The following is a 72,089-nucleotide window of genomic DNA, read 5'->3' as shown; positions in this document are numbered from 1 at the left end:
TTATATCTTCCTCCTTTTTATTGAAACTCTCAAGTTTTCAACCACCTAGTATTTAGGTTATTCTTTTAAGGTGAAGAATTTGCTTACCATTTTTAATGAAAATAAAAGGATATAAAAATAAAGGGGTGTAAAAAATGTTAATGAAAAAAAGGATACCTACAATATCTAATGAAGGTAGGGTCTTTTTAAATTGAGAAGGTGCATTGGGTTCATATTGTTAAGGGGTTAAATAAAGCTATTTTTAGAGGTATTTTCCAATCTGTAGTCAAATTAAGGGTATTTTTTAGTATGCCACAAACACACATGCTATGTTAGAGGTTCATTGAGTGAAGCCCCCCTATTTTTTTACTTCCTATGAATTTTCAACTTTACATGACTCTTCATATTGCATACATGTCCTTTTGACTTCCACTTTACATTAAATTTTTTAAACATAATTTACATCATTGACCACAATTGTGTGGCATGTGAAAACTCATGACATGACATGACACTGCTGACATAGAATACTTGATGATGTGGAAATGTCAAGCCATTGCTGCTATTGTGGGATGCAGGTCTACTTGAGAATACTTTTCTTTTCACCTCAGCATGGCTTGTTGATAAGGGATCTTCAATGATCTCAAATCTTGAGTGGTGATCACAAAATGGTGTCCCTTTTTTTTCTTTGGATTGATAAGCTTGCATACTCAGCTACAAGAATACCTTTCAGCATGTTGTTCTCCTTCATCTCCTTCTTCATCATCTCACCATGGAATGATATGGTACTTGTTTCTACAATTCACGCATGATGATACAACATCAGTCCGGAACACCCTAGTCTAAGATTATGCATATTGATCCATTGATTGAGCCAGAACCGGATGGAAAACTGGGAAAGAGACTCAGTGACTACATAGTTCAGGAAGTCAAGGGGAGCCTTGAGCCTTGAGATTTCATAGTGTGTAGTTCAGGCTAGGCTTAGGGAGAAAACTATGCAATTCAGGAGTTCGGTGTGACAGGTTGAGGGGATGAGCATTGGCAGAGAAAATTACTCAGTTCCTGGAGACAAGGGAGGTTGGACCATTGCATAGTTGCACAGTTCAGGAGCTCAAGGATGCACTTGAGGCTAGAAATTGTGCAATGCACAGTTAGGTCCAAGTTGGGAGAAGGAATTGCACAATTCATGGAGTCAAGGTTAGGGTTTGAGCAATGAAACTGTGATAGTGTAGCAGACCTCGGAGGCAGGAACTATGCATTGTGTAGTGCTAAGAGGCAAGGTCATAGCTAGAGGACTGAGACTCCACAATGCATTGCTCAAGTAGGCTACGTGATGGTAGGTTGCTTGGTCGGGAAGCTTTTTAGAAAATGACTAAGTGTGGGATCGATGAGACTGATGTGAACAATGATAAGACTTCGACTGTGATGACACACTTAGACTACTTGACAACACAACAACATACACCATCTAGGACACATGGCAATTCATTTCCCTCTATGTCCCAATTTTACAACAACCACGACAAGTATGACACTTAAGATACTCTTTGTGATGACACTTGTGCAGCGTTGCTTAAAATTTTGGAAATGAGTGCAGAAGATGTTTACAAGATTATAACAACTTATTTACAAAAAGGTGACCTCTTGAAACCACCAGAATAGGCTTATATACATGATGTGACAACTAACATGTGAAAAGACAACACAAAGGGACAAAAAACCCTTAAGAAAACACATGGAATAAGTTTCAATGTTTGCGACAACAATGTACAAGACCAAGGAAGGCTCTGAAATTGAGTGTAGGCTAAAATTTTGGAGAGTCTTGTAGCAACGACAACACTTGACAACACAATGGTAGAATTCCAGCTTCTCTACCTTGGTTAACTCTTCTGTGTAGGGCCTTGGTTATTTAGGGAGTATTGATTCATTATGTAGACTACTTTAGTATCCCTACTTACCCTGTGAATAAACATGGTCCCCTCTTTACCTCTTTGTAACAACCCTAGTTAGAAATCCATGTAAAAATATATAGGACCATGGTCATAGGACATGTATTCCAAGCTGAATGGTGGTAAAAACATTCCAGTGGGTGTTCATTCAGTTTATTATGGCTAAAGGAAATTAGAAAAAGAAATGGAAAAGGATTTGGAAAGGAAAAATGGAATTTTTGACACATTATTTATGAAAATAATGGAAATTAAGAGAAAAGGAAGGTGAAAAGTTACAAGTTTCATGTGACGAGGAAATTGAAGGAAAATAATGGAAAATGAAGAAAATAAAGGCCTCATTGATAAAAAGGCTTATGGGGATCAACTGACAAGCTTTTGACAAGTTTTGGTGGAGCTCTATTCTATTCTCTCTCTCTCTCTCATACTTTTGGACACTTAGAGTTGTCTTGGATCACTCTTGGAGGAGTGTGGCATACTTGGAATTTGGAGCAAGAAGGAAAAGGAAAAGTAGGAAAGTGCAAGAGGACATTAGGATCAACAGCTACAATGATTTTTTCTTGCAATTACTCAGTTGCATGTATGATTTCCTTACTAGTTTTATCATGCATGTGGTTTCCTAGTTTTGATATGTCATTGGAATAGAGGATTGCCTGGATTGACAGTGGTTTTTCCTAGCCTTTCCATTTCTTGGATAGTCATGGTGTTGTGGGTTTTACTTTTTTTTTCTCGTTGGTTTTCATATTCCTTTGGTTGTGGGTTGAGTTATTAGTTCCTAGAGCCTTGGTTGGAAAAACACTCTTGAAGACTTGTAACGACTTAGGTTGGGTTATTAGTCCTAGAGCCTTGTTTGGAAAAATGATCTGGAAACCTTGTAATAGCTTGGGTTAAGTTATTAGTCTTGGAGCCTTGGTTGGACAAAAGCTCTGGAGCCCTCATTGGGTTGAGTTACTAGTTCTCGAGCCTTGGTTGGAAAATTCTTTGGAGCTTGACAACATCTATGGGTTGAGTTACTAGTCATGGAGCCTTGCTTGGACAAATTCTCTAGAGCTCGACAATAGTTGTGGGTTGAGTTACTAGTCCGGGAATCTAGGTTGGAACAAACACTTTGGATCCCTAGACAGCTTGGGTAGAGACCAATATGGTGATGGTTAGTGATGTCCGACCGTGAGGTGGAATCACTAGTTGAGGGTGGAGGTGGTTTCACCTCTGGAAGCCATGGATGGTTTTGATTGATTTGTTTTATGAGATCCCACATTCATGCTTGTAATAGTGCATGGGGGTGACTGGCTAAAGAGATATTTGGCTCAGCCATGTATATGGTTAGGTGGTATGTGGAAGTCCCAGACTTGGTTGAATTTTGCATATGTTAATAAGAGCTCTTTTCCTCTTGTAATTGATGGGTAAGTGTAGTTGTTATTATGTGATCTTCATGATTTTTTTTTATCATTGTTATGTTGCTAGTTATATGTTGGTTATGAGCATGTTTTATGACAGTGATGATGTATGTCTCTCATCATGTTTTGATTTGTAAATGAATGAACAATGTATCTATGGCCTAATAGATAAAATTGCAGCTAATATGTTGAGGCATCAATGCTTCTTAGCAATTCTCAGATAAGTATGAGACCCCTATACTCAGTTCTATTGTTAAGACCTGTAGATTGCATCCTTATGAAATGTTTGACAAAATGTTGGTCATGACTAGTTGGGGTCCCGTCAAGTCCTTGTTCAAGCAATTACATTTGTATCATTTGTTAACGGGGAAAGTTTCTATTTAGAACTGCTCTATCCCACTAAGGTGTGACAGCTACCTTAGAAACAAACAGAGAAAACTACTTTTGTATTCTTCTTTACGAACTATAAACAAAGAGGAATAGGATGAACCAACTTGTGTCTTGCGCTAGTCCTTTGATCCAATCTCTCTCTTCTTTGACAGCTTCCAGCTACCTGCTCCCTTACTTGCCCAGCTTCACCAAGTACCTGTAAGATCACAGAAGAAGGAAACTATACAAAGACATGGGTTTATACTCATAAATAACTTAGGATCAGATTTAAGTTAACCATACAAATGTAACAAGCATCAATGATACAAAAGCATGGAGAAGAAACTCAAATGGTTTTTATTGATATACAAGAAGATCCAGGAGGAGTTACAACTGATGATTCCTAACCCAGCATCAACCTCCCAGCAAAGAAGTCCCTTCTTCACCCCCAACAAAGCATAGATCACCCAATTCTCTGATATGTATCTCAAAACCAACAGCAATTCCTTACAATGTGCAAAATTCCAGCCTATGGATCTCTGGGATGAGGGATCCATATATAGATGTATGCAAGGAGAATGAGTCAGCTCATGATTTGATTAGTGGCTTCTCTCTGTCAGTTCTTGCTTCCACTTGGAGACTGAAAGCCTCTTACTCATCCTTGGTCGAATTCAGTGAGGCAAGTGTCATTGGAGAAGATTCTGGAAGCTTCCATTGTCTCTCCACCTCGCGGAATGACACTGCCATTTGTCATTTCCCGCTCAACGCACCCTGGTAGTGCATTTAGGTGCGTTGCAACGCACCTAGCTAGTGGACTTAGGTGCTATGCAACGCACTTGGCTAGTGGAGCAGCTGAAATGATCCTGATTTGACTTATTCTAAGCAGTTTTTGGTGGAGAACTTCTGGGAGACGCTGCAATTTTTTGACCTTGTTCCTTTAGGAGTTAGAACAACACTTTTAGGGACTTAGGAGCCCTTGGTTTATGGAAATTTCATGCTTAGAGCTATAAGGCAAAAAAATGTCTATAACAGTTGCCCCCTAAAGTATGAGGCCGTTTATCGGGTGAAATGCTTTATTAGGAGGATCCGAAGTTCTTTCAATGCTGGGAGGAGACCTGTAATAAGATATAATACAATACATTATCTTCATACTATTTTCATGATCTAGCTGAGGCGGGCATTCCCATGCTCAGCTTTATAAATTCATTTTCATGTACATAGGACAGACAATCGTCTGATGGTAGACTGATGATTCTGATAGAGTCATCATCCTTTTGGTAGCATGATTATCTGTGCTGCAATGCTGTACATTTCAATGTCTTTATTTTCTTGAATATATATCGCAGCCCGGATGGATGAAACTAGATCCAGGGTCTTCAATCTCATCCGATCTTCACTCGAAGTACAAGTCGATCCATGTGAGAAATGTTTTGAAGTTGAACATGGAAAGACATCGCTTGATTACCAGTCAATGATGTAAACTGTTAACAAGCGCTAGAGGAATCACCGATAATGATAATGATCCTCAAGGTACTGCAGTACAATTCACGTGGTGTGAATAAAGGACTTGGCGTCGAACACCACGCAAAATCTTTCGGTCGAAGGTCATTGATGTAAACCTGTCACCGGAAGTGAGAAACTTGCCATTGAGGCATGCAAGCTTCAAAGTACTGAATGGGGTGTTCCTAGACCAACTTCTTGGATAATGAGCTGATGTCGACAAGAAGTGATCTGTCATAGGAGGGCCTTAATGAATCCCACATCAATGACACGGAACAGAGCAAATGATTTTGATGGAGGTGAAAACGATCTGATGATATATGGTTCAGGGTGGCGGTCATGAAAGAATGGAGTATAATGTATGGTAGTGGGCGGGACACAGGTGGCCTTTCTGGATGACTTCTCTTGAACATGTCGGCGACACTTATGTGATGGATTAGTAGCATTAACCCCAAATGTGGATGGTATGGCAAGACCATGGCAATGTGACCGGTGAATGAAACAACCCAACCCGACTTGGGCACGGAGTGGAAGTGTCATGTTCGAGAGCGACTTGCTACCAATAAAGATTCTTTGAGTTTTCTTCCCAATTTTTTCTCCAGTCATTGCTGACCAGTACCTCTTTATTTTTGTCAAGCTTGAGGAGGATAACATATGCTTGTTCTATAATTTTCCCTTCGGGCAAACCCATCGCTATGTTTTAACGAGCCTAGCGATAGTGAAACTCGTTCTCGTCTAAAGACAAGTTTGTCGCTATTAATCTTTTTAACGATTCTAACGACAAAGATAACTCGGTCCTTTTCATTTTTAGAGAGTCTGAAAAGGTACGTAAAGGTAACTCCAAAATTCCTTTTTCGTCATCTAATCCCTTAAGTCCGAAAAAGTATAAAACAATACAGAAGGGATGAATTTTCGATAGCTTTAACGAGCCGAACAAAACAAGCACTCGATCTTTTTGTGCAATAATCCCTCAGGTCCAAAAAGATTAAAATCTAGAGGAGGGATAGCACTTCCTGTCCCTTTAACGAGCTGGAAGGCCAAGGACTCGGTAATCTTTTCATATTTTACGAGTCAGTTGAAAAGAGCTTAAAGAACACTCGTCTTTTGAGGAACGAGTGATAAAATGGGTAGCCGCTGATTCCAGGTAAGGTTTGGAATTTTCCAATCACGGCAGTGTCACAAGGATGGCTAGTGAAATCACTCTTCGCAGTTGTTCCTCAAAATGGGTAAACAATCAAATTGAGGTGAATGATCGGCCAATGGAAAAGTGGAGGTGACGGTGCAAACACGACCAAGGCTTTAATGGCTGAAGTACTACACTCACGGTGGTTATTTACTAGGGAATAGTTCATTTTTTAACGAGCTTAAACGCGGGTGGAAACATTTGCTCGGTGCGGGTTTATTTTTTAACAAGCTTGAACCTTCGGTAACACTGCTCGATGCGGGTTTATTTTTTAACGAGCTTGAACCCTGCAGTAACACTGCTCGTGGCGGGTTTATTTTTTAACGAGCTTGAACCCTGCAGTAACACTGCTTGTGATAAGTTTGCATGCCCCCAGCATAATAACGCAAATCGAGGTGCATGCCCCCCAAGCTTCATTGCATTCAACTCGGTGGTTGGAATGAAGGTTTGCCTTCGAGATCTTCAAAAGACTCAACTTTGATTTTACGAGATCGTAATCAAAGACTCGATTTGGAAAGGGAGTCGTTTCATTTTTTAATGAGGTTGACACAGTAAAAGAACTATCCTCATGACTCCTTGTTTCATTTTTTAACGAGGTCGACACGAGATAAGAACCGTCCTCGGAATCCAAATCCATTAGACATAGAAGATTTCATATTCCACTGTGGCCACTTCCGCCAGATTACTCGGAGGCGGTAGGGAAAAAGTACCCATTAAGGTAGGGTCTTTTAAGAGACCTACTCCGATATTTTGGAGCAAATGATTGCTTCCATGGATCATTGGAATGCTTCCCGTAACTTGTGAACTGTTGGGGAGAAATGTTTGTTGGTCGACAATTGTAATTCCTCCTTGGAAGGGAAATGCAATCTTCCTGAAGTAGGTCGACACAACTGTGGCCATGGCATATATCCAGGGCCTTCCCAGTAGGATGTTGTGATCAAGGTTTCCGTCGATTACTTCAACATCAATTTCTATTGTTTTCCCTCCTAGTTCAACTTTCAAGTTACTTAGGATACCATATGGGGTATATGTCCTTCCGTCGAATGCTTTTAATGTCGTCGAAGATCGCGACAAGGTTGGAGATCCTAAATTTTTCCAGCAACTCATCAACATAATGCATGTGGATGCCCCCTCATCAATAATTGTTCGATGAACAGTTTTGTTGAGGGCTTTCACTTGAATAAGGAAAGCTAGTTGAGCTGGTAGCTGAGGGTCATATCCTTTATGATCAAAGGCCACAAGATTGGAATCCATTGGGTCAATCCCACCTATTGCTGATAATAAAGCTTGCTTTTGGGAGGGGCAATTTTGTGGTACCTCAAGTGTTGACATAGCGGACGACGATTGAGCCAGGTCCTCTATTATATTATAATTTTGTGCTACTTTTGCACATGGATTAGATGTCGATTTGTGTACTACTCCCTTTGGTGACTTTATCATTGGCTCAGGAATGATGGGTGGCACAACTTCGGTCAAAGTTGTTGTCGAACTACTAGGTTGTTCATTAGCCTTGTTATTCGACAGCTGTGGATTCCCGTAATCTTTATTCCTTGTCAAAGCATCATTTTGCTGCTTTGAGATAGACAACATAAGCACTTGGGATCGGGAAGCATTTTGATTAGCAACCAGTTTGGTTCCCGGGTTTGGAAACGGATCAGTCAATACTGCTAAGGTTTTTGAACTCTTAAAGAGTTTCTTAACTTCAGCTTTATGTGGACAATCTCTCGTCCAATGATCCTCATCGCATATGTGACACCCTGTAGGGGGTTTCCTTTGCCCAGAAGGGTTTGTAGAAGGTTTTTCAGGAGATGACTCATCCTGCTTCTTTTTTCTCCCTTTCTTTCTCTTCTTGCCCCCTGGTTGTTTCAGTTGTTTGCCCTTGTCGGTCGACACGACATTTACTTCCAAGGCAAGAAGTTCATCTTTTGCATTTTGACCTGAAATCTTACGAGCCTTCTTGGATGTGGCCTTTGTCGATTTCGTGTCTGTTGTGTCGATCACGCCATCACCGGCATGAGAGTCATTGTTTGATTTAGGAGGAGGAGGAACTGAGAATTCCGGTCTAGGGGCGTCAGGTATTTTGTCGTAGAGCGTGCCGGACTGAGTGTAAATCAAGTCTGAATATTGTGCACGAGCAATAACTTGCTCTTCTGTTACGACTCCCCCCTTTGCCACATCTTCCATGATGGAAGGTAGTAATGACTTGATAAACCATTCAGCTAAGAGCTGATCGGGAACGTACGTTTTTACCATCCTACGACGACGTCGCCACTCATGTATATGATCAGATATGTGAGTGGCCGTCGTCTGTTTGAAGTTGGTAAGAAGTTCTGTTCCCGTTTTGTACCTTATCGGTAATTGAAAATGGGTTAAAAAGGTTGTGGCTAAGGTACTAAAGTTGTCGAACGAAGCTCTAGGCAATTCAATGTACCATTTTGCCGCTGGACCCGTTAACGTCCTCTGAAAGAGGCAAAGTCTTATCGAATCATCATTTAGGGTGTTTGATGAACACCATAGATGAAAGGTCATCACGTGATTCGATGGATCTTCACCCGGATTTCCATTAAATTTAGGAATATCTGATGGAAGTTTATGCGGAATCGCTGGCCACCAAGGGGCATAAGAAATTGGATCGTTTGTTAACCGGTTTAAATCAGGTAACTCTAAAGTTGGCACGAATGGTAACTGTTGATTCAGGTTAGGTGAAGCATACCCAGGATACGATGGAATTTCCTGAGCAGTTGGTCTTTGCATACCGGCATAATGCATTTGATGCTGGTATGTTTGGTAAGGTTGGTGGACTTGACCATTATAAAATGGTTGATTTTGACCGTTTTGAATGTACGGCTGTCCATTGTTCGCAAAGATCTGCTGCTCAGCACCTTGGTATACTTGTTGGAATTGCGGTTGTTGGTATTGCACCAGCCATGGTTGTGAAGCCATGTGCTGTTGCCCGATACTAACCATTTGACCAAGGTGAGGGGTAATTGTACCCGTCTGAACCTGTGTCGCCCAACTAGTCGGTGATTGTGGTTGAGTCGCAAGGTCAAGGGGTTGTTGCATTACAACCTGGGAAACCTGAGGTTGGCATACAACAGGCAGCGCTTGAAATTGCGACACCGTCACAATAGCTGGCGTAGTCAGGATGTTCGACATAGGTACGCACTGTTGCATCGAATACACAACTCTTGGTTGTTGAGGTAGTATAGGTACCCAACCACTTGAGGTAATTCTAGTATAACCTGAATATTGTTGTGAACTCCCGTATTCATATCCTCCTGGGGGAGATAATGAAAGGGCATACTGCCCCCCATATGGTGGTAATCCAGAACTCAAGGGAATTGTTTTCCCTTGGGGACCGGATTGCCCAAATTGACTTCCAAATGGATCAATTTGTTGAGACTCAACATAAGAGTTTCCGGATATTATCCCGGATGAACAAACAGGAACGGACCAGACTGTCGAAATAGCCCCTAAGTGGGCTCCTTCTAGCGGTTGAGAGCTAGTCGGGACAGATGGTATGCCGACGAACATTGTCGGAGTGATAGCAGGGAGTTCTGCCGTCGCTGTGTCAGAAGACACAGTCCTAGATGTTGATGGTTGTTCAGACATTTGTAGTCTATCCAAAAGATTACCTAGCGATTCTACAGGAACTTCTGCTGGTGGTAGACTAACTTCTGATGTCGAAGGATATAGAGTGATCCTGACTCCAAAGTGCGTTGGAGTACTTGTTTGAGGATCTTCTATAATTTCTTCTATCACAATCAGACCAGGTGGAAGGGGAAGACCGTCAGGTCCGTAAAATATTTCTGGTGCCGTAGAAGCAACGACAGATGTTTGAAGAGTAAGACTCTCTGAACCGGTTGTAGATGGAACTGGTTCGGTAACACAAGTGTTTATTCTCAAACTAGGATCAGTACCACTGTCTTTCTGTGGCTGTTGAACTTCTTCTGTAGAGGCAGGGATTCCAGAAATGTTTGGAGTAACCGGAGTCTCTGATGTCGTTGGAACACTTGTTCTAACTTTGATAGGAGATTTGGAACCGGTTAAATGAGTTTGCTTTGTCCGTACTGGTTTCGATTCCGGAGACAAAGACGGTTGACTCGTAAGCCTCTGCGAACGACGGGGTTTCAATTGACTTTCTTCCACGATTGCGGATTACTCGATCAACTAAAATAAAGGGAAGGTATGTTTCCAAATTAAATGAATTTTAGACGCTTTTGACACAACTTGTTTTTTCAGTTTTTAAGAGTCGAGAAAAAACAAAAGATGACTCTAGTCTCCTTCGATTTTTAATGAGCCTGAAGTGACAAGTGCTCAGATGGACCTTTTCTGTTAAAGAGTCTGAAAAGGAATGAAAGGGACTGCTCTGGAGGTCTAGGTAGAGGGATTACCAAACCAATCGCAAAACTGCAAAATACTTTTTACGGTACAGCAGTCAATCTTCCCGAATGCTGTGTTCGGTGCATTGCGATTAGTAGGGCAGTCGACATGGCTTCCTATGGATAAAGGATTTAAGCCTATAGGGGTCTCCCAATATATACTCGATGGTACATGGGAGCACAAGTCCGCACTGGCACTTATCATCTCAAAGTGGAGGAATCACCCAACCATCAGTGAGGACAACAGTTACTAGGCTTTACGACGCTAGAATACGTCTTTAGCCTAGACCTCTAAATGTTGTGCATTAAGTTCCAAAGCGTTGTTAGGTTCATTGAATTTATTTTAAGTTGATCTTTCTTATGAAGTTTTCCTTTTGGGTTCACCACGAGATGTAGATGTAATTCCTAAAATGCAATCTAAAGATGATAAACAAACTTTTATCTCTTTTCAGCAATGAAAATCCTAGCTACTAGGGGAAAAGAAAGACACAATCTTTTCGCAAAGAGCAAAGAGCACACTGTAAATGCACTTTCCTAAATCAAGCCAAATAGACTGTCAATATGCAAATGCACATGCATGTATTTTTTTTCACTTTCTTAATATTGATGCCTAAAAAGAAAGTTGATGTACAAATCTAAATTTGCTTTCAAGTGACAAACACAAACAAGCTTCTTTTCGAAATCAAAAGGTACAGATGATTATGACACTTTATGATTTTGAAATAAATACTCGTTTCGACACTAGAAAGTCACAAATTCAAACCAAAGGCAAAAGTAAAAGCATAATCGACTATCAACAGCAAATAAACTTTCTCCTATGATCAAAATCGACACTTGCGACAGATCTAAATCAAAGGACGACAGTACGACTATTATACTTTTGCAATGGAAAACTGTAAACGACTCAACAAACACATAAAAACATCTACAGTTATTTTGTACAAATGAGGCGGAATATCAGTAAGGAAAAGGGGTTTGAAACAGTCAAATACTGATCACAGGCTGCAAAAATCAGAGACAAAACTGGAAAGAATGAAGCAAAGAACCTCAGCTGCACAAGGCTAGGCTGATCAGCGCACCTGTTACACAGAGAAACTGCATTGCAGCACAGGTAGCCCTCTCGGGAGGTGCGTTGAAATGCAGAACCTCTTCACAGTGCTTGCGCTGGGGCAGAAATGAGAATTCTATCCGGGTTCTGGGTCACGGTTTGCAGTTTTAATCTTTGGTTTTTGGTCGAGTAAAAGCAATCAGTAATGCAGAATCAGAGGTAGATCTAAAGGGGGTCTAAGAGCTATCACAAGGGCAATCAGCTAGTCTATGAATCAGCTGTTCAAATCATAAACAGATCCAGTGAATGGACTAAAGTAGCAAATGTCTACTTTGCATTTGTTAATGGCAAATGCAGTTCGATTGCTACTTATAAGTTTATGAAATAAACAACTAGAGAAACACAAACAAACTAATTAGACATGATCCCCAGCAGTGTCGCCATTTTGTTAACGGGAAAAGTGTCTATTTAGAACTGCTCTATCCCACTAAGGTGTGACAGCTACCTTAGAAACAAACAGAGAAAACTACTTTTGTATTCTTATTTACGAACTATAAACAAAGAGGAATAGGATGAACCAACCTGTGTCTTGCGCTAGTCCTTTGATCCAATCTCTCTCCTCTTTGATAGCTTCCAGCTACCTGCTCCCTTACTTGCCCAGCTTCACCAAGTACCTGTAAGATCACAAAAGAAGGAAACTATACAAAGACATGGGTTTATACTCATAAATAACTTAGGATCAGATTTAAGTTAACCATACAAATGTAACAAGCATCAATGATACAAAAGCATGGAGAAGAAACTCAAATGGTTTTTATTGATATACAAGAAGATCCAGGAGGAGTTACAACCGATGATTCCTAACCCAGCATCAACCTCCTAGCAAAGAAGTCCCTTCTTCACCCCCAACAAAGCATAGATCACCCAATTCTCTAATATGTATCTCAAAACCAACAGCAATTCCTTACAATGTGCAAAATTCCAGCCTCTGGATCTCTGGGATGAGGGATCCATATATAGATGTATGCAAGGAGGATGAGTCAGCTCATGATTTGATTAGTGGCTTCTCTCTGTCAGTTCTTGCTTCCACTTGGATACTAAAAGCCTCTTACTCATCCTTGGTCGAATTCAGTGAGGCAAGTGTCACTGGAGAAGATTCTGGAAGCTTCCATTGTCTCTCCACCTCACGGAATGACACTGCCATTTGTCATTTCCTGCTCAACGCACCCTGGTAGTGCATTTAGGTGCATTGCAACGCACCTAGCTAGTGGACTTAGGTGCTATGCAACGCACTTGGCTAGTGGAGCAGCTGAAATGATCCTGATTTGACTTATTCTGAGCAGTTTTTGGTGGAGAACTTCTGGGAGAAGCTGCAATTTGTTGACCTTGTTCCTTTAGGAGTTAGAACAACACTTTTAGGGACTTAGGAGCCCTTGGTTTATGGACATTTCATGCTTAGAGCTGTAAGGCACAAAAATGTCTATAACATCATTACTCTATTTTTATATTTCATTTATGAAGGTTTCATTGAGTTATGGGCAGTGATCTGGGCTCTGGGCCTAAAAAAGTGGCACAAATATTGGAGTCACAGGCACAACACTAGGGGAAAAAGTCCTTAGATGCTCGTTTTCCCTTGTGTCCAAAGCCTCCCAGACGCACCCTTGTCCATATCAAGGGAGCACCTAGGGGTTTGATGTACTAAAACATCAATTAGTCTCAGGGGTTGGTTACCTAAGTGGTTGGGATGGCTCCTGGGAGTTCTGTTGCTAATGTGGAAGGTCTGTGTCATGTGTTCCACCGATTCCACTTCCTTAACCGACACATAGGGAGTAAAATCATTCAATAGTAACTTCTCATCAAATGTTTACCCATATTATATGGTTACTTGGGTAGACGTGGGTAGAGGGTGTTACAGAGTGGTATCAGAGCATGGCTCAACCCTCTAACTAAATGGGTGTTGTGTTGGGTCATGCATTCATGTCGGTTGCATATGTGTTCCTTATCCTTGTATTCCATGTGCTTGTTTCATTTGCATCGTGTTGATCATGGTTGTAGTGATGTCACCATGTAGAGGTTGATGATATTGTTGTGGGATGTGTCGTCATGAGTGTATGGTTGTATATGAATTTTTTATGCATGTCAGTGTCTATATGTTGTTATGCGTGCATTTTCATGGTGAAGGTTGTGCATAAGGTCATTGTATGAAATTAGGTCATCATGATGATATTGGTACGTTATGATGCTAATGTATTGGTTGAGATAGAGTAGGAGATGCAAATCATCAAAGTGAAGTTGCGGAATTGGAGCTCGAGGCAAGAGCATGTCATCATATAGGTTTGTATGTTAGGCATGCAGGTATGTAGGTTAAGTATTGTTATATGAATTATGGTTATGTGTATTCCTTTCATTCTATTGATGTTATGGTTGCATATATGATAGATTCTAGTTGATTAGTGTAGTCATATGCAAATGTGTCAAATAGTCATGAATGATAGTAACATGTGGTTGTATGCATTTCTATTGTTGTTTTAGGTTAGATAGCTTGATTATTATGTTATATGTTGTTGATGAGTATGTTATAGGTTAACTTCTTGTTGTTATATGATAGTTAGCTTGATGATTATAGTTATATGTTATTGATGAGAATAATATATAACTTGGTGTTGTTATATGCTAGTAACTTGATGATTAGAGTTATTACATTAAGATCTTGATGTTATATGCATCATACTAAGTTGGATTGGTCTATGCAAATGGTTAGGGTTATGATTGTTGGGTCTCCAAACTTTCATCCACTTTCACCTACATTTCCATCATTTTACCCTCATTTGGTAACTCTATAGCCCCATAACCCTACATTAAGTAACCATTTTCATGATTGTATGTATTTGTCATTATTATTTTCCAAGTCATTGACTTTAAGTATTATAAGTGAATTTATGATTAAATATTAGGAAATTAACATGTTTTCATATATATATAAAAGTGTTTTTAGTTTTGTGATATTGTAGGCCTACTTGGAGATTCTAGAAGGGTCCTATTTGGCCACCCAACCACAAATTCGAATTTCAAATTCCAAATCATGAAGATTTTTGGAATAATTGTAGAAGATGTGGATCATTAACTAAGCACATTCAAAGGAAAAGAATCATGGATGAGAATTTTGAGAGGATTTGTATCTTATATTTTTAGGTGATTGGTTGTAACCACAAGAGATAAATGTGGATTTAGGAGAGATCTAAGGATCTATATTTATTGAATAGTTATATTCAATTTTTGTATAAATAGGAGTGCACCCTTCATACAAAGGATTGTTAATGTTAGTTTTTAGGTGTTAGTGGTGGTTGCCAAGTTAGTAGCTAGTTTCTAGTTGTTAGTTGGAGGTTCCAAGTTCCATCCAATATGTGGTTTCTAAAGTGAGGATAGAGAATTATTGTAATATCTTGTAACTAATTTTATGAAATACATACTACTACTTTCATCTCCAAGATGTGATAGTTGTTTAGTGTGCTTGCCAAGGAATGGAAGGCCCACATCAACCATAGTTTCCACACCTTTGTGCATATTGGTAACATAGTATAGTTATGTTATTTCATTTATTTTCAGGAAGTGTGTTTACATTTTATACAAGAGTCTTTTTCCTTTCAGCAAGTGTGATTTTATTTCAACAGGTGTGAGTGTGATTTCAATTATGCAAGTGTGGTGTGATTTTCATTTATGTAAGTGTGGTGTGATTTCATTTATGCAAGTGTGATTTCATTTTCAAGAAAGTGTCATTTCCTTTATGCAAGTATGATTTCAATTTCTTTATGTTTAGTTTGGTTTGGATTAGATTGATTTAATTTGTTTTTTAATTAGTTTTAGTTGCATTAGATTAATCTATTCTGATAAATAATCACCTAGTACATATAGTACATGTATACCCCGTCAGTTCACAAACTCTGGGTTGACAATTAATAACGGGGATTTAACTCAAAATTAAAACACCCAACATTTTGGCATCATTTCCAAGGAGGTTTACATATGTTTTTATTTTGAGAATTTACATTCATTTTTAAATGCATGGTTAAAATCATATTAAAATCATTTTACATGTTTAATTTTAAAAAAATAATTGCACTAATCTGTGTGCACGACAGGAATTATCAACCAGTTAGAGTAATTCACAAACAATTAAGAGTTTGAAGAATGTCCTTCCAAGAAATTTCTCGAATCCTAGCAACAGCTGGGATATATGCTTCTCAGGATGAGTATATTTTAACTGCATTCAGAAACTTGTCTATCTCTCCACCTCTACAAGAAGATCTTCAACTCTCTTTTTATTCCTCTTGTGGATCTTTTGAAGAGATTAAAGAATCATGGAATAATTCTGATGGGGAGAAACCACTAGAATATAAGATTGAGGAATGCATAATAAAGGATGATATTCAATGTGATCTAAACTAAGAAATGAATCAGGAATGTCATAGCCTTATTGAACGATGGTTCCAATCAAGGATCAAGCCACATCACTCTTCCATTCTTCCTTACTTCTTGATTGTATTATCAAAACAACTAGCATTTCATGCTTTATTTTGTTTTAATGTAAATTTTTCAAAGCTAAGCATGAATATCTTTTTACTCCTGTTATGCACATGGTTACACTGGAAATATGCATACACTTGAAATAAATTTTCTATTTCCAGTAGAGTAGAGTAGGATAGAATCAATAAATAAAACCAAGTTTGGTGATTTTTTAATTTTTTTTTTTAGTTAGATTTCATTTTATTTGAAATTTTATTTTTTTGGTGGTGAAGTAAGAGCCACCCAACTCACTAATCATTTGCGGGAAGATGTAGAAAGAGAAGGAATATTTGAGAATAAGGATAACAAATAGAGTTTTGAGAGCCACAAATTGAAGTTAGAGATCAAATCCTTTCACTTTTTCTTTTTAATTCCAGGTTCCAAATGAATACATGATTTCAATATTGCTAAGTGTGATCTCTTCTTGCGCTCTCTACGACTTGGAAGATCATAAAAGAAAATCAAACAAAGTTAGTTTTAAAATTTTGCAATAAATTTTGGATAAGAGATCTAAATTCATACTCAAAAGTATAATTACACGATTTTACAAAGCTCAAACTGAAAGAGTGATGTCTGCAATGGATCCATCACTGTCACAAACCCCTGTTTTGACTCCTTTTGCACCTCATTTGGCCAAAAAATTAGTAAAATATCATTGTTTCAAGTTTTTTCCCAATTTTGTTGCTAATAATCCTACAATTCAACCTAAACCTGGCCTGTGTACCCCGAAAGCAGAAACAACACATAAACTTGGCCTATATTCTTGATCCACTATCAAATTTTTAGGATGTTCAAAATCCTAATTTAGCCCCTAGTTATGAATATCACAGTCACATGGTGCAATAGGACCACATTAGGTGTCAAAGATCCTTCCTCGAGGGCTAATGGATTTCCATGCCCTTTCCTCTACCAGTGTGGTCATCTGGAGGGCCATACAATCTGAGTCTACCCCCAATTCCTATGCCACGCTCCTTTATCCTTTTGCGTTGGTTACATGGAAGATTGCATAGGACTGTGGTCACGGGCTGGGCTAAGGCCTAGCCCTTGGCCCCCACCTGTGACTCTATTACACTGGAGTGGTGAGGGGCTAAGCCTTAGCCCAACCCCTCCCCCAAATGGTGCACCCATCAAACTTAAATAAGCATTCAGAACTTTGGTTAATAAGAAACAACAAATATGTGGATTGGTGAAGAGTATTGTTGCTACAAATGAGGTCTCAAGTTTGATTCCTGTGGAGGTTGTTTGGCCTCACACAAATTTTGTCCCCCACGAGGAGGCCACATGGCAACCATTGGTTGGACCACATGGCACTCCCTCGTTGCGCCACCATAGCAAACCGTAACCAATGAAAAATATCCACGTGCCAACCAATCAAATAGTACCAAGTGTCAACCATCCATTGGCCAATGAAGGTCTAGTCAAATTTGCCAAGTCATGACCTAGTCAGCATACGAACTGCTAGATGGGCATTCTTGCAAAATCAAAATTCATTTTTTTACCTATTTCTCAGAATGAACAGAACGCGATTCTTGGAGCATCTGAAGTCGGATTTTAGTGAAACGAATTGCGTTGGATTCAAGGAAACGATATATATGCTTTTTTGTTGGTTTCAAGCTGATCCAAGAATTTTGAATTTTGAGCATTTTCTTGATCCACAAGATCATGGATAAGGGTGGAGCGCTAGAGAAAAAGGAAAAATGCAGTTACAAGCTTCAGCTTTCATAAAAACCTGCAAATATTAAAAAAACCCAACTATGATAATTGACAAACCACCATCCGAGTCTAATTGCAGGATGTAAAGCGGTAAGGCAGTGAAACAATCCGAGTTTTTGGTAGTTGCAGAATTGAGACAATTCAATAGCTTATGCAAATTTGGTTTATGGTCTATTGATGAAGAATTAAGTGTATGGAGAAGAGGTCTCAAGCTCAAAATTGGAAGTCACCAACAAAACAATAACAGGTGATCCATGATACTGCTTTCCAATCAGGTAAAAGTGCATTTATTTTTTCGTCCATGAATTTATTTTATTAGTACTATTTCTGAGTTTTTTGTGTATATATCAAATGAAGAGATACTAATATTCTCTCTCTTGATAGCATTACATTTTATTGCAGAAAATTGCGATTTTGCAGGTTCCAGGATGATGAAAGAAGACACTATATGCACGAGTACCTTTTTAAAGACCAAGTTTCATTCAGAACAACATAATCATTCCATGTCAAATTGGATCCACTACACCATTGCTACTAAACAGATACCAATTTTACCATTTCTACACATTTTGAGCCTACAGTCGAACCATAAATTTCCATCTCCCTACTACCAAAAAATCATTTCCCTTTACAATCTTCATATTTTCCTGCCACATTTTCACTCACCCTTAACCCAAACATAAAGTCATTCAGCTCCCTTACAAAGCTGAGACACCCCATTTTATTTTTCCTTTCTATCAAATAAACCTTGCTTCAATGCAAATCTTTCATCTATGGTCCTTCAAATTATTATTTCATACTCGCGTTAGATGATGGAGAATTCATTAAGGCCTCACTTCTAACAAGTATTGACCCACCGACTCTGACACATCATTTGGGATCAAGACTAGAGATCTTTCAGGTACCTTGAGGCTTGCATGCCTTAATGGCAGCCTCTCTCACCAATAAACAATGGGAATACATCAATGTCCCCTGTTTTTCAGATCTTCTAGGTGACTCAACTACGACACATCTATTTGTACCTTGTAAGATGTACTTGGGCATATTGACTCTCCTTGACATCAATGGTGAGTAGTCCCATGTTGGTTAATGGAATTCATTAATGACCAGTAATCCAAAAATTTATTTTTTATGTTCGACATCGACACATCTATTCACATAGATAAGAATTATTCCACTGAGTGGGAACAAATGAATACTATATGATTTCAGCAGGACTTAATTCAGAATTCAGCAGCCATAGCAATAAAGATTCCAATCTCATCCTCTATTCATACAACCAAGAGAAAGAAAAAGCAGATCAGATTCTTTTACTTCACATTCCATGATCGAGTAGCAACAGCCAAATTCTTCTATATACATAACTTGTCTATTTTTCAGGTAGGTGAATTTATGTTGTTTTCTAATCTTTAATCATGTTATTCCCTAAATTCTAAAATTGTGATTTTGGAAAATCCCTAACCTCATTTATATTCCCTTTCTCATTTTACAAAACTAAAATACCTTTAGTTGGGGGGGAAGGGATATTTACATTTCATGTTACATGTCACATTTCATTTCATCCTAACCAACATATTTTTCCCAATCAACTATTATTGCATTTTAATTCCAAAAGTTTATACGTTTTTCAATGATCCATTAATGAGAACATTAAATGGCTGACAGTCACTATGGGAGTTAAAAAGGAATTCTCAATGTTTTCAAGTTTTTGATGCAACAAAAATAACAAAAATTTTGTTACACAATAACCAATACTCATAAAATTTTGGTTGTCACATAAGAACCAACCGTAAAAAATATATGTTGCAATCAAATGTATTTCAAAGTACACTTTGCAAAAAAATAAAATTGTCAAATGATATGATTATGAAAAGTTAAAAGAGAATCAATACAAAGCCAAAGCTCATGAATAAGAAAAACATTTCAATAAGATAAACTATTATTAAGGGAATCAATGCAATGGTTACATGAGGATGTGCAACTTCTTCAATTGGGGGGTATGTTGGGTCTCCAAAATGTCATCCACTTTTACCTACATTTCCATCATTTTACCCTCATTTTGTAACTATATAGCCCCATAACCCTACATTAAGTAACCATTTTCATGATTGTATGGATTTATCATTATTATTTTCCAAGTCATTGATTTTAAGTATTATAAGTGAATTTATGATTAAATATTAGGAAATTAACATGTTTTCATATATATCTAAAAGTGCTTTGAGTTTTGTGATATTGTAGGTCTGCTTGGAGATTATAGAAGGGTCCTATTTGGCCACCCAACCACAAATTCGAATTTCAAATTCCAACTTATGAAGATTTGTGGAATAATTGTAGAAGATGTGGATCATTAACTAGTCACATTCAAAGGAGAAGAATCATGGATGAGAATTTTGAGAGGATTTGTATCTTACATTTTTAGGTGATTGGTTGTAACCACAAGAGATAAATATGGATCTAGGAGAGATCTAAGGATCAATAATCATTGAATAGTTATCCTCATTCTTTGTATAAATAGGAGTGCACCCTTCATACGAAGGGTCGTTAGGTGTTAGTGTTGGTTGCAAAGTTAGTAGTTAGAGTCTAGTTGTTAGTTGGAGGTTCCAGTTCCATCCAAGATGTGATTTGTAAAGTGAGGATAGAGAATTCTTGTAATATATTGTAACTCATTTTATGAAATACATATTGCTACTTTTATCTCTAAGATGTGATAGTTTTTCAATGTGCTTGCGGAGGAATGGAGGGCCCCCATCAACCACAATTTCCACACCTTTGTACATATTGGTAACATAGTATAGTTATGTTATTTCATTTATTTTCAAGAAGTTTGTTTTCAAATTATGAAAGAGTGCTTTTCCTTTCAGAAAGTGTGATTTCATTTCAGCAGGTGTGAGTGTGGTTTCAATTCAACAAGTGTGATTTCAATTATTCAAGCATGGTGTGATTTTCATTTAGAAAAGTGTGGTGTGATTTTCATTTATGCAAGTGTGGTGTGATTTCAATTATGCAAGTGTGGTGTGATTTTCATTTATTTAAGTGTGGTGTGATTTCAATTATGCAAGTGTGATTTCATTTATGAAAGTGTGGTGTGATTTCATTTTCAAGCAAGTGTGATTTACTTTATGCAAGTGTGATTTCAATTTCTTTATGTTTGGTTTGGTTTGGAATAGATTGATTTAATTTGTTTTTTACTTTTTTTTAATTGCATTAGATTTATCTATTTTGATCAATAATCACCTAGAACATATAGTACACGTATACCTTGTCAGTTCGCAAGCCCCGGGTTGACAATTAATGACAGGGATTTAACTCACAATTAAATCACCAACAATGAAATTCATGTATGAGTTAATACGTTTGATATTATGTCATACTAATCTAGACTGGTCATGCAGATGTGTTTATTATGTATGAATGATAATTGTTTATGAGTTTATGATGTGAACAAGTGAGCTAGTGACTATTATGGATATCATGACCTTATTTATGTTTGAATTGATATGTTGTGAAGTTATATCATGTTAATATAGCTTGATTGTGTAGACAAGATAACCTCGCCTGAGATATATTAAGGTATGAGTTTACTTATGCCATCTACTTGGTGCTTGAATGTTTGATTATGTCGTCTATTTGGTGTTTCAATGTTTATTGTCTATTATATCATCTACCTATTGTTTGAATGTTTGATTAATTGCATGATATGAGTATGTATCTATAAGATTGCATGAAGAAATGATCTTTTTTAAGATGGTTGTACTAATACATATGTGTTGAGACAACTGATATGTACTTGAGTGTAAGTAGGTGATAGTTGTAACATTATGTATTATAAATAATGATTGTGAGTTGATTCTTGATTATGACATGATTGTTAGACTTGGTAAAGGTTGATTTTAGATTAATAGATATTTTGTCTTGATCTTTGGAACATGTGATCAGCGTCTATGAACAATTGTAGGGAAATGTGTTTGGTATTAGCATGACACGGTAATAGTTGAATTTTTTATATAACTAACAGTTGGGTGATGTGACAATACATAGTAAGACTTGATTGCAATAAGGTAAAAGGTAAAATAAATGAATTGGGTGAGATTTCCTTTAGCTATGTTTGGAAACCGCAATTCCAAATGAATGAGTGCTTTGCATATAGGAAGTCTTCTTAACCTTGATTTTGTCTGACATTATGTGGATATGTGTTATATTCATGGACATGCATTTGACAGGTGTAACAATTGACTTCCAATTCAGTCGGATTCATCAAGGATTTGGAGTTCCTTGAGAAGTTCACGTGTTCAGTTATAGGGCAGTGTGCTTGGCACAACAAGGTAAGGTAACCGGTATATTATATATTTATTTATGCACTGACAGTTATGTGTGTATGGAAGTATGATGCAAGAAATTGCATGGAAAAAGAGACTGCCATGAAATCTTGGAGAAGGCTTAGGTTGAGATTTCCTTTGGAAGCACTAGGAACCATGGGGATTGAGTCATGGTATTTGCTGCAAGTCTTGTGCATTTGGTCTTTTGTGATTTGTTTGAGCTTGAATTATGGGTTTTGATTGTGTCTGGTGCAAGGCCTTGCCACTTTTCTTTTGATGTCGCATTGTTATTGGTTTTCATGGTTTTCTCTTGTTTGATTATTGTTCATGCCTTTTATGTTTTGATTCTTAGGAATTGGTTGGGAAAACAAGAAAGTTAATGGAGCTCAATAAGAGCTAAATGAAACCAAACATGTAATGAAGCTTTTTGCACGTATAAGGGAAACTGGAGGCAAGAGTATGACAGTCAATTGGAGTGGTTCGGTCCATTGGGGTAAATGGACAATGGTAGGATAGTCATGATAAAGTTAAGAGGAAAGGTGAAGTAAATGGATCTGAAGCGTCAAATGCCTTGGCTATGTTGGGAATGATTATTCTCAATGTTGTGCATGGTGTGCACAGATAAAGGGAGTTCTCTTAATATTGACCTTATGGTATCTGGTAATTATGTTGTGATCATGATTATGTTGATGCTTATATATGTATACATGTATGTATGTCATGTCTAACAGGTTCATCATGGATCATGATTTTTTTTATGCTAATGTTTTTATATATATGTGTGTGTGTGTGTGTGTGACATGATCATGATTGTTTAATGCTAATATTGATATGTATATATATGTATGTATGTATGTTGTTGTCTAAAAGGGTCGTTAGGAATCATTCTTGTGGAGGAATGATTGCTCATGCAGGTGAATGGCATAAAGAGGTTCCTAGTTTATTAGGAATCGAGTAAGAAGAATAGTCATGGCAAATATATGAGGTCAGTATCATGTGGATATGAATTGATGTTGTATTCTTGTATTATGCCTGTCTTTATGTTATGACTAGTAATTCTAAAGGATACGTCAACAAAACAAAAACAATGTGCTTTGCGTCGTGCTAGAAAAAGCATGGATAAGACACTCGAAGAAAGGTTGCTTGGTAGAGACAATGTAGTTTTTGATGTGTGCTACCACTTTTGTGAATATGTTGTATATGTTGAACATGTTGCATCTGTGATGTTGTGTGCATGTGGTGTTGTGTATATATAGTGTGTGTACATGGTTTTTATGCAATGTTATGTACATGATGGTACACATAGTGTTGTCTAAATATTTCATATGTAGTGCTAGGTATAGATGGTGTTATGTAAATGTTGGATATGTGGTGTTGCGTGCATATTATATTGTGTACATGATGGATATGCGATGTTGTGGATATATGGTGTTGTGTGCATGTTGGATATGTGGTGTTGTGTACATATGACACTATGTACATGTTGTATATGCAATGCTATGTACATATGGTTTTGTGTGCATGTTGTACATATGTTACTATGTACATATGGTTTTGAGTGTATGATTGTACACGTGATGTTGTGTGCACACATTGTTGTGTACATGTTGTACATGTGGTGTTGTGTGCATGTCATGCATGTGTCTTTGTATACAGGTGGTGTCGTGTACATGTCATGCATGTGGTGTTGTGTACATGTGGTATTGTGTACACATTGTACATGTGGTACGGTGTACATATGGTGTTGCGTACATGTTGTTTAGGTGGTGTTGTGTACATGTGATGTTGTGCACACGTCGTGTGGTTGGTGTTGTGCACAGGTGGTACTATGTACATGTTGTACGTATGGTACTGGTGTACATGTGGTATTGTGTGCATGTCATACATGTTTTGTTATGGGCATGTGGTGCTATGTATGTTCATTGTGTAGTCGTGGTATCATTACATGTGTATTTGTTTTGTTGTACTCTGTGTACGTATATGTATTGTGTTGTACATCGCTTGTAGGTGTATGTATTTTTTTGCGGTGTACATTGAATGTAGGAGTATGTATTGTATTTTGTTGTAATTGGGTGTAGGTGTATGTGTGGTATGTCAGGTGTACATGCATTTATTGCATGGTGTTGTATGTTGTGTGTGGTTGTATGCATGGGATGCACACTATGTGTATGTGCACATGGTTGAGGAGAAGACACTAGGTGTTTTTTTGGGTATGGAAACTGAAACAGAGTGCATACAGAATAAGGATAATGATAGAATCTGAGGATTGATTAAAGGATAATTATCACTATTTTATTTCAGTTTTATTATGCATGTGATTTATGATTTTGGTCTATGATGATTACATGCGATCTATGATTCTGTTTTATGATGGTTACATGTGATTTATGATTTTGAGATATGATGGTTGTGTTTTGAGCTAACCTGATGTATTATGTTTATACATAATGATTTGGTCAAAGATGCTAGTTTGACTTGTTGTGACAGGAAGTGAATAGAATTACAAGTGTACCTTATTGGCAGACCACCAATGAGGTATCATTTGAGGTTATTTCAATTTATTTTAAATCTAATGGAAATTATGTGCTTGATATAGGAAAGCATGAAATGCCTGGTTGGGTGGTCGAAACTGACGATAAGCATTAACAACAACAGTAAAAGGAATTGGAACATGCAGTAGTATGCTGGTAAAACATTTAGGAGCAAGGCCATTGAGGGACATTGGTACCCAATAGTGTCCATTGATTTCCATGAGCACGTTATGACTGGTATGATGGTTTTAAGGTAGGGATATGCAGTTTTGGACCTTCTGATGCGAAGAAACCTTGTTGATGGATGGACTTCCCGGGATGGGGGTGCCAACAGAACTTAGAAGGTGTGTGACTGCATGGAAGGGGTGACCAAATAGCCTGAGGGATTATGTAGTAGAGAAGGGAAGGTCGGGGATATATTTGTTTTGGTAATTAGAATCTCCGAATGGAATCAAATGCACATTGGGAGTGTGCCCTGAAACAATGGGTTGGTAATTATTCACTAAGAGGACAAGTGGCGCAAGATTATAACATTGGACGTTGGATGTAGATTTGACCTTGCAATGGATTATGGACTTCTTGGGAAGGAGGTGAATCCTGGTATTACTTTAAGGGTGGAGGTGTGGGCCTTTGAATTCCCTTATTGCAGATGCAGGCATCATATCCTTTTATTTGTTGGTTGAGAAAATGTTCATATGTGTATATGTGTGTGTTATTGTAAATATTGTATTGAGCTGGATTTATAAAGCTCCATAGACAATATGATTATTTACTGGGTCAAGCAAATGTGTATATTTGTATATGTGGTTATTATTGTAAATATCGTAATGAGTTGTGTTATAAAGCTCCAATAAATGGTATGTTTTTCATATTTGAGCAGATTTTTGTTATAAATACTACAACGAGCTACGTTATAAAGCCCCATGGGTTTTAGGTTTTATTTCCAACGGTCTTGCTAGTTATAGGTGTCATTGAACACTGAGGACGATGTTCCCCCAAGGGGGAGGGTTCTATAATAGCCCTGGTTAAAAATCCATGTAAAAATATATAAGACAACGATCATGGGACATGTATTCCAATATTAATGGTGGGAAAAAGATCCTATTGGGTGTTCATTCAGTTTATTATGGCTAAAGTAAATTAGCAAAGACAATGGAAAAGGCTTTGGAAAGCAAAAATGGCATTTTTGACACATTTATTTATGAAAATAATGGAAATTAGGAGAAAAGGAAGGGGAAAGGTCACAGGTTACATGTGAGGAGTAACTTGAAGGAAAATAATGGAAAATGAAGAAAATAAAGGCCTCATTGATAAAAAGGCTTATGAGGATCATTTGGAAAGCTTTTGATAGGTTTTAGTGGAGCTCACTTCTATTCTCTCTCTCTCTCATACTCTTGGACACAGAGTTTTCTTGGAGCACTCTTGGAGGAGTGTCGCATACTTGGAATTTGGAGCAACAAGGCAAAGGAAAAGTAGGAAATCAAAATAGGACATTGTGATCAACAACTAAAATGGGTTTTTTTTGCAGGTACCAAGTTGCATGTATGATTTCCTTACTAGTTTTGTCATGCATGGCATGTAAATGTGGTTTCTTGGTTGTGATATGTCATTGGCATGGAGGATTGGTTGGATTGACAGTGGTTTTGCCTAGCCTTGTCATTTCTTGGACAGTCATGGTGTTGTGGGCTTTACTTGTGTTTATTTGTTGGTTCTCATATTCCTTTGGTTGTGGGTTTAGTTATTAGTTCCTAGAGCCTTGGTTGGACAAATGCTCTAGAAGCCTTGTAATAACTTAGGTTGAGTTATTATTCCTAGATCCTTGGTTGTACAAACACTTTAGAAGCCCTATAATAGCTTGGGTTGACTTATTAGTCCTGGTGTCACACGGAATAAGTCGATCTTACAGACAAGATAGACCTTCCTAGAATCTTAAGAAGACCTAATGACAAGCAAACCAACCAGACACTATCTTTCTCTAAATATGCTTTTATAAACAATGGCAAACAAGTGTTTTTAGGGCCTACCTTAGGTCCAACGCAAGTTTATGGATGCCCTCGCTCCTTCGATCCAAATGATCTCCTTTTTCGCGAATCTGCAAACACAAACAAGGCAAACAAATTAAATAGCACCTGAAAAGCCAATATCATAAAACATATTCAACATGAAATTCAAGGAGTCCATGAAACAAATAACATGAGATACTTTTTGAGAAAAATGAGTTTGATTGTATTAATTCAAAAGAAGAAGAACTTTACAACCTGTGCCTTGACGTTGTACAAGCTCCTCCCAAGGTCCAGCAAGAAGTCTCCTCTACTTTGACAAGTTTCACTCACTCCCCAATGAAGCCAAACAGGTATGTGATCTCTCCTCTTAAGCTCAACTAGGAAGTCTTGATTTCACTAGAATTTACCCTAAAAAATGTTCAGCTTCTAACCTCTCCAGCAACCAGCCCAATGCCTATATTTATAGTGCAATGGAGGGAGGTTACTAGGTCCTCCTTCAAAGGGATAAAGCCCTCCTTCAAAGGGATAGCTCCTCTCATCAAGGGATTAGCTCCTTCTCTTTTGGGATGCATGAACCACCTCAAAGCGAACAATCCACGTCAAAATTCCTTCTAGAATCTTCTAGAATTAACCCAAAGTGAGTTTTTTAAGATAAAACTTGCGCCTTTTGACTTTCACAGGGGTCCGCACCCACACCTTTAGGGACAGAGCATGCAGGTCCGCAACTTTTGTACATAGAAGGTGCGGGACCGCAGGTGTCAGTGAGAAAAAGTGCGGAACCAGAGTTTCATTGATTTTTAATGTCTTTCTCCCATTTTCAAAGCTTGACTTGAAGAGCTGAGGTCTGAGACTTGCTTAGGAGGATAGTACAAGTGATGATAGACCCATAATGACTGCAAATAATCATGGTGACGATATTTTTGTGTAACAGATTGCCCCGTAAAGTGCGAAGTCTGTAGTAGATGAGGATTTCATTTATCATTTAGGAAGAGTGAAGTACTTTATCATTTCGAGGATCATCTTGTGGAGAGCCCAGTTGGAACCTGTAAAAACATTCAATGCAAGATATATATATGAGATCATATCATCGCTGAGGTAGGCATTCCCATACTCAGATCAAAACTGACTAGAAAACTAACTACTGCTCTGATACAGGAATGATCTTGTAAAACATCACAAGTATAGACTCATGTGGAAACAATATGGACGCAGCCGTTTGTTTATGAATAGTCCATTATATAATGAATACAAAATTCCTCGCAGCCTGGATTGTGGAAACTAGATCCAGGGTCTTCATTTCTACTTCCCGAAACAGTACGATTCTATCCATGAGATTGAATGTGTTGATGTCGAACATGGTAGAAACCACTTGATTACCAGTCAATGATGTAAACTGTTAACAAGTGTGAGAGAAACCACCAGTGATGTCAATGGCTCTCAAAGTACCCAATACAATCCATGAGATGCGAATAAATGTGTTGATGTCAAACATGTCACGGAATCCTTTGATTGAAGGTCAATGATGCAACCTGTCGTCAAAGGGGAGAAACCTGCCATTGAGGCATGCAGATCTCAAGGTACTGACGATTTCTAGATCGTATTTCTAGATAATGAGCTGAAGTAGATAGAAAGCGATCCGTCGTAGGCAAGCCCACAACACAAAATCATAGATCAAGTCGAAGAAATTTAGTTGCAATGACTGACTCAGGGATGGTCAAGATGAATGACAGGTATTTTGCAGATGAATGGCTTATTGGTAGTGACCTCTTGAACACATAACGACACGACAGATGGTTTGGTGACAATTGACCCAAAGTTAATACCCAGAAACCGGTTGAAGACTTTCAATGTGGTTTGATCAACTGTTAGGCAAAGGATTTCCCAACCCAGGTGAAAAAGTGTCGTGTTCAAGAGTGGTTACAAAGTATGAAAAACAGGCTCATTTTTCTCTCTTTTCCCCCACCATTTCTGGCAAGTACCTCTTTATTTTTGACAAGCTTGAGGAGGATATCATTTGCTTGATTATAAGCTCATCCTTCGGATGAGTCCAACATAGTTTAAATTCGAACGCTAAGAAGGAGTGGTTCGTTCCTGCTTGTAATTGAACAAGTCCTTTACTGTGAAATTTTAATGAGTCCAGTACAGGAGAAACTCGGCGTTTTTCAATTTTAGAGAGTCTAAAAAAACTTAAGACTCCAGGGTTGACCTTTTTCGTAAGTTTGTGTCTCCCAAGCCCGAAAAAGTGTAAAATAATACTTGAGAGAACCGCTTGATATTTTATGACCAAGGAGTAATTTTCGTCATTAGTGCCTTTGATCTGAAAACGTAAAAAAGAGATCAACGACACGTCGTTTTATAACCAATATCGAATTTGAAACGACAAAAATCTGGCAATCTTTTCATGTTTTTACGGTCAGAAAAGAGCTATAAGTGGACCGTCTTTTAATTTCATTTTAACGAGTTTAAAAGAAAAACTCGGCGATCTTTTCATGTTTTAGGAGTCAGAAAAGAGCTTAAAGGTGACTCTAAATGTTTTTCGTCGAAAATGATAGATTTCGCCTGAATAATCCGTTATTCTGCACAAAAACACAAACATTACTCATACCTATTTGAAATGGATAAAAATGTCGCAAAAATACCTTTCCAAAGTGAAACATAAACAAATTTGCAATTTATTTACTCAAAAAACTTATAAAAAGGGCCTTCGTCAATTCATTTTTACCGTTTGAGTTTTGGGTGAGAAAATAGTGCTTTTGCTCAGAAAACTTCCTCTGAAGATTGCGGAAAATCCAACCGTTGGAATCGAACGCCGTCTTCTCTAGGTAATCCACATCATCCTACTCTTCATTTTTAATCATTTCAATTTTTGTTTTAGTCATTTATTTCATTTTTGGGAGGGTTTTTAGGCTTAAAACCCGTGCGCGGGGGCCCGCAGGTTTACCACTGCTGGCCTGCAGACCCCGACTTTTTCTCCATTGGGAAAAAGCTCGGGATCCGCACCTTCCATGTAGACAAGGTGCGGTCCCACGTACTGTGTCTAACCCAGAGGGTGTGGTCCCCGTCGCAAGGGTTTTTAACCCAAAAATTCTCAAAAATGGACCAATCAAAATAATTTCTAGTAATTTAATTTATCCTTATACTTGATGCAGAGAGTACATCATGCTAGATTGGCGCGAACGAGAGCATGAGGATGTGGATGCTTCCGCATGGAATCATCAGCCTTCACTTGATGCTTTGAGGGCGTGCAACTTGTACAAATTCTGGGCCATTCCTGGCATGAGGGATCAGGTGGATTTCTTACAGTGGTTGGTTGACAGATGGAGCATACAGGACCAGTGCTTCTTCATTGGTGGCCACCAGCTCGAAATCGAGCCGGAGGACATATATTTCTTGACTGGTTTGCCTAAGAGAGGCAAAGACTTGACTCTGTTTGGGGCTAGGCCAGGTGGCCAGTCTGTCGATAGCCTCTGGCTAGAGTACTGCAACAGCCAGGCTAGAGACAAAGGGATAGACATAAAGACCATATCCCGTCCTGAACTCATGGTGATTGCGTTTACTATCACCAGACTTTGTGGGGCTACCGCATTACATATTGCCACCGGATCCCAGATGCGTATGGCAGTTGATTGCTTTCGAGGCACCATATTCAACTGGTGCGATGCCGTGTTGGCCAGTCTGAAAGGCCAACTGACCAGGGCCAAGAACGAACAACTAAAGACCTTTGGTTATCGGGCTTTGGTTGTGAGTTTTGGCCTGGAGAGGGTTCCTATGTTGATCTCGTAGCACCTTACTGTTGGAGCCAGGCTTCCTCGAGAGCCCAAACTGATGCTATGGGTCGCAATTATGGCCCGTCACCCGGACGAGAGGACAGAGGTTGCTCGATTCAGACCTGAGTATTTCCAATGGCTGGAAAACCAGGGCGTTTCTATTCAGGACTTCCCTTACGCTGGGGTAGTGTTGTGGGGAAAAGTATCCGACTCGGAATGACCCTATCCCTACTCTAAGGGTGATAGTTCCTTAGCAACAACTGAAAGTAAAGCTTTGATATTTTTCCTTTATGAAAGTACAGAGAAGGAAGAAAAGATTGACCAACCGATGTCTTTCGCTTTTGTCGATCCTGTCTTCTCTCTTTGCCTCTTGTTCCCAGCTCCTTGCTCCCTTGCCGGCCCAGCTACACAAAGATCCTGCAAAAACAAGAGAGGGAAACTACAAGAAACATGTACTCATAACTGATGCATGGATTAGAATGAATCAAATATACAGATAAAAACAATACATCATTGCAATACAAGTATATAGGAGAACATCAAAAGCTTTATTGATAGAAGAAAAAGGTTCTGAGAAGGTTACAACCATAAATGGCTCCAATCCAGCAGCACCTCCCCAGCAGCAAGAAATCTCCTCTTCTACTCTATAAAAACAATCACCCAATAGCTCTAACTGTAAACCAACAACACTTCCTTACTTTGCACAAAATTCCCCACCTCTAGACCTCATGAGAGAGCTCTATATATAGGAGATTTGGAGAAAGGATGAGTCAGCTTGAGGCTGGCTTCAAGCTGACTAGTGTCCTCTCCCACTTCAGTTATACTTCAGTTCTTGAGTCCACTTGGAGATCCTTGCTTCCACTTGGAGTTTAAGAACCTCTTACTCATCACTGGGCGAATTCCCTGATCCAAGTGTCATTTTGGAAGCTTCCTGGGCATTGACACCTTGAGAAATGAGCCTGCCACTTGTCCAAACACGTTCAGCGCAGGTAGCTAGTGTTGGAGTTGACATTCAGCGCAGGTAGCCAGTGTAGCAGTTGACATTCAGTGCAGGTAGCCAGTGTAGCAGTTGACATTCAGTGTAGGTAGCCAGTGTAGCAGTTGACATGATCCAGAATTGCCTTGTTTTTTAGCGTTTTCAGGTGGAGAACTGATTTGAAGTGCTGTGGTTTGCTGACCTTGTTCCTCTAGGGGTAAGAACAACATGTTTAGGGACTTTGGATCCCTTTGATTATGGACATTTCATGCTTCATGCTGTAAGGCACAAAAATGTCTATAACAGTTGCCCCCTAAAGTATGAGGTCATTTATCGGGTGAAATGCTTTATCCAGAGGATCCGAAGTTCATTCAAGTGCTGAGAGGTGTCCTGTAATAAAATACAATACAATACATTATTTTTCATTCTGTTTTCATGATCTAGCTAAGGCGGGCATTCCCATGCTCAGCTTTATAAATACATTTTGGTACATAGAACAGACGATCGTCTGATGGTAGACTGATAATTCTCTGCTGAAATTATCATCCTTTGAATAGGATGATCATCTGCTGCAATGATGTACATGACAAATGTTTTTATATTTCTTGAATATATATCGCAGCCCGGATGGATGAAACTAGATCCGGGGTCTTCAAACTCGTTCGATCTTCACTCTAAGTACAAGTCGATCCATGTGAGAATTACGCTGAAGTCGAACATGGAAAGACATCGCTTGATTACCGGTCAATGATGAAAACCGTTAACAAGCACGAGAGGAATCATCGATAATGATAATGACCCTCAAGGTACTGCAGTACAATTCACGTGGCATGAATAAAGGACTTGGCGTCGAACGCCACGCAAAATCTTCTGGTCGAAGGTCATTGATGTATACCTGTCGCCGGAAGTGAGAAACTTGCCATTGAGGCATGTAAGCTTCAAAGTACTGATGGGGTTGTTCCTAGATCAACTTCTTGGATAATGAGTTGAAGTCGACAAGAAGCGATCCGTCAAAGGAGGGCCTTAATGAATCCCACATCAATGACACGGAACGAAGCTAATGATTTTAGTGGAGGTGAAAACAAACTGTGACATATGATTTAGGGTGGCGATCATGAATGGATGAAGGATAATGTATGGCAGTGGATGGGACACGGTTGACACTTTCAGAATGACCTCTCTTGAACATATAACGACACTGATGCGATGGATCGGTAGCATTACCCCAAATGTGGATGGTTTGGCGAAGACCATGGTGATGAGACCGGTGAATGAAACAACCCAACCCGATGTGGTACGGAGGAAAAGTGTCATGTTCAAGAGCGACTTGCTACCATTGAAAGCTTTGAGGTTCTCCCAATTTTTCCCCAGTCATTTCTGACCAGTACCTCTTTATTTTTGTCAAGCTTGAGGAGGATAACATATGCTTGTTCTATAACCTGCCCTTCGGGCAAGCCTATCGCTATGTTTTAACGAGCTTAGCGATAGGGAAACTCGTTCTCGTCTAAAGACAAGTTTGTCGCTATTTAATCATTTTAACGAGTCTAACGACAAGGAAAACTCGGTCCTTTTCATTTTTAGAGAGTCTGAAAAGGTACAGAAAGTTAACTCCATAATTCCTTTTTCGTCATCTAATCCCTTAAGTCCGAAAAAGTATAAAACAATACAGAAGGGATGGGTGTTCGGTACTTTTAACGAGCCGAACAAAACAAGCGCTCGATCTTTTTGTGTAATAATCCCTCAGGTCCAAAAAGATTAAAGTCTAAATGAGGGATAGCTCTTCCGGTCCCTTTAACGAGCTAGAAGGCCAAAACTCGGCAATCTTTTCATATTTTACGAGTCAGTTGAAAAGAGCTTAAAGAAGACTCGTCTTTTGAGGAACGAGTGATGAACAGGGATAGCAGCTGATTCCAGGTACAGGTTGGAATTTTCCAATCACAGCAATGTCACAAGGATGGCTAGGTGAAATCACTCTTCGCAGCTGTTCCTCAAAATGGGTAAACAATCACATGGAGGTGAACGATCGGCCAAATGAAAGTGGAGGTGGCTGGTGCAAAACACGACCAAGGCTTTTATGGTTGATCAGGTTACATACTTAATGGTTATTTACTGGGATGGGTTCATTTTTTAACGAGCTTGAATGCGCCAAAACACTGCTCAATCTTATGTTTATTTTTTAACGAGCATGAACTATGTGCTAAAACTGCTCGGTGATAAGTTCGCATGCCCCCAGCATAATAACGCAAATCGAGGTGCATGCCCCCCAAGCTTCATTGCATTCAACTCGGTGGTTGGAATGAAGGTTTACCTTTGAGAAAGGGGATTTGTTTCATTTTTTAGTGAGGTTGACACAAGAAAAAAAAACTATCCTCATGACTCTTTGTTTCATTTTTTAACGAGGTTGACACGAGACAAGAACCGTCCTCGGAGCCCACTGTATTTACAGTATTTCCATTAGGGCGACGATCCACGCGGACAAAATGTTTAGGAAACTTCCGAATCCATTAGATATAGAAGATTTCATATTGTAGGTTTCCACTGTGGCCACTTCCGCCAGATTGCTTGCAGGTGGTAGGGCAAAAGTACCCATTAAGGCAGGGTCTTTTAGGAAACCTACTCCAATATTTTGAAGCGAATGATTGCTTCCATGGATCATTGGAATGCTTCCCGTAACTTGTGAACTGTCGGGGAGGAAAGTTTGTTGGTCGATGACTGTAATCCCTCCTTGAAAGGGAAATGCAATCTTCCTGAAGTAGGTCGACACGACTGCGGCCATGGCATATATCCAGGGCCTTCCTAGTAGGATGTTGTAATCAAGGTTTCCATCAATTACTTCAACATCGACTTCTACTGTTTTGCCCCCCAGTTCAACTTGCAAGTTACCTAAAATCCCGTAGGGAGTGTATGATCGTCCATCAAATGCTTTTAAGGTCGTTGACGATTTCGACAAGGGTGGTGAGCCTAAATTTTTCCAGCAACTCATCGACATAAGACATGTAGATGCCCCCTCATCAATAATTGTTCGATGAACAGTTTTGTTGAGGGCTCTCACTTGAATAAGGAAAGCTAGTTGAGCTGATAACTTAGGGTCATATCCTTTATGATCAAAGGCCACAAGATTGGAATCCATTGGGCCAATCCCACCTATTGCTGATAATAAAGTTTGCTCTTGGGAGGGGCAATTTTGCGGTACCTCAAGTGTCGACATAGCGGACGGCGATTGGGCCAGGTCCTCTATTATATTATAATTCTGTGCTATTTTGGCACTAGGATTAAATGTCGATTTGTGTACTACTCCCTTTGGCAACTTTATCATTGGTTTAGGAATGATGGGTGGCACAACTTTGGTCAAAGCTGTCGTCGAACTACTAGGTTGTTCATTAGCCTTGTTATTTGACAGCCATGGATTCCCATAATCTTTATTCCTTGTCAAAGCATTATTCTGCTGCTTTGAGGTAGACAACATAAGCACTTGGGATCGGGAAGCATTTTGATTAGCAACCAGATTTTGACCAGGATTAGGAAACGGATCAGTCAACACAGCTGAGGTTTTCGGACTCTTAAAGAATCTTTTAAGCTCAGCTTTGCATGGACAATCTGCTGTCCAATGATCCTCATCGCATATATGACACCCCGAAGGGGGTTTCCCTTTTCTCCCTTTCTTTTTCTTCTTGTCTCCTGGTTGCTTCAGTTGTTTGCCCTTGTCGTCCGACACGGCACTTACTTCCGAGGCAAGAAGTTCTTCATTTGCATTTTGATTCGAAGTCTTACGGGTTTTCTTAGACGAATCCCGTGTTGACTTTGCGTTTGCAGTGCCAATCACACCATCGCCGGCATGAGAGTCACTATTTGATCCAGGAGGGGGAGGAATTGAAAATTCCGGTCTAGGGGCGTCAGGTATCTTGTAATAGAGCGTGCCAGACTGAGTATATACTAAGTCTAAATACTGGGCATGAGCAATAACTTGCTCCTCTGTTACGACGCCTCCCTTGGCCACATCTTCTGTTATAGCAGGAAGAAGCGACTTTATAAACCACTCAGCTAAAAGCTGATCTGGAACATAAGTCTTTACCATTCTGCGACGACGACGCCACTCATGTATATGATCTGATATATGTGTGGCCGTTGTCTGCTTGAAATTGGTTAAGATCTCGGTTCCAGTTTCGTACCTTATAGGTAACTGAAAGTGTGTTAAGAAAGTCGTGGCTAGGGAACTAAAATTGTCGAAAGAGGCTCTAGGTAATTCAATATACCATTTAGCCGCCGGACCAGTCAATGTCCTCTGGAAAAGGCGAAGCCTAATCGAATCATCATTCAAGGTATTCGACGAACACCACAGATGGAAAGTCATCACATGATTCGACGGGTCTTCCCCAGGATTTCCATTGAATTTAGGAATGTCCGAAGGAAGTTTGTGAGGAATTGCTGGCCACCAATGGGCATAGGCGATTGGATCATTCGTCAATCGATGTAAATCTGGTAATTCTAGAGTCGCCACGAATGGCAACTGCTGATTCAGGTTTGGCGAGGCGTACCCAGGATACGATGGAATCGCCTGAGCAGTAGGCCTTTGCATACCAGCATAATGCAACTGATGTTGATAGGACTGATATGGCTGGTGGGCTTGGCCACTGTAAAGTGGTTGATTTAACCCGTTCTGAATATAGGGTTGCCCACTATTTGCAAAGATCTGTCGCTCAGATCCCTGGTACACCTGTTGAAACTGAGGTTGTTGGTATTGCATCATCCATGGCTGCGAAGCCATGTTTTGCTGTGAGATACTAACCAACGGACCAAGACGCGGGGTTATGGTTCCCGTTTGTATCTGTGTCGTCCCGGTAGTTGGCGATTGTGGTTGTGTTGCAGGGTCAAGGGGCTGTTGCATTACAACTTGGGGTTGACATACAACAGGCATCGATTGAACTTGCGACACGGTTACAATTGCTGGCGTCGTCGGGATGCTAGACATAGGTACACATTGTTGCATGGAATATACAACTCTCGGTTGTTGGGGAAACATAGGCACCCAACCACTCGTCGTAACTTCAGTCAAACCTGAATGCGATTGAAAACTACTGTATGGGTATCCTCCCGGAGGGGGAAGTGAAAGGGCATATTGCCCCCCATACGGTAACAATCCGGAGCTCAAGGGTATAGATTGCCTTTGAGGACTGGATGGTCCAAACTGATTTCCAAAGGGATCAATTTGTCTAGTTTCAACATAAGAATTACCGGGTATCATACCGGAAGAACAAACTGGAACAGACCAAGTTGTCATAATAGTCCCTGGGTGGACTCCTTCTAGCTGTTGAGAGCTAGTCGGGACAGCTGGTATGCCGGCAAACATCGTTGGAGTGACAGCAGGAGTTTCTGCTGTCGCTGTGTCATTTGGCACAGTCCTAGATGTCGACGGTTGCTCAGACATTTTAAGTCTATCCAATAAACTGCCTAACGATTCTACAGGAACTTCCAGTGGCGATGGACAAACTTCTGATGCAGAAGGAAAAAGAGTGGCGCCTACTCCAAAATGAGTTGGAGTATTTGCTTGCTGGTCCTCTACGATTTCCTCTATTGCAATCAGACCAGGAGGAAGAGGAAGACCGTCAGGTCCGTAAAAGATTTCTGGTGCCGAAGAAGGGGTTGCTTCGACAGCGACAGTTGTTTGAGCAACAAGACTCTGTGGACCGGTTTCAGATGGAACTGGTTCAGTTATGCAAGTACTTGTCCTCAGACTAGGATCAGTACAACTGTCCCTCTGTTGCTGTTGAACTTCTTCAATAGAGGCAGGGATTCCAGAAATATTAGGAGTGACCAGAATCTCAGATGTTGTCGGAACTGTTGTTCTAACTTTAATGGGAGATTTTGACCCGGTCAAGCGAGTTCGCTTCGTCCGTACTACTCTCGATTCCGGAGACAAAGACGGTTGACTCGCGAGTCTCCTCGAACGACGGAGTTTTAATTGACTTTCCTCCACGGTTGCGGATTACTCAATCAACTAAAATATAAAGGGGGAAAATTTGTTTCCGTATTGAATGAATTTTATTAGACGCTTTTAGACACAACTTTGCTTTTTCATGTTTTAAGATTCGAGAAAAAGCTAAAGATGACTCTAGTCGCCTTCGATGTATTAACGAGCCCGAAGTGACAAATGCTCGGTTGGACTTTTTCAGTTATAGAGTTTGAAAAAGGCCAAAAGAAACTGCTCTGGAGATCTAGGCAGAGGGTGTGCCAAACCTTTCGCGAAACCACAGAATACGTTTTACGGTACGGGTGGTCGATCTTCGTGAATGCTGTGTTTACTGCATCGCGATCAGTAGGGCGGCCGACACGGCTTCCTAAGGATAAAGGATAAATTCCTATAGGGGTCTCCCAATATACGCGACGGTACGCGGGAGCACAAGTCCGTATTAGTGCTATCGTCCCTCAGGAGGAATCACCCACCTTCGTAGAGATCGACAGTCACTACGTTTAACGACGCCGGAACACGTCTCTACCTAGACCTCTATTGTGAGCGTTATGTTACAAAGCGTTTTTAGATTCATTCAATATATTTTAAGTTGATCTTGTTTAGCAGTTTGTCTTTCAGGATCACCACGAGATGTATTGGTACAAATTCCTAAATGCAGCTAAAATGATAAGCAAGCTTTACAATCTTTTTAGCTTTGAAAATCCTAACTACTGAGGGGAGAGAAAAACATTATCTTTCCACACAGAGCACAAAGCACAAACTAATGCACTTTCCCCTAGATCAATCACGCAAACTTATCAAAAAATGCAAATGCAAGATGCATGTATTTCTTTTCTTTTCCCTTAATGTTGATGTGGACAAAAGGAAACTGTCGTATAATTTTCGAATTCAATTTGAAGCGTAAACAAACAAGTTTTGTCTAAAATCAAAAGATGCCTTACAGGTACTTGTTTCGACACTAAAAATGTATGAATTCAAACCATAAAATGAAAAACAAACAAACTCAAACAGCCATGAACAGTAATAAAACTAGCTCTTAAGATCACGACGACACTTTTACAGTTCAAGATCTAAGAGGCCACAGCTATACTGGTTTGCTTTTCACAATGGGAAACTGTAACTGAAACAAGAAATACTGAAAGAACAATCACAGTTTCATCACACAACTGAGGCGGAATAATGTCAAGGAAATTTGGTTTACAGCAAGTACAAATGACAAGCAATCAGCAGCAAAACAACAGTGAAAACAGGGCCAAGACTCAGTAGGAAACCTCAGCAAGACACTGGCTAACTGGTCCAGCGCAGGCTCTGGTCTGTCAAAATGACTCTCAGCGCAGTTCCCGAAGGGAGTACCTGTGCTGAAATGTAGACTGCCTTTGGACAGCCTGCACTGAGACACGAGAGTTGCGTTTACAAGGGTTTCCGGGTCATAAAAAGCTCAAAAATTCACTGTTTTTGCTGAAATAAAAAGCTATAGGTCAAGTACAAGCTAAGGGATGATCAAGAGGATGAAAAGCTATCACAAAGAGCACAAGAGTCCTTGTGGATCAGCTCTTCAAATCATAAACTTGCTCAGAAACTGAGCCAGAGCAGCTGCCCTCTACTTTGCAATTGAAGGACTCAATTGCAGTTCGATTTGGTGCTCTCCTTGTTTATGAGATGAATAGCAAGAAACACAATAAACCAACAAGATACTAGTTTCCCCAGTGGAGTCGCCAGTTTGTTGTGGGGAAAAGTATCCAACTCGGAATGACCCTATCCCTACTCTAAGGGTGATAGTTCCTTAGCAACAACTGAAAGTAAAGCTTTGATATTTTTCCTTTATGAAAGTACAGAGAAGGAAGAAAAGATTGACCAACCGATGTCTTTCACTTTTGTCGATCCTGTCTTCTCTCTTTGCCTCTTGTTCCCAGCTCCTTGCTCCCTTGCCGGCCCAGCTACACAAAGATCCTGCAAAAACAAGAGAGGGAAACTACAAGAAACATGTACTCATAACTGATGCATGGATTAGAATGAATCAAATATACAGATAAAAACAATACATCATTGCAATACAAGTATATAAGAGAACATCAAAAGCTTTATTGATAGAAGAAAAAGGTTCTGAGAAGGTTACAACCATAAATGGCTCCAATCCAGCAGCACCTCCCCAGCAGCAAGAAATCTCCTCTTCTCCTCTATAAAAACAATCACCCAATAGCTCTAACTGTAAACCAACAGCACTTCCTTACTTTGCACAAAATTCCCCACCTCTAGACCTCATGAGAGAGCTCTATATATAGGAGATTTGGAGAAAGGATGAGTCAGCTTGAGGCTGGCTTCAAGCTGACTAGTGTCCTCTGCCACTTCAGTTATACTTCAGTTCTTGAGTCCACTTGGAGATCCTTGCTTCCACTTGGAGTTTAAGAACCTCTTACTCATCACTGGGCGAATTCCCTGATCCAAGTGTCATTTTGGAAGCTTCCTGGGCATTGACACCTTGAGAAATGAGCCTGCCACTTGTCCAAACACGTTCAACGCAGGTAGCTAGTGTTGGAGTTGACATTCAACGCAGGTAGCCAGTGTAGCAGTTGACATTCAGTGCAGGTAGCCAGTGTAGCAGTTGACATTCAGTGCAGGTAGCCAGTGTAGCAGTTGACATGATCCAGAATTGCCTTGTTTTTGAGCGTTTTCAGGTGGAGAACTGATTTGAAGTGCTGTGGTTTGCTGACCTTGTTCCTCTAGGGGTAAGAACAACATGTTTAGGGACTTTGGATCCCTTTGATTATGGACATTTCATGCTTCATGCTGTAAGGCACAAAAATGTCTATAACAGGTAGATTTTCGTGGTGACCCAGACATGGTTCTTCCACCAGGGGAGCAGTGGGATGATTCAGGTAAAATCATTTTCAACATTTTTCCTATTTTAATTTTTTATTATTTTTTCATCGTCTCAAAACTGATAACAAAAGTTTGAAATGCAGTTGTGGGTCCACAGCGACCAGCCGCTCTCCGGCCTTACGAGAGGAAACAACTAGTTGCACCCGCGCCAACCCCACAGGACGAATCAGCAGAGGTTTTGGCCGAGTTGGAGGGTCATCTCGAGCGCTTGACAGGAGATATTCTGGAGACCACTATAGATGACATTCCTCGTCGACTTCAGCGCTATGTGATTGGGGTTCCGGGACCTTTTAGGAGGTTCCTTTGCAAGGTGGCCCGTGCAGTGGTTTATTATAGAGATCATCACCAGTGATAGGATGATCGCCTATTGTGGGCACATATGACATTTTTGTTTTTTGTACTTATCATTTTTGCCGATCATAAGGTGTTTTTCAACCTATGATCGAGGACGATGTATTTTTTGACACACTCCTATATATATCTATATATATATATATATATATATATATATATATAGATATATAGATATATATATATATACATATATATATATACATATATATATATATATATATATATATATATATATATATATATATATATATATATATATATATATATATATATATCACTATCACCGGCTTATCTTGTAAATCATGTTATGGAATGGTTTTAAATTTACATGTATGATTATTGCAAATGTCTATTTAACATTCAAGAAGCAATTGCATCTGTTAATGTATTTAAAGATCTTGGAATATGCTGATATTCAATATAATCAAATTCACATTCCAAGAGACGCACTCTCAAAAATAATCTTAATAACACTGGATTTCTAATGGCATATACTCTATTAAGCTGTAATACAACGAGTTCAGAATCTAACCTCACTATCAAACTCCGAATCCCAAATGAAATAGATTCAGATAATAACTCAATCACTGCACTATACTCGGCAATGTTGTTCGTTGTTTGACCGAGGCTTACCCCATGCATAGATACTAACTCGTCAGAGGGTGAATAGATAACCCAAGCTGTGGAAGAAATGTTCCGTGTATTACGACAAGCACCATCAGCAAAACCAATGTATGTTTGGAGAGGCATCGACATCTGCAATATCAAGAGTAAAACCAATATAAGCAGGAATAATGATGAAAAAAAAATACTCTCTTAAGCTAAGCACACTTTTTAAACTAAAACACACCAGCTAGAAAGAAAAACTATCCTAACTAAAAATCTCCATACCCATTCTTTAAGCATAGTACCTCTTCAAGTAAAGACCATTTCTGGGTTTACCCAAAGAGTCCCCGTCAAAGTCTACCAATTCATAGGCCCCTTTTGCTAGCTTTCGCTTGACAACGTAGGGACCATGCCACATAGGAACGAATTTTCCAGCGCCTAATTTATCATTAGCTTGATCATAAACTAAGACTAGATCTCCTTCCGAAAAATTTCGAGGGGTCACATTTCGATCATACTGAGCTTTCATGCGTTTTGCGTGAGTCTCGATCGCCAATGCAGCATCACGTTGATTCTGATCTAATTGAGCCAAGTATAACAAATGTTTTTCTTCTTCGGAAGTGGCTGGAAGTAACTCGATGGCCATTTGTAGTGACGGGATTTCGCATTCAATGGGTAACACAGCTTCCAAACCATAGACTAGTTGGAAAGGAGTGAACCCTCTTGATATTTTTACTGAAGTTCGGTACGCCCAAAGCATTGAAAATAGCATGTTATGGCAATTTGACCGATGAATCCAATGATTCGTCGGATCATGATAACTAGAACTTTGTTTATGGATTCAACCAGACCATTTGCTTGTGGATAATAAGGGGTTGAACTATCGTGACGTAAACCAAGCTGGCCTGTAAGTTCGGTCATCATAACATTTCGAAAATGATGCCCATGATCAGTGATTATCACTTGCGGGACACCAAACCTAGCAATTATATGATTGAACACGAAAATTGCAGCTGTCTTACTATCTGCCTCAAATGTAGGCATTGCCTCGGCCCACTTGGTAAAATAATCTACCGCCAAGATGATATACGCATGCCCTCCGGTCGAGTGAGGGTTACATGTAATAAAATTGATGCCCCATTTGGCAAAAGGACCAACGGCAATTATACGGTGGAGAGGAGCAGGTGGAGCGCGCATCTTTCGATCAAAAATTTGGCAGTTGTGGCATTTTCGGACCACCGTAATACAATCTTTAAATAAAGACGGCCAGAAATAGCCAGCGCGCAATATCTTTTGGGTTGTGGCACACCCAGACATATGACCGCCACACGCTCCAGAGTGACAGTCATTTAGAACCCTTTCAGCTTCCTCGTGAGTTAAGCAACATCGAAACATAGAGTTTGCCCCACTGCGATAACAAGTATCTCCAATAATCCTGAATTGTTGGGACTGGAATCGAATTTTCCAACGTTCTGACCTTGAAATTTCTGGCCAAAAGGATTGGGTCTGGAGATAAACATGATATCCCCATACCACGGATCTAAAGTGCTGATTAGAAACAAGGATTTGTCCGCAATGGGCTCCTCTGCCATAGTTTCCGTGTCAGCACGCGGGAAGTCACACATTAACTCCGCAAAAACTAAAGATTTCTTAGACTTGGATTTCTCAAATTCCAAGTCGAACTCCTGCAGGATAACAATCCATTTAGAGTACTTGCCCCCTAGCAATTTCTTGGTCAAAATGTAGATCATAGGTTTGCAATCCGAAATTACTGTAGTTTTACGTAGTAAAATGTAGTGACGAAAACGTTGGACAGCTTGAACAGCTGCCAATGCCAATTTCTCCACATGTGAGTATTTTAGCTCAGTTGGATTTAAAGTTTGACTAAGGTAATATATCACATGTTCAGTTCCAAATTCATCTTCCTGAACTAAGACCATTCCAATGGTGGAATGAGAGGCGGCGAGATACAAAAAGTAATCCTGGTTGTAGTTGGGAGGATGCAATAACGGTGCATGGGTCAATGCGTGTTTAAGTGCATCAAAAGATTTCTGATCTATCTCATCAGAATAGAATGGAGTATTATGTTTCAACAATCGGGTAAAACCCTTTGTAACCTCGACGTAGTTAGGAATGAATCGTCATAAAAAGTTTGCTTTCCCTTGCAAACTTTGGAGTTGGCGAAGACTCGAAGGAGGAGGCAATTTGATGATAGCTTCGACCTTCGAGGGATCAACGCGAATGCCGGCTTTCGAAACTACAAATCCCAGCAATCGACCCGTTTCTATACAGAAAACACATTTGTGTGGGTTCATCTGAATCTGATAATGCCTACACCTCATAAAGATTGCTTGTAAATGGACGAGGTGATCAGCTCGATGTAATGAATGAGCAGGCAAGTCATCGAGGTACGGTTGCACAATGTGTTTGATGTCATGAAACACATAAGACATGGCCCTTTGAAAAGTTGCTCCGGCATTCTTAAGCCCAAAGGGTAACTTGCAATAAGCAAATGTCCCCCATGGACAAATGAAAGCCGTTTTTGGCTGATCGGCAAGTAGAATATTGATTTGATTGTATCCGGAAAAACCATCCATGAAGGAGAATATTTCGCTGCCAGCACAATCATCAATAATTTGATCGATATAGGGAGTTGGGTAATTGTCCTTTGGACAGGCTCGATTAATGTCCCTATAATCGATGCATATTCTTATTGTTCCCTGCTTTTTGTTAACCGGAACAATATTCGATACCCAATCCGTTAACGGGATCGGATAAATGAAACCTGCTTTCAGTAATTTTTCAACTTCTGCTTTAATTGCAGCAGCTTTTCGTGGGTGAATCTGACGCAAACGTTGCCGGACGGGTTTAGCGTCTGAGTAAGCCTTGATCTCATGAACAACAATCGCGGGATCAATTCCTGGAATTTCCTCATAGGACCAGGCAAACACGTCGTGGAATTCTTGAAATAGGGCCTTATATAGCTGAATTTCATCATTTGTACACGAGGCAGCTATATGAATGTTCTCAATAATTCCGGGCTTAACCTAAATGTCAATAGGAATAGTTCGAGAGATGTTTCCCAAATTTAACTCTGAATCAGGATGTTTCATTGGATTCTGAGGTTCCTTGACATATTCAGTTGTAAAAATTGATGAGAAATCATTTTCAAAACGATCATCCTCGAGTAAAAACGAAGATCTGTGATGGAGATCTTCCCATGGTAAATCATCTACACATAGGATTTCATGAATTTGCTCATCATAGTGAACAAGTTCAGAAAACGTGATTAAATCTGAGCTTGATGTGAAAAGTGATTCCTCACGGACCACATTCATGAAGTCAATTTCGGTTGAAGATGGGTCGGTAAACGATTGCACGGCCTCATACGCAATTTCATATGGACTCAAAGGCATGACATCACCAAATGAGTCTATCTCAGATTCAGAAGGAATGATCCAAGGATCATTATAAACAATGTTGTCTGATTTAATCATATGAATGGTTGCAAATGAAGACGATGCGTTTATCGGAGGAAAAGGAAAAGTTCCCAGTAAACTGGCATCTTTAACTAGTCCTACTCCAACATCCTTATATGGGATAGTCGTTTTACCGACATGCTGAATACTCTCAGAAGAGGTTGGGTCGGATGAAAAGTAAGCCAGATGGTCTATTGTTACAATCTTTCCATTATGTGGAACCTTTATTACTCAAAAGACCGATGAAACGACCGCTGTCATAGCGTAAGACCAACTTCGACCCAAGAGAAGGTTGTAATCTAGAGGGGCATCAACCACCTCCACATCTAGACTAACGGTTTTTCCTTCAACCCCTATAGGAAAATCCTGTAGAATGCTGAAAGGATGAAACCCACAGCCATCAAAGGCCTTTAGAATCGTCAGGGATTGGTTTAGCGAAGGAGAACCAAGCGATCTCCAACACTGTATCGACATAATACACATTGAGGCTCCCTCATCAATTATAGTCCTATAATAGGTCTATTTTTTACTATCACTGGAATTTAGAAAGCCATTTGATGAGGCAAACACGGTGTACTATTTTCTAGATCGAAAATTATTAGATTCAAGTCCTGAACATCAGCAGCTCCTATAGCAGACAAAATTAATTTACGTTGTGCTGGACATGATTGCAACACTTCCAAAGTCAACATTGCTGAGGGTGAAACAGCTAAATCCTCAACAATGTTATAATTCTGAGCCGCTCTCGCATGTGGATTGAAAGCTGACTTTCGAAGTATACCCTTGGCGGGCGGTTTGATTACCAAGTCTAGATTATGTTTCTCGATCTGTAGTGGATCGGAACTGGGAGCTGAGGTTGATGGATTAGAATGAGAAGATTCTGCTTCTTTACCATCAGCAGGGCTTTTACTACCATAATCTTGCGATCGAGTCACAATCCTAACATGGGACATCATCAGTATGGGTTCTTCATTGGCACTCGAGGACGAACCTATCATCTTACTGTCTTGAGCTGGAAAAGGATCCTTCAAAACAGCAGGAGTTTGGGAACCTTTGACAATCTTCGCAACCTCTACACGATGAGGGCAGTCTCTTGTAAAATGTTCATCGTCACAAATGAGACAAGGATAACGAGGTTTGCACTTTTCATCATTGGATTCCAATTTTTCAGGTTTCTCCTTTGAGTTTTTGCCCGTTTTATTCTTCTTCTTTCCTTTCTTCTTCCCACCGAATTTTGATTTGGCTGTAGATGACTCTACAACGTTAATATCGGCGGAAATCTCTGCAGAAGAATCTCCTGTTGGGGAATCAGGAAAGGTTATAATAGGAGAAGAATTCTTGGAAGACTTCTTCTTACTTTTAGTGTTAACCGTACCAATCATACCATTGGTGGCATGAGATCCCGAAGGAGCTGCAGGGATTTGATTTTGCTTGGGAAGATCGGGGATTTTCTCGTGTAACGTACCTGACTGAGTATATACCAAGTCAAGGTACTGTGCTTGAGCAATTACTTGCTCCTCAGTAACAACTCCAGCTTTAGCTACATCTTCAGTGATCTTTGGCAACAAAGATTTTACAAACCACTCGACCAAGATCTGATCTGGAATAAACACCTTCACTAAATGTTGTCGACGTCTCCACTCATGAATATGATCTGAAATGTAAGTGGATGTCGATTGTTTTAACGAAGTTAACAATTCCGTGCCATTGTCATATCGGACTGGCAACTGAAAATGAGTTAAAAATGTGGTAGCTAACTAACTAAATTATAAAAAGTGCCTCGTGGTAACTCAATGTACCACTTTGCCGCGAGACCAATTAGAGTGCGCTGGAAAAGTCTAAGACGGATTGAATCATCTGAAATGGAGTTAGACGCACAACAGAGGTGGTAAGTCATCACATGGGTCGACGGGTCCTCTCTTGATTTTCCTTCGAACTTAGGAATGTCACTGGGCAACTTATTCAGCATTGGCAGCCAAAACAGAAGATAATTAATGGGATCGTTCGTTAGGCATGACAAGTTAGGTAAGTCCAAAGTTGCGATAAACGGTAACTGACGATTAGGGTCCCTAAAACTCTGGGTCATGAGACCAGCCCCAGGAGGAGGATATCCAGGATAACTAGGAATAGGAATTGCGTTTGGGATATTGTATCCTCCCGGAAAACCAGGATTAACTGGACCGTACTGGGGTTGTTGAGGTTGTTGATAAGTGTACCTAGGGTACGGTTGATACTGATAGACTGGCTGCTGCACTGCAGGACCGAATTGGTACTGTCCCTGGTACAGTTGATAAGTAAATTGTTGTTTACTTGTGACAATCGTACTTGAACCAGGTTGTCCTACAGGCATCTGAACCGAAGTTTGAATCGTAGATCCAGACGGTGGTAAAGATGTCTGAGGAGTAGATACAGGAACAGTAGAAACCGAAGCTGTCGATACTCCAGAAGTAGGTGGGGTAGATTGAACAGATGTTGCGACAGTTGTAGTAGTCGTTTGAGGTGGAGTACAAGGCGTACTAGGCCCAGGCTGAGAAACTACTGAAGGTACAGAAGTTTGAATGTTAGACTGGACTGGTTGCTGGGGTGTACCAGAAACTAAGGGTTGTCCAGTTTGAGATGACAACTGTACATTTGGCTGCAACACCTATTGAGTTTGTGATGGATTCCACACTATATTCATTCCGGGGTACTGACCCATAACAGGTTGAGAATACTGAGGACCATAACCGGGTTGAGGGTAGGATTGATAATTGAAAGGTACATTTCCCGTTCCTTGAACATACGTTTGACCGGAGGGTGGTTGGAAACCTTGGTTCGAGTACTGACCTTGGGGTTGATACCCTTGAGGCATGTACTGATACTGGGGTTGACCTTGGGGTAAATATTGAGTCTGGGGTGGACCTTGAGGAACGTACTGTCCCGTAGGTATGTATTGTCCTTGAGGTTGCCCCCCAGATGCAAATTGTGTACCTTGAGGTTGCCCCCCAAGCGAGAATTGAGGCTGCCCCCCAGGCGGTAACTGGCCACCTTGAGGTTGAGGATTGGGAATAGAACCTGACATCATGAGAATGTCTTCTACGCTCAACGGCTTAGTACCATTGCTTCCAGTTAATAACCCTTGCTCAATGGGTTGAGGAGATGCTCCCGAAAAAGTACCAGAGAGGGACTAATACCTAGAGGGAACAGAAGGACCACCGTACAAAAAGGATTTAGGGGATTGAGTAAACATGGACGACTGATTCGACATATTTAACGAAGGATAATAACCTCTAGGTGTTGGGTGATAAGGAGTGCGAGGTGGTGAAAAACTTAACCCTGGGTTTTCTAAGAAATTAGTCAAAGAAAGATACCAAGTACTGCTCCTAGGTGGACTGTAAAAAATTGATTCATGCTCCCTTAGCTCAATAACAGGTTGATTTTCAGGGATAGGGATGCCTACTTCTTCTTCCAGAGTAGCAAGTTCTTCAATAGCAATAAGTCCAGAAGGAAGATCTTGGGTGATTACTCTTTCTACCCTAGGTAAACCAGGACCACTAGAAGCTGGAGAAACATACCCCGATGTCGGAGTAGCAACAAATTCACTTTCAGGTTCTGATATTTTAGGTTCCTCACCTATATCACTAGTAGATGAAAAGCTACCAGTAACTTCGGAAACAGACACTGACTGTGGATTATAATCTGCCACTAACAGTTGAAAATTAGGATGTACTATCAAAGAAGATTCTCTTTCTTCAGGTGACCCAACTCTACTGTCTCTAGGAGTTACGAGGACTTTCAAGCCTTCAAGCTGGCTTGGTACTTCCTTAGGAGGTTGGCCCCGAAGTCTACAGGACTTCCTCAGTAACTCAGCCACGTTTACAAACTCAAGAGGTTGGCCCCGAAGTCTCCGGGACTGCCTTGGTAATTTAGCCACAGTTAAAATATTTTAACTACTTCACACGCAAACAAAGTAAAATCTCAATGAAAACCACCTAAAGTCTCTAAAGAACCAAACAAATTTGAATCACACGCCTAAAGAATCTAGGAGATCAAACACACACAAACAATAACTTTCCGTACTGAAAACACTAGTTGGTGATGAAATCCAACGTCGCAGAGTTCAATATAGAAATAGCGGTTGGAACAGTTACCCCGACAACCTACTTAATGAATAGACTGGCACAAGTTCCTCCACTTAACCGTCTCGAGTGAAGAGAACCCCCCATAAAATCCAAGTGAGTCTAGCCGACATCTGCTCTAGGTATAGTGGGATCTTCCCACCACTTTCACCTTAGGAAGAATCCTAAAGAATATGGCCACTAAGGTTACCAACTGAAACAAATATACTTGGAGGAACAGTCTACGATCTGATACGCACACAAGGGCAGAGTAGCAAGCTCAATCCCCTTGAAGGCTCCTTGACATAATCCAAGGTTTACCAACAAGTGACCCCAGGCTCCTTGACAATTGTTAATCCGAGGTTTACCATTTTTAATACGTGAATATCTGGCGTCGTTCTCAATGAGGAAGGCTTGATTCCCACACTGGTTCGGACATGATCTCGTGCTTCTCCTTTAAGAGGAGCTTTCCCAGAGCATAAATGCAACAATTGGATTTCTTCCCTACCACAAGATACAGCTACTTGTTTGTTTTTACTGTCTTGGAGAGTTAATTACTCTCCTACTCCAAGACACTAGCCTAAGCTAAGTTGGTGTATCAGAGCCCTAGAAATAAAAATGTTACTAGATGAGTTTTACTTTAAGCGTTATTTTTATTGGTTTTTGTTTAAGTCAAAAGGTGCGGAGATGAAACTCGTGGTATGAAGACTCGACTCAAAATCACTAAAAATGCACCTAAGATGATTTAAACAATCTTTTTCTCTTCGATGAACTTCTAAACTAAGAAAGAGTTTGAGAATGCAAATTCTTTTGTAAACACAAATCCTTCTTAAGACACAAAATAAAAGAAGAGCTTTGTTCTTTCCAATGCACTCAAAACGGGACAACTAGTTATTTCACAAAAATTTCCCTTTTTCGTTTCAAAGCACTCAACCACTACAAAAACAAACTTTTTTCCAAAAGAGATTTTTTATTTTTTATAAAACACTCAAAACTATGCAAATGACTAACTTTGAGATCTATAAACTATAAAAACCTATTTGAAGTCAAAGCCTACTAGATGTCTTTTTTAAGGATGTTTTACTTAGCTAGATGTAAGCTAAGGACCAATTTATGCAGAATCACAAATCAGTCAAGAACAACCAATTTTGTTTTCTTTTTGAAAATGAAAATCCAAACTTTTAAACACAAGCTTTTTGAAGTTTTGTAAAGAGAAAACTCAAAGCAGATTCCTCAACAAGGGAAGATTTCATAAATGGTCAGACTCATAAGAAGGCTGGTAGACACCAAGGTGATCTAAAGTCCCTACAGCTTCTAAGCTCAGAGCCACTACACAACCAAAATGAAAAACAAGCCCAACAAGCAAAACTCCTAGGAATTTCACCTAAAACCCTAACACTAATGAAATCAGCCTAAGGAAAGCTTCTGACAGGTTATATGCAGGTCTGGGCAGTGGATAACAATTTCTAAACAAAAACTAAGCTGACTAACAGAGGAAATCTTAGGTTTTTCAAAATTTTGACAGGGTCTGCAGGCCCACAGTTGACACAGGTGCAGTCTCGCTCTGTGTTAAAAGCCAAGATGCAAATAGGTACACACTGTGTCAAACGGCTAGGGTGCGGTCCTCTCCCAAAGCTATGAAAAACAAAAAATAACCCTGGATCTACAAATTCTACCCAATTTTACACACAACAAGCCAAAAACATAAACAAAAACACAGTTTCTCAGGTCAAAGTAAAAATAAGGAAAACAATCAAGTCCCCAGCGGAGTCGCCATTTTGTCACACGGAATAAGTCGATCTTGCGGACAAGATAGACCTTCCTAGAATCTTAAGAAGACCTAATGACAAGAAAACCAACCAGACACTATCTTTCTCTAAATATGCTTTTATAAACAATGGCAAACAAGTGTTTTTAGGGCCTACCTTAGGTCCAACGCAAGTTTGTGGATGCCCTCGCTCCTTCGATCCAAATGAGCTCCTTTGTTGCGAATCTGCAAACACAAACAAGGCAAACAAATTAAATAGCACCTAAAAAGCCAATATCATAAAACATATTCAACATGAAAGTCAAGGAGTCCATGAAACAAATAACATGAGATACTTGTTGAGAAAAATGAGTTTGATTGTATTAATTCAAAAGAAGAAGAACTTTACAACCTGTTCCTTGACGATGTACAAGCTCCTCCCAGGGTCCAGCAAGAAGTCTCCTCTACTTTGACAAGTTTCACTCACTCCCCAATGAAGCCAAACAGGTATGTGATCTCTCCTCTTAAGCTCAACTAGGAAGTCTTGATTTCACCAGCATTTACCCTCAAAAATGTTCAGCTCCTAGCCTCTCCAGCAACCAGCCCAATGCCTGTATTTATAGTGCAATGGAGGGAGGTTACTAGGTCCTCCTTCAAAGGGATAAAGCCCTCCTTCAAAGGGATAGCTCCTCTCATCAAGGGATTAGTTCCTTCTCTTTTGGGATGCATGAACCACCTCAGAGCGAACAATCCACGTCAAAATTCCTTCTAGAATCTTCTAGCATTAACCCAAAGTGAGTTTTTTAAGATAAAACTTGTGCCTTTTGACTTTCACAGGGGTCCGCACCCACACCTTTAGGGACAGAGCGTGCAGGTCCGCAGCTTTTGTACACAAAAGGTGTGGGACCACAGGTGTCAGTGAGAGAAAGTGCAGAACAGAGTTTCATTGATTTTTAATGTCTTTCTCCCATTTTCAAAGCTTGACTTGAAGAGATGAGGTCTAAGACTTGCTTAGGAGGACATTACATGTGATGATAGACCCATACTGACTGCAAATAATCATGCTGACGATATTTTTGTGTAACACCTAGAGCCTTGGTTGGAAAAACGCTCTAGAGACCTTGGTGGGTTAAGTTACTAGTCCTAGAGCCTTGGTTGGAAAAACGCTCTGAATCCCTTGGTGGGTTAAGTTACTAGTCCTCGAGCCTTAGTTGGAAACATGCTCTAGAGCCTGGTAGTAGCGGTGGGTTGAGTTACTAGTCCTAAAAGTCAGGTTTGAAAAAATTCCCTAGAGCCCTAGAATGCTTGGGTAGTGCCCAATATGGTGATGGTCAGTGATGTTCAACCGTGAGGTGGAATCACTAGTTTAGGGTGGAGGTGGTTTGGCCTCTGGAAGCCCTAGATGGTTTTGATTGAGGTTTTTAAGGAGATCCCACATTCATGCTTGGAATATGGCACGTGGGGGACTGGCTAAAGAGAGATTCAACTCAACCATGTCTATGGTCAGGTGGTGTGTGGAAGTCCCAGACATGGTTGCATCTTGAATATGTTAATAAGATCTCTTTTCCTCTTGTAATTTATTGGTAATTGTACTTGATATTAGTTGATCTTGATGGTTGTTTTATCATTTTTATGTTGTTGGTTATATGTTGGTTATGAGCTTATTTTATGACAGTGATGATGTATGGCTCTCATCATGTTTTGATTTTTAAATGAATGAACAATGTATCTATGGCCTAATAGATGAAATTTAAGCTAACGTGCTAAGGCATCAATGCTTATTAATGATTCTCATATAACTATGAGACCCCTATGCTCAGTTTTGTTGTTAAGACTCGTAGATTGCATCCTTGTGAAATGTTTGACGAAATGCCTGTCATGGCTAGTAGGTGTCTAGTCATGTCCTTGTTCAAGTAATTACATTTGTATCATTATTCCACTGTTATATTTCATTTTTTAAGGTGGCAATGAGTTCTGGGCAGTTACCTAGGATCTGGACCTAAAAAAGTGGCACAAATCCTAGATTCATAGGCACAACACTGGGGAAAAAAGTCATCGGACACTTGCTTGCCCTTATTATGGGAGCGTCCAAAGCCTCCCAGACACACCCTTGTCCATATCAAGGGAGCATCCAGGGGTTTGATGCACTAAAACTTCACTTGGTCTCAGGGGCTGGTTACCTGAGTGGTTGGGATGGTTCGTAGGAGTTTTTTTGATGATGTGGAAGGTCTATGTGATGTGTTCTGTCAATTGCATTTCGTTAACTAACACATAGGGAGTGGAATCATATCATAGTAAATTATCATCACATGTTTACCTCGGTTGGTCGATTAATTGGGTAGATGTGGGAGGAGGATGTTACATTCTCTCTCGTTCTAACACATCATAAGATTCAGCAATATCACAAAATTTTAAGTTTGAAAGGGTAGTGAAGTTGCAAGCTTAAGATTTTTAGAATATTTTTTTCATCTTTGATGTTTCTCCGCTGCTAGTAGGCCTGGAAAATACCCCATCGGAGTCACATCAGGAACACAAACATTTCTCTGCTTCTAGTGAGCCTGGACAGTATCTAGGCAGAGTTGCTTGCTTCACCTCTTTGCACAAGAAGCCTTCCTCTTCTTTCACCTTTATTTATTTATTTTATAGGAATGTGCATTGGCACTTATTCATTTTATGGGTAGAAGAGGGATCCTGACTTATTGAGAGAAGAAGAGGTTGTTCTTTCAGAGAATCATATAGAGACCTTTGATTTAGGTTTTCTCATTTAGATTTTTCACCTTCTCCTCCTCTACAAATTGGATAGGCATGATAATGCTGAAACATAAAAACTAAGTGTGGGCATGAGGTTTTCCTAAATAAACACAGGTTCATGGTTTAACCAAAACTCTCCTCACGCACGGATCGCATTTTCTGTCAAAACTTCATCGACAAAAAGGTATAACCTGTTAGCTACCTATACCAATAGGTTTCATATTTCATGATTGACAGTGAAAAGGTCCAAATATGCTCTGCTTTGATGATGCAAAGATCACATATTTCCAAGAGAATACCATCTATGCTTGTAGCTTGATGTAGACTCAATTTTGATGGATGGTCCAACAACCTAATCTGGATCATGCCATGTTTTGAATTTTCAGTTGCAGAATAGAGAAAGAAGTCTGTCCAAACTGTTTAATCTTGGCAGACAAGTAGCTTAGGTAGAGAAATTAAGGTTCCCAACTGCTTAATCTGGGACCTTGGAAGCAATAAGGGTAGAAGTAGATAGAAAAACAAAAGAAAAAGCCAAAGAAAAGAAAAGGCAAGTAAGGGTCTGCAAGTCCAAGTGCACCCTCCAAGAAGAAACAAAAAATGCTAGGCAAAGTAGCTGGGTAAGTAGTTGGGGTTGCAGAAAGGTTATCTTTACCATTGCAGGTATGTTAACTTTGTTTACTAAAGCAAAGTCAAAGCAATTGAGAAGGTGTTCTTCTTCATCAAGTTGCAGCAAGCAGGAAGCATGTCTAACCTCCCTTCTTCCCCTTTCCACTTCATTACTAACACTCCCTCATCAGCTGAGATTCATGGAAGAAGATTATGGTTTCATGGTGGTTCTTAATCTTTTAGAAGCCACATTTCTTGTCTAAACTCTTTTCATTTTGATCTACTCCCTAAACTAAGTAAGTTTCAAATAAACTTAGTGATTTTCCCCCCTCATTCACATCTCCCCCCATATTAACTCTAACTTTACTATGTAAATCCCCTATATTACCTTTCCCTTACTAGTATTAACACCATGGTGTATAAACCCCAAATTTTGTATAAATATCCCTCCCCTGGTATTATAGCCAATAAGTTCTGTGTCAGGGATCAAATGGCATCTGGTCACGTTGATGAACCTAACCCTAACCCCCTCCCCTCTTCTGAAGTCACTTGGCCCCTTGGAAAGCTTCATTTGTTAAAAAGAGTCTCACAAATGACCTTGTTTTACCTATACCCGCTTCATTTGCGAAAATAACCCAAAATACCCACTTTGTTCGCTTATCCAAAGTTTCGGCGCGTATATTTGATTTCTCAAAATACATTGAAAAACCTTACAAAGCACCATACCCCGATGGTCTTCCGCCTTAGCGCGCATCCCGAAAATAAATATTAAATAATACCGTGCTCAAGTCCGTATCCACCTATCACCTCACCCTCCCGACTACCGTCGGATCGGACCCACGGGATCCGACGGCCCTCATTGATATCGGGTTGGGCCCGGCGTCCACCCTTTAGCACCCGAGAAGGTGACGAAGGGGTACGTCAAGCCTCTGCCACGCATCCCCTTCTCGTTTTCTCGGGTCAGACTCTGACACAAGCCAGGCCGTATCGTGACCGCTCCGAGAGACCGTAGCGGCTATGGCGCTTAACCGTAACCGTCAGAGCATTACCGCCCGGTTTGCCAGTGCCACATCATGCCCACGTCAGAGCCATGCCTCCAGGGCATCAGTACCTTTGTCCGCATCTGCGCCATCATATCTGCCACCGCATCATCCACATGGACCAACAGCAGCTCGCCACCTCACCCGATGACGTCATGCTGACGTCATCCAGCCTTGACCCACCAATGACGTCATGCTGACGTCATCCTAAAAAAGGTGCCAATATTGCCAAAAATCTGTTTTTAGGCCAAAATCTCGCGTTCTTTCCACTTTTGGCAAAAAGCTCTACTGTTGTTTCTGCATGCTGCTCACGTCCAAATTACCACCAACCTGCTGAAGACGAGTTCGAGACCGCCAGAGCCTCTGCCGCACCCGCATTCGCAACGTTTGCCGACGAATCCACCAGGTATTCTTCAAAATAACCTCATAAACCTGGTTTTATCCATAATTCCGTAAATAAACCTGTTAACAGACTTTAAAACTCTGTTTTCACCGTTGAACACACTGTGACCTGCACTTATATCTAGCCAGTGAAGCCATTAGACTCCTGCAGGGCCGCATTTGATAAATTAAGCTGAAGTTCACAACTAGTTCGCGCAGTCGTGAACTAGGAACCTTAACTGACCAAATTCACCACAGAAAATACTCTTGGTCAGTCCTGCTACTGTTTTATCAATCCTTCAAACAGTATTTCAATTGCTGTTGGATCAATTCTCCCTCTGGTACCTGAAACTCAAACTTTCATTGTGAGAAATCACTTATGTGTTGTGCTGCTCACTTCAAACAGTTCACCTGCAAGACAGAAGCTTAGTAGACCATGGACACTCCAATTGCACTGAACATCAAGCCTCTCAATACCCCTCAAAGGGAGTTGGAATGGAAAGCTCTGGGAGATATGGATTATCAAATGTTAGACATTTTCCCAATGCGCTCTAAATATAATATTCAGATGCTAAATGAGTTGAAAGCCCAACACCTTAGTGGAGCTGATATCCTAGGGATTTGGGACTCAAATTTTCCCATCTACAACCTCCCTCAGGTCAATCCTATGCCAGAATTGATCCACAGATGCCAGGAGTGCTATGATCCATGCCAAAGAGCTGTTCTCAGCCCCACAGGCTCAATTCTATTCCATATCACCCCAGAGAGCATAAATGAGATGCTGCATTTCCACACTGCTAAATCATTGACCCCCCTCTACATGCAGAATTTGATAAAGAAGGGGACTATGTTGTCAGATGATCAAATCATCAAAATTAATCAGCTGTTTATACAACCAGGCTCTGAAGCCATCAGAACTCCTCCTATTGGATATCCATACTTGAATGACTTGGGCAGAATGCTGGTGGACTTGATCAGCTATGTCCTAGGGTTCAGGGGAATTGAGGATGTGGATGATAGTATAATGGAAATGCTGTCTATATTCTCTCCCGGAAAGCCTCCAGCTGTACATTATGACTATGCCACATACATTGCAGACAAGGTCCATGAGCAGCTAATGAATCTGCAAAGGGAGAGATTGTTTAGATACTCTTCATACATCTACCATCTACTCTTGTTTTATCAACCAGACAGCTTCCCAATTCCCTTGAAGAAAGTTAATGCCCAGGGGAATCCAAGGTCAGTTGTGTTTTGGACCTCAGTTTTTCACTGCAGCTCTGTGTCACCATACACATACTGTGAGTTCGTAGACTTGTTCATTCATCCAGCTATGACATTATTGTATGGTGTTCCTCCTCCAAGGTTAACTGATGACATGAGGAGAGTTCTCCATCTCTCTAAAAAATACAGCATTGGTGATTGGTACTTCTACCAACACCACACAGTAATCAGAATATATGGCTGTGAGTTGAAGCCTTATAGGTTGCCCAGGTATGTCCCTATGAGACTTTTTGCCTTAGAATACTTCAGGCAATTTGGAAGCGCTGACTGCCACCACTTCCAAAGCAAGAATAAGAAAGTGCAGCTGAAGGTAAGGAGCCAGCTGGGCCCTTTCCTATATAATAAAAGAGAAGAGGGATGGAAAGAGGCAAATGATATCCTAGAGGCTCTCAAATTGCAAACTAGCTTTGAGTGGATACCCTATGACCCCAATCATTTTGTTTCCCTCAGAAGAATAAAATACAAATTGGGTACCTATGCACATATGAGACTGCCAGAGATTGAGCAGTATGCCAATACATTGAGATGGACAGAGGGCACCCTAGAAGAGGAATTTACTGATGAAGAGCTGCTAGAAAGAGAGGCTAGAAATATTCAAAAAGAAGCTGACTTGGAAACTTGTGCACAGGTTCCCCTCTCATATAGAAGGCAACTCAGAGCAGCCACCTCATCGTCAACAACACATCAGCAAGCTGCCTTGAATACTGCACAGACATCCAGCAAAGGCAAAGAAAAGAAGGTGGAACAGCCACCTCCTATGACAGAAGAGCAAGTGGAAACACTAGTGTAGCAACAAGAAGAGATGGTGCAGCAGCAAGAAGAACAGCAACAACAGGAAGAACAAAAGCAGGAACAGCCTGCCCAGCAAGAAGAAACAGTGGAAACCCCCAAGACCACTGAACAAACTGTGCCTCCAAGGCAAGAAACTCCAGCTGATGCATCAATCCTCCAAACTCCTCAAAGGGAGGATACATTTATTTTTAGAAAAAGGGACAGAGAGACTCCCCTTACAACATCAGCAACTCATGGGGAGAAAAGACAGAGAGTCAACCCCTTCTCAGAAGAAGAGATGCCAATGGGGAAATCTTTTGGTATGGGCCCACCCAACAGAGAAGCTTCAGCCAGTTCCTGCCAGCAGGAACAGGACAGAACTATGGGAGGAGAGGTCAGCTCCTCCAGCCAGCAAAGGGAAGGAGAAAAGAGCATCAAGCAGCAATTTATAGACATTAAGAGGAGAAATGAGCCCATCAGGATACAGTTGTATAACCATTTGTTAAACATGGCTCCCACCAATCAACAAAGACTCATGTCTGCCTTTGATGTGCAGGAAGGCAAAATGATCATGAGTCATTTTAAGCCAACAGCAGTGCAGCCCCAATATGCCTCTGACTACTTAAGGACTAACCTGGAAGTCCTTGCCAAAGATATCCACCCAATGGATAAGATAGAACTGCACAAGCAAACAGGTGAAATGGTCTATGCTTCCTTAGCAGACCAAACATTGGATAACTACAGGCTACAGAATAGCCTTAATAATACAGCCTCTCAACTAGAATTGGAGAGAGCATCATCTCAGGCAAAGGACAACAGAATAAGGTCCTTAGAGGATATCATCATAGAGATTGGGCATGATCCCAAAGATATCAAGGGCATACAAGAGATACTAAAGCTGAGGGATGCAGACATGGCAGCTTTGAGGAGAAAGATTAAACTTCCAGCCACAATTCACCCTCAAACAGATGATGTTGCCCAGCAGAGACATGATCAAGAGGTAACTGCTTTGTTGATGTCTCTATACAAGCAGCTGATCCAAACTCAAGAGAAGCTGGGAGAATCAGAGGCTGCACAGGCAGCATTACAGGCAGCCTTAAAACAGAGAGAAGAAGGGCAAACTTCCCAGCCTCCTCCTGAAGTAATCAATCTTGAGGAAGCTGCCCCTATTACTGCTCCTCCTCCTCAACAGACTGAGCAAGCAGCACCATCCACTACAGCACCTCCACCAACAGAGCAGGCCCCTAGCTTGGACATGCAAAAGCTAAAAAATGAGATTCAAGCCTTGGAAGCTCAAATGGCAGAGCTGAATGAGACCAGGGATAAATTGGCCAAGGTGAATGACAGATATGATAAATCCAAGCAAGCTATGGCAGAGAAGGGCAGGGAGGTGAAAGCCCTCAAAGACAGGATAAAAGAGCTAGAAAATGAGCTCAAATTAGATAAAGTTATCGCTGGGCTTAAGGCAATGCTATGGGCCAACATTGGCCAGTCTATTACTGACCAATGGCAGTATATAGAGACAATCCATGAGCAGCTAGAACTCATCCCAAAAGCACAAGCTGAAATTCACAAGTCAAGGGCTGCTCTAGGCAACATGCCTGAAGTTGCCACCAGGATGATCAATGTGTTGAATTATAAAACAAGTACTCAGTTGGCAAAAATGGGAATTCCCAACAGAACTGAGACCATTCAGTCGATCAAAAGGGTTCTCACATTGAGAAATTTGGTGCAGACATTAGATAGAAGAACCCAGGACATGCAGACAGAGGTGAAGAGGTTCATGGATAAATTCCTGGTGCTGCAAAACAGAGGACTCCCTAGCTTACTGAACAGCGCAGGGAGACTGCTCATTCATGAGCAGTATGCCAAAAGAGTGAATGCATTTGCCACAAACGAAATCAATGAGAAGCCCAGCAACTCAGAAGAAACAGGGCCAGCTACAGGACAGACTATCTACAACAAGGTAGAACATCTATTTTTTATAATGCATGAGATCAATCACCTGTTTGAGGTGGCTCCCAATTTTTTCAAATATACAGAGGCAGAGGAGACTATGGATGCAATTCTTAGGCATCAACTCCCTACGCAAGACTGGTGGAAAAATACAATACAGAAAATTTTATAAACAACGAGGCATTCACCAAATTTTGTTTTTTAAAATATAAATTGTTATGTAAAGCACAGTTCAACAAAATCAGCATGGATTAAAAGTTAGAGCTGAGCCAACTCAGCAAAGTTGTTCGGTCACCACAGCAACAAGCATAGTCACAGGTGGCAGGGCCGAGAAAATACAGCGCAGCAAATATAAAGGCACATTTATCAGCATTAAAGCAAAGCGTTTCAACTGACTCAGTGACCTCCAAAGGTCAAAATATCCTCTGACAGACTTAAAGAGCATTTATGTTGCATTCAAAGCTGTAATAACTTCTTTTCTACTTTCTGAACAAAGTAATGAAGATATTTCTCCCTCAGATGACTCAATGCCTGAGATATTTTGTGTAAGCTTTCCTATAAAGTCCCCTTCGCATGAGTTTGCAAGGGTTGTTGTTGATTTCTCCTGAAGAAGTTCTTATGCTGTAATCCTTTCAGAAGTTTAATAAAGAAAGTGATGGAATTTCTCGGATTTCTGAGGTGTTGAATGCGTTCTGGTGTTTGTTGAAACTGTTGGATTCCTGTGTATCACACAATACAATAAGTCTCCGTAACTCTCTCTGTTATGTATTTTTGATCCATATATGTTTCTAATTTTGAATATTTAGCAACAAGGAAAAAGAATAACTTTCAGGATTTATTCAATGAATACCCTGAGTTCAATCTGTGTTGTTAATGAATGTTTTCTTCAGCTGTACTCTTGATAAGTGTAATTCTTAATTGCTGCACTTTCAGAATGCATCTTTCACAGTGACCTTCGTCACAGGAATTCAAGTTTGCTCCTGTGCGACGTATTTCACTTTCACCTCACCAGCTTAATAGAAAATTCTTAATTGCTTTCTGTTGGATGACATGCCTCACCATTCAAGTTAAATTTGTTTATCTGAGATACACAATCGACCCTCCAGTTTGAACACCACCAATCCTGCATTTCCAAGCATTTCACAACTCCAGACTCCATTGCCCAATGATATATTACTCTCTAAACACTACATCTTAAGCCCTGAAAGAAATCCTTCAACCAAAACATAAACCAAAACCTGAGCATAACACCTAGCCTAAAACACCATCATAACAGAGACAAATCATAAAGAGAGAGCCCTCTCTGATTACAGTTTGGCTAGAAACTGTGATCCAAAGATTGGTTAGTGGTTACCCTGGCCGTATTCCCTTGGGAGTCATAGGGAACAACCTGGGTGCTAACATAATTGGCGACTCCACTGGGGAGTGCTTGAGTTTTTTCAATTACCATATATTTTCATAGCTACTATCAAGCCTGAAATCAGCCAAGAGGCCTTTAATCTGTTTCTGTATCACATTAACAGCTTTAGGGAGGAGCTTGTTTAGGAAATCTTCATCTTAGCTCTGAGAATATATAGCCATTCTAAAATCTTCATCCAGTCCTTTCAGATATAAAAATTTCCTGCAAAATTCCAAAAAACAGTTAGAAGCTGGCTCCTAAGAAAAATCCACGGCACACTAGGGCAAATCCTGACCCTAATCCACCCATCATTGTTGATAATCCAAATACCATCCCTAGAAACATTAGGAGGCAGCAAAGGCAGGAGCAACCTACTGATTTGACTTCAGAGTCAGATCATCCCAGCCTCATCCCTACTCCATGCAAGGTCCTTTTCCGGTCTACCCCTAGTTCCCCTAGCTCACCGTCCACATCTCAAACTCCTCCTCTCACATCCTCATCCACTGTTCATATCCCCTTGACCAACACTCTAGGTTCACCCTCACTTGTCACCCCTGTGGTACCCGCTGTTCCTATTATCTTAGCTGCCCTCGTTAATCCTCTAAATCCTGTAAATATGGCTAACAGATACGCACCCTTGCAGATACCAGCTAATGCTGCAGCTCTACCTCAAGACTACCAAAGCAAAATCTCATATTTTGACTCCAATGGCCCTCTGACAGTTGTCCAGCATGCGAAGAAGATGCAAGACCATTTTGAGACCTATGAAATAGATGATGACAGTGTAAGAATGAGGATGTTTGTTCAAAGCCTAACCGGGGATGTAAGGACTTGGTTTAGATCCCTGAATGCAAACTCCATTACAACTCCTGATGAACTGTATCAAGCCTTTACTACTAGATGGGAAAAGAAGAAAGATCCTCTGCACATACTTGGGGAATATGACACTATCAAAAGAGGTCCTCAAGAGACTGTTTTGGAGTATTGTGCCAGATTTAACAATGTATATAATGCGATTCCGCAAAATTTAAGACCCCCTCCTGATTTAGCTTTGTATAAATTCCCTGATGGTTTTGACCCTGACATGGCCTATCAGTTAAAAGAAAGAGATCCTCCGTCCCTTGCAGAGGCCCAAAGAGTTGCTGTCACAGTGGAAGCTAACCTGATTGCCAAAAGAAACAGAGCAAGGTTGGAGAAGAGGACTGTTTTCAAAGAGGAACCCTCTGCCTTTGATCAAAAGTTAGATGCAATACTTACTGGAATGAAAAGATTAGGCGACAGAGTGGAATCGGTTGAGAGAAAATCATCATGGGAAGCACCACAAAACTATCCTCCTAGGAATCCAAATTTTAGGAGAACTCAAAACCCAAATGTTGGCAAGGCCAGTGCTGACCAAGACATAAGACCCCCTTTCCAAGAAAATTATGCAGAAACTTCCACATCAACAGAGCCCAATGAAGATCCTGAGATTAATTTAATGGGTCTAGACGGTGAAAGTCAAGTTTTCTTAACACAAGAAGATCATGAGGATGATGAAATCAAACTGTTCCAAACTAAATTAGGTGAATCCTTTGACTTTAAACAAGGCTATGACACTGCTGTTTATGAAGTCCATAAAAAATACAAGCTGAGGAGCAAAACTGTGAATGTTAACCAGCCTGAAAAGAAAAAGGATAATCGGCAGCCTGAAGGAGTCACAGGCACAGAACCTAATGACAAAATAAATTCACATACACAAGAAGTGATTGTTGAGGAGATCACCGAACCACTGTCCATAAAACAGCAGCCTATGGTCACTTCCCCTTCTCATCCTTATTCAACTATTTCTCCTCAAGAGATGAGTAAAAAGGATAAGTCCCAAAATCAAGATAAAAATCAAGAAGAAGATTTAATGAATAAGAAGAGGACTGTCACCTATAACCCCAGGACCCAATCTGAAAAATCCTTTGATCTAGAAACTGAAATTGGCAAAATAAAGATAGCTATTCCTCTCTTGGAACTAGCCAAGCATGACATCTATAAGCTACAGATCAAAAAGTCCCTTCAACTCACCAGCAACAAAGATGATGTCAATGTGCTGGATGACACTCCAGAATTGTTATTTGGCCCAGAAGTGGATGGAAAAACAATAGTCACAGGGGTACTACCTTTTTATCTCAGCCTACATATTCATGACAAAATACTACACAATGCAATGTTTGATTCAGGTGCTTCTCACAACCTCATGCCGAAAGCAGTCATGGAAAGACTGAATTTGGACATAACAAGACCATACAAGGACCTGTTTTCCTTTGACTCCAGCCAAGTCAAGTGTCTAGGTCTCATAAAAGATTTATGTGTGTCTTTGGTTCAATACCCAAACAAGACAATCCTAATGGATGTGGTAGTTGCTGATATCCCACCTAAGTATGGGATGTTGTTATCAAGATCATGGGGAGCTAAACTCCAAGGTTCCCTACAATTAGACATGTCATATGCCACCATCTCTGTTTTTGAGCAACCAAAAAGACTCTACAGAGAAACACTAATGAAATACATGGTCAGCAGTGAAGAAAAGCCTCAAAACTTTCCTATATATGCTGTCCATTTAGACATAGACTCATACATTCTCTTCAATGACACCACAACTCCCTCAAAAGGTGAGGTTGAAACCAAGATATTCATACAAGAGAAAGACTCAAATGAAAGTATCACCACCCATGAAACAGCAGTCAATCAAACACTAGATACTGCTGCTGTTCTAAATCTCAAGCATACCCAATCAAATGATGAAACTGTCCTAGAAGATGAGCTAAAGGAAAAACCACAACTTCTACTCACATTGCCAGCCCATGAAAAGATCATTAAAACTCCTTCCCAACAGGACATTCTATGGTTCCTTGAATTTGATGGCTCAGTCAACAAATTAGGGGCGAGAGTTGGAGTTTGGGTACACAATAAGGAAAACAGTCATGCAGAAGGCAGAGCCTATAGATTAAACTTCAGATGCACTAACAACATGGCTGAATATGAGGCTCTTTTACTAGGTCTCAAGTTAGTAAAGTCCCTACAAGCGATAAAAGTGTCAATCCTAGGAGATTCAGACCTAGTTATCCAACAAGTGAAGGGAAATTTTGTCACCAATGATAAAAGATTGAGGTCTTATAGGTCTGCTGTTGCTGATGTACTAAACTCCTTCTTTGAATTCCAAATCACCAAAATTTCTAGGACCCATAATCTGCATGCTCATAGTTTGGCCACATTTGCAAGTACTTGCAAATTGCCATCGGGACCTAACAATTGTTTCACAGCTGAGATAAAACACAGACCCTCCATTCCAAACAATGTTAAAGATTGGCAAGTATTTGAGGATGATATACAAATAAACAATTTTTTAACTTTGCAACAAGAATTTGCAGGATTAAATATTGACATTGAGACAGCAAGTCAACCACAAATACTTGAGACAGCAAGTCCATCACAAATACAGTTCCAACAGATTACTCACCCAATATCACCCAGAATAGCAAAGCAAATACTAAATCCAACTATTTTCAACATAGACAACATTCAGCAAATTCAATCAGAAAATTGTGAGGAAGTAGCCAATGCTGAAACTGAAATCATAGAGTTGAAAGACAATTTTCTACCAACAGGCCTAACTCCCCTAGAAGACATCTTTGACTCAAATGATATTCCCAGAAAACCAAAAATGCAGCCCTTGAATGCAGCCATTGAAGAATGCAACATAGGTACAACTGACAAACCCAAAATAATTAAATTGTCTGCATCTTTGCCGCCTGATCAAAAGCCCAAATACATTGACCTCTTTAAAGAGTTCCAGGATGTCTTTGCATGGAGTTATGAGGACCTAAAGTCCTATGACACCTCTGTTATCCAGCATACTATCCCTCTCAAGCCTGATCAAAAGCCCTTTAAACAAAAATTGAGGAGAATCAATCCTATGCTTCTCCCAACAATGGAACAAGAAGTACAGAAAATGTTTAAGGCAGGCATCATAGCACCAATCAGATTCTCTGAATGGATCTCCAACTTAGTCCCTACAAGAAAGAAGACCGGTGAAATTAGGCTGTGTGTGGACTTAAGGAATCTGAACCAAGTATCCCTCAAAGACAACTATCCCTTACCTAAGATGGATCATATTCTCCAAAGAGTGGTAGGGGCCTCAAGGATCTCATTACTTGATGGATTCTCGGGTTTCAACCAAATCCTAGTACACCCTGATGATCAAGACAAAACTGCATTTACAACCCCATGGGGAACTTTCAAGTATGTTAAAATGCCTTTTGGGTTGAAGAATGCCGAGGCAACATTTCAAAGAGCAATGGATATTGCTTTTGCGAAGGAGATTCATGATTTCCTTGTCATTTATTTAGATGACCTCACACCTTTTTCCAAATCTGACCAAGAGCATTTGAAACATTTGAGACAGATCTTCCTAACATGTAGGAAATATGGAATTTCGTTGAATCCCAAAAAATCCCTGTTTGGTTTAGAGGAAGGTAAACTATTGGGCCACATCATCTCTAAAGATGGCATAAGAATTGATCCAGATAGGATACAAGCTATCCTACAAATGCCCCACCCAAGAAATATAAAAGAATTGCAAGGATTCTTGGGAAAAATCAACTTCTTAAGGAGATTTATCCCAAATCTGGCCGAGTTGATCAGATTGCTAAATAATATGCTAAAGAAAGATTCAAAGGTGAAATGGAAAGTTGAAGCAAATCAAGCCTTTGAAGGTATAAAGCTAGCCCTTACCCAGACCCCAATCCTGACCAATCCTTAATTTGACAGGAAATTCATCATCTTCTTTTTTGCCTCCCAGCATACTATTGCTGTTGTTTTATTACAGAAAGATGACCAAGGAAATGAGAAGCCTATTGCCTTCTTTAGCAGAGCTCTTAGAGATGCACCTCTGAAATATCAGATCATGGAAAAGCAGGCTTATGCTTTGGTCAAGGCCATTAAAGACTTTAGGATTTACATCCTTTATTCCCATGTTGTGGCTTATGTACCAAGTCCTATTGTCAAAGACATTCTCACCCAAGAAAACTTAGAGGGCAGAAGAGGAAAGTGGATTGCCAACATTTTGGAATTTGATATTGAGATAAAACCAACTAAACTAATAAAAGGGCAAGGTCTGGCCAAGCTAATGACAGAAGCAAATTTCCAAGCCCTAGATATCAATCAGCTGGACAGTGAAACAGAGCTGGCGACTCCAAAGATCAATGTAGCCTTTGAACAATTTCCTTGGTACTCTGATATCTGTTATGTCTTACAAAACCTGTGTGCTCCTCCAGGACTGTCCAGAACTAAGTGTAGGTTCTTAAAAATGAAAACATCGAGATTTTGTGTAAATGATGGCAATTTGTTTTGGAAAAACCATGAAGGTATATTGCTGCACTGTTTAATTGAAAATGAAACTAACAAAATCATGGAAGAATTTCATGCAGGTGACTGTGGTGGACATTTGTATTGGAAGTCCACTGTGGACAAAATACTGAGGGCCGGTTATTACTGGCCCACCATGTTCTCTGATGTCAAGAAATTCACAATCTCATGTCACAAATGCCAAGTGTTTGAGGGAAAAAGACAGTTGCTGCCACTCCCCTTAAGACCCATTGCAACAGAGAGACCTTTTCAACAATGGGGCTTGGATTTCATTGGGGAAATTCATCCCTCATCTTCAGGACAACATAGATGGATCCTAACAGCTACAGACTACTTCACTAAGTGGATTGAAGCTGTTCCATGCAGACAAGCAAATGATTCAACAATCATTCAGTTTTTGGAGAATAATATACTGGCTAGATTTGGCTGTCCTGATAAAATAATAACAGATAATGCAGCTGCTTTCAGATCCAAGAAAATGGTGAAATTCTGCCATAAATTTCATATCACCTTGGGCCATTCCACTGCATACTATCCCCAGGGAAATGGCCTTGCTGAGTCATCAAATAAAAGCCTGGTGAACATCATAAAGAAGGTGTTGGAAGAAAATAAAAAGAATTGGCATAAGAAACTAGTCAATGCCTTATGGGCAGATAGACTAACAACCAAAAGATCAATTGGGACCAGCCCTTATGAGTTGGTTTATGGACTAGAAGCCAAATTTCCCTCATCACTAGGAGTGCCTGTTATGAAACTTCTCCAAGAAAGCCAAGCTGAACCAAATGATATGCAAAGGAGAATCAATCAAATCATATGTCTGCAGCAAACTAGAGACCAAGTTTTCAGTAGAGTTCAAGTTCTACAAGAGAAATTGAAGAAGGCCTTTGACAGAAGAACCAAAGCAGAAGCTTTTAACATTGGTGACAGAGTCCTCAAGTGGGATGCAAGAAGAGAAGACAAAGGAAAACATGGAAAATTTGATTCTTTATGGAGAGGACCATTTGCTGTTCAAGCAGTGCAAGGTAACAACACTTACTTTCTAAAAAGTCTTAATGAAACTGACTTGGATGAAGGTCCTGTCAATGGCAGGATGCTGAAGCACTATTTTGACTATTTCCCATGAGTGTAGCCTGAGGTTCCCTTGTATATATGCAGATTTTTATATTATTTTCTGTTTAGATTGTAAAAATGTAGTTTTTTGAAGATTATTGACTATCAGCAGAAGGCACATAGAATCAGAGATAAACCAAGAAGGAAAAGCACAATTTTGGCATTTCAAAGCAGCATACGGCAAGTTTTGGATAAAACATGTCAAGGGCCAAGGCAATCTGACCTGCTGTTCTTGGTCTTTCAAATGAAACACCACCCCCATGTGGAGCCACTGTTAGCTACCTATACCAATAGGTTTCATATTTCATGATTGACAGTGAAAAGGTCCAAATATGCTCTGCTTTGATGATGCAAAGATCACATATTTCCAAGAGAATACAATCTATGCTTGTAGCTTGATGTAGACTCAATTTTGATGGATGGTCCAACAGCCTAATCTGGATCATGCCATGTTTTGAATTTTCAGTTGCAGAATAGAGAAAGAAGTCTGTCCAAACTGTTTAATCTTGGCAGACAAGTAGCTTAGGTAGAGAAATTAAGGTTCCCAACTGCTTAATCTGGGACCTTGGAAGCAATAAGGGTAGAAGTAGATAGAAAAACAAAAGAAAAAGCCAAAGAAAAGAAAAGGCAAGTAAGGGTCTGCAAGTCCAAGTGCACCCTCCAAGAAGAAACAAAAAATGCTAGGCAAAGTAGCTGGGTAAGTAGTTGGGGTTGCAGAAAGGTTATCTTTACCATTGCAGGTATGTTAACTTTGTTTACTAAAGCAAAGTCAAAACAATTGAGAAGGTGTTCTTCTTCATCAAGTTGCAGCAAGCAGGAAGCATGTCTAACCTCCCTTCTTCCCCTTTCCACTTCATTACTAACACTCCCTCATCAGCTGAGATTCATGGAAGAAGATTATGGTTTCATGGTGGTTCTTAATCTTTTAGAAGCCACATTTCTTGTCTAAACTCTTTTCATTTTGATCTACTCCCTAAACTAAGTTTCAAATAAACTTAGTGATTTTCCCCCCTCATTCACATCTCCCCCCATATTAACTCTAACTTTACTATGTAAATCCCCTATATTACCTTTCCCCTACTAGTATTAACACCATGGTGTATAAACCCCAAATTTTGTATAAATATCCCTCCCCTGGTATTATAGCCAATAAGTTCTGTGTCAGGGATCAAATGGCATCTAGTCACGTTGATAAACCTAACCCTAACCCCCTCCCCTCTTCTGAAGTCACTTGGCCCCTTGGAAAGCTTCATTTGTTAAAAAGAGTCTCACAAATGACCTTGTTTTACCTATACCCGCTTCATTTGCGAAAATAACCCAAAATACCCACTTTGTTCGCTTATCCAAAGTTTCGGCGCGTATATTTGATTTCTCAAAATACATTGAAAAACCTTACAAAGCACCATACCCCGATGGTCTTCCGCCTTAGCGCGCATCCCGAAAATAAATATTAAATAATACCGCGCTCGCGTCCGTATCCACCTATCACCTCACCCTCCCGACTACCGTCGGATCGGACCCACGGGATCCGACGGCCCTCATTGATATCGGGTTGGGCCCGGCGTCCACCCTTTAGCACCCGAGAAGGTGACGAAGGGGTACGTTAGGCCTCTGCCACGCGTCCCCTTCTCGTTTTCTCAGGTCAGACTCTGACACAAGCCAGACCGTATCGTGACCGCTCCGAGAGACCGTAGCGGCTATGGCGCTTAACCGTAACCGTCAGAGCATTACCGCCCGGTTTGCCAGTGCCACATCATGCCCATGTCAGAGCCATGCCTCCAGCGCATCAGTACCTTTGTCCGCATCTGCGCCATCATATCTGCCACCGCATCATCCACATGGACCAACAGCAGCTCGCCACCTCACCCGATGACGTCATGCTGACGTCATCCGGCCTTGACCCACCAATGACGTCATGCTGACGTCATCCTAAAAAAGGTGCCAATATTGCCAAAAATCTGTTTTTAGGCCAAAATCTCGCGTTCTTTCCACTTTTGGCAAAAAGCTCTACTGTTGTTTCTGCATGCTGCTCACGTCCAAATTACCACCAACCTGCTGAAGACGAGTTCGAGACCGCCAGAGCCTCTGCCGCACCCGCATTCGTAACGTTTGCCGACGAATCCACCAGGTATTCTTCAAAATAACCTCATAAACCTGGTTTTATCCATAATTCCATAAATAGACCTGTTAACAGACTTTAAAACTCTGTTTTCACCGTTGAACACACTGTGACCTGCACTTATATCTAGCCAGTGAAGCCATTAGACTCCTGCAGGGCCGCATTTGATAAATTAAGCTGAAGTTCACAACTAGTTCACGCAGTCGTGAACTAGGAACCTTAACTGACCAAATTCACCACAGAAAATACTCTTGGTCAGTCCTGCTACTGTTTTATCAATCCTTCAAACAGTATTTCAATTGCTGTTGGATCAATTCTCCCTCTCGTACCTGAAACTCAAACTTTCATTGTAAGAAATCACTTCTGTGCTGTGCTGCTCACTTCAAATAGTTCACCTGCAAGACAGAAGCTTAGTAGACCATGGAAACTCCAATTGCACTGAACATCAAGCCTCTCAATACCCCTCAAAGGGAGTTGGAATGGAAAGCTCTGGGAGATATGGATTATCAAATGTTAGACATTTTCCCAATGCGCTCTAAATATAATATTCAGATGCTAAATGAGTTGAAAGCCCAACACCTTAGTGGAGCTGATATCCTAGGGATTTGGGACTCAAATTTGCCCATCTACAACCTCCCTCAGGTCAATCCTATGCCAGAATTGATCCACAGATGCCAGGAGTGCTATGATCCATGCCAAAGAGCTGTTCTCAGCCCCACAGGCTCAATTCTATTCCATATCACCCCAGAGAGCATAAATGAGATGCTGCATTTCCACACTGCTAAATCATTGACCCCCCTCTACATGCAGAATTTGATAAAGAAGGGGACTAAGTTGTCAGATGATCAAATCATCAAAATTAATCAGCTGTTTATACAACCAGGCTCTGAAGCCATCAGAACTCCTCCTATTGGATATCCATACTTGAATGACTTGGGCAGAATGCTGGTGGACTTGATCAGCTATGTCCTAGGGTTCAGGGGAATTGAGGATGTGGATGATAGTATAATGGCAATGTTGTCTATATTCTCTCCCGGAAAGCCTCCAGCTGTACATTATGACTATGCCACATACATTGCAGACAAGGTCCATGAGCAGCTAATGAATCTGCAAAGGGAGAGATTGTTTAGATACTCTTCATACATCTACCATCTACTCTTGTTTTATCAACCAGATAGCTTCCCAATTCCCTTGAAGAAAGTTAATGCCCAGGGGAATCCAAGGTCAGTTGTGTTTTGGACCTCAGTTTTTCACTGCAGCTCTGTGTCACCATACACATACTGTGAGTTCGTAGACTTGTTCATTCATCCAGCTATGACATTATTGTATGGTGTTCCTCCTCCAAGGTTAACTGATGACATGAGGAGAGTTCTCCATCTCTCTAAAAAATACAGCATTGGTGATTGGTACTTCTACCAACACCACACAGTAATCAGAATATATGGCTGTGAGTTGAAGCCTTATAGGTTGCCCAGGTATGTCCCTATGAGACTTTTTGCCTTAGAATACTTCAGGCAATTTGGAAGCGCTGACTGCCACCACTTCCAAAGCAAGAACAAGAAAGTGCAGCTGAAGGTAAGGAGCCAGCTGGGCCCTTTCCTATATAATAAAAGAGAAGAGGGATGGAAAGAGGCAAATGATATCCTAGAGGCTCTCAAATTGCAAACTAGCTTTGAGTGGATACCCTATGACCCCAATCATTTTGTTTCCCTCAGAAGAATAAAATACAAATTGGGTACCTATGCACATATGAGACTGCCAGAGATTGAGCAGTATGCCAATACATTGAGATGGACAGAGGGCACCCTAGAAGAGGAATTTACTGATGAAGAGCTGCTAGAAAGAGAGGCTAGAAATATTCAAAAAGAAGCTGACTTGGAAACTTGTGCACAGGTTCCCCTCTCATATAGAAGGCAACTCAGAGCAGCCACCTCATCATCAACAACACATCAGCAAGCTGCCGTGAATACTGCACAGACATCCAGCAAAGGCAAAGAAAAGCAGGTGGAACAGCCACCTCCTATGACAGAAGAGCAAGTGGAAACACTAGTGCAGCAACAAGAAGAGATGGTGCAGCAGCAAGAAGAACATCAACAACAGGAAGAACAAAAGCAGGAACAGCCTGCCCAGCAAGAAGAAACAGTGGAAACCCCCAAGACCACTGAACAAACTGTGCCTCCAAGGCAAGAAACTCCAGCTGATGCATCAATCCTCCAAACTCCTCAAAGGGAGGATACATTTATTTTTAGAAAAAGGGACAGAGAGACTCCCCTTACAACATCAGCAACTCATGGGGAGAAAAGACAGAGAGTCAACCCCTTCTCAGAAGAAGAGATGCCAATGGGGAAATCTTTTGGTATGGGCCCACCCAGCAGAGAAGCTTCAGCCAGTTCCTGCCAGCAGGAACAGGACAGAACTATGGGAGGAGAGGTCAGCTCCTCCAGCCAGCAAAGGGAAGGAGAAAAGAGCATCAA

The sequence above is a fragment of the Pinus tabuliformis genome, chromosome 5_2 (assembly GCF_031772625.1).
Source record: "Pinus tabuliformis cultivar Carrire ecotype Pingquan chromosome 5_2, CPIR1, whole genome shotgun sequence".
In the NCBI taxonomy this organism is placed as follows: Eukaryota; Viridiplantae; Streptophyta; class Pinopsida; order Pinales; family Pinaceae; genus Pinus; species Pinus tabuliformis.
The sequence above is the reverse complement of the archived record's forward strand: the minus strand, read 5'-3'. Positions refer to the sequence as shown.